This window comes from Triturus cristatus, chromosome 8 (genome assembly GCF_964204655.1).
Source record: "Triturus cristatus chromosome 8, aTriCri1.1, whole genome shotgun sequence".
Lineage (NCBI taxonomy): Eukaryota > Metazoa > Chordata > Amphibia > Caudata > Salamandridae > Triturus > Triturus cristatus.
Genome location: NC_140591.1, coordinates 535,486,217 through 535,558,305, shown reverse-complemented (window position 1 = coordinate 535,558,305; position 72,089 = coordinate 535,486,217).

Genomic DNA, 72,089 nt, shown 5'->3' with positions numbered 1-72,089 from the left:
GGGAAGACATGGCTTGGCAGTTCGGGCTGGACTGTTCTGATGAGGCACAGGGTCAGACTGATTTGCATATGGCCATGTCTGAACTGGGGTGGCGGAGTGAGCTAAAGAATGATGATGGTTAAACCCAGATCAGTTGACTGGGGGTGAGTGGTTGCAATGTTCAACACTCTGTCCATCATCCCCTTTAGTTTTGCTCTCTTTGTCACAGAAACATGGCTAAAAGACTGGTCCAACCCCGATCTCGTGCAAGCCCTCCCCTCAGTATATACTATATCCAGAAGAGATAGACCTATACAAAGAGGAGAGGGCCTAGCAAAAATCCATAGGACCACACTGAAATGTTCCTCGTTTGACATCGCAGAGATCAAAGGGGCAGAAAGTTTGGGTTTCTGTTTCCAACTAGATAGCTCGGTGTCATTCACAGGAGCCTTGATCTACCGGCCCCTGGGGACTAGTCTCAAGTTTCTAGATACCCTGGGAGAAAGTTTTAGTACCCTGGTAGTCAGGTACTCTAACTTCACTATTCTGGGAGACTTTAACCTGCATTTAGAATTAGCAGATTCCCCAACTGCAAAAAAATTTCAGAGAAATTATAGAAACTCAAGGACTTCAGCAGCTGATGTCATGAGTGATGTCACTGACCATGTCATGAGTGATGTAATATGTGACGTCATCAGCAGTGGATTGCGGTCGCGCGAGTTATAGTTAGCTGAACTAACTATAACGGGGGAATTTCAATGGTTTTGTACGAGTGAAATGTCCAGCTAACTATAACATGTGTGAAACCTATGTTTTTTTCAGTGAATTTGCAAGGTTTTTTAAATGCTAATTCCTAACTATAACGTGTGTGAAACCTATGGTTTTCTCAGTGAATATATATATATATATTCAGACCCCCTTCAAAGAAAGGACCAGGCACCACAGTGACTTGCTGAGACCGGCAGATTTAGTGGAATGGCATAATGCATTTCAGAGTAATTCCTTCCTTAGAAGCATTCCCTCAACAAACAGTGCTGTCAGTGTCCAACTTTTTATGGTGCCTGCTTCGCTACGATAGGCGAAAGTCACACGGTGTGCGTGGCAGAGCTTTGGGCACCTCAGGTAAGTACCTCCTCCCCATGTGTGTGGCACTCACGTTCCTGCCAGGAGCAACAATGACCCAAGCGCTGCACTGCCGGTCCCACAAGCCAACATCCTGCCGCTTCTGTGTCTCGGAAAATCCCAACCTGGCGTTTTGGACTGGAGTCAGTTAGAACGAGTGTTGCTGAATGTTCAGACAGCGGCAGTGCGGCAGTTTTTCAAGCACATTGAAAACCGTCCAAATTGCCACTCTACCTGCCGCACTTCTTCCTGATGGGGTGCCCAAGGTGCTTAGTGGCCACACTCTAAAATATTCAGCCCAATGCCCCCCGCAAAGAAAGGACCAGGCACCACAGTGACTTGCTGAGAACAGAAGATTTATTGGAATGGCTCAATGCATTTCGGAGTAACTACTTCCTCGGATGCCTTCTCCCAACAACCAGTGCTGTCAGTGTCCAACTTTTTATGGCGCCTGCTTCGCTACAATAGGCGAAAGTCACACGGTGGGTGTGGCAGAGGTTTGGGCGCCTCAGGTAAGTACCTCCTTCCCATGTGGGTGGTGCTCACGTTCCTGCCAGTAGCACCAATGACCAAAGAACCGCACTGCCGGTCCCACAAGTCAACATCCTGCCACATCTGTATCTCGGGAAATCCCAACTTGGCGTTTTGGACTGGAGTCTGTCCAATGACTGTTGCTGAATGTTCAGACAGCGGTGGCACGGCAGTTTTCCAAGCACACGGAAAACCGTCCAAATTGCCACACTACCTGCCGCACTTCTTCCGGATATATATATACACAAAACAAGACAGAATGGATCTCTATAGATTTGTTCGAAAAATGAAATTAACTAAATACATACAAACCTCAAAGAAACTCCAGTGTTACCTCAAATGGAAGGGCCTCAAATAGAACAGACCAATCTAATGGTGATAGATGTGCCAACTCTAGAAGAACTGAAGGCACTGATCCTGCACCTATGAATATAGAAAACCTAAGAGAGTGATAATGTTAATCAATTTAATTCGCAACTAGAACAAACTGACTATACTCCTTTACGCCCATGGTCACGTTATATTTCACAAATACCAAGAGATAATTTGGATTATTTCTGATAGTGTAATTATGGACTTGAGACGCTTGTAATATCAAATGGGAAAACAAAAACAAAAGATAGAGCCCAAAGAAGACCAAATACAAAGAGTGATAACTAAATTGAGGAATGAGGATGAGATAATGGTGAAGCGCTCTGATAAGGGGGGAAATGCAGTGCTGTGGGGACGTGACCTTTATTGCAAAGAGGCCTTTAACCAACTAAACAATAGAGAATGCAACACAAGAGTGGAAAGAGCTGAATATGAAGCAATGAAAGATCAATTCTTTGAAAGATTGGAAAGTTGGAAGCAACAAGAGCTATTAAGTTGGGATGAATTTAAATTCATGAGACACAACACAATCCCATTATTTATATGTTGCTGAAAGTGCATAAAAAAATTGAAAACCCACCAGCAAGGCCGATCATTGCTTGTGTGGCAGCCTATTTGAGAATGCCTCGAGAATCATAGATTATTTCTTGAATTTTATCACCAGAACTCTTACTTCTTATATCAAAGACTCTACTGACTTTTTGAAACATATTTATGATGTACAATGGAATAGCGACATGATGTTGTTAACTCTAGATATAACTACGTTATATTCTAGTATTAGACATGCTGACAGATTGAGGGCCACGGAGCACTTTTTAAAGTCAAGACCAATGAGATTTGTGCATCATAATAGAATGAATCTAGAAGTTATGGAATGGTGCTTAACAAGGAATATTTGTATGTTTGGAGCAGACCTATACCAGCAGGAGCAAGGGACTGCCATGGGCACCTGCTTCTCCCCTAGCTATGCCAATTTACATCTAGGCTGGTGAAAGGGGCAGGTGTTCTGTGGTCCTGAGCTGGAGCGGTGGATGACTAACATACTTTTGTGGGTTAGATTCATTGATGACGTGTTCGTGCTGTGGCACGGCACAGGAGAACATATTGACATGTTCATCAATGATCTGAATATGAATAATTTAAATCTTAATTTTGTGGGACAAAGAAGTAGAACATCTATTGATTTCCTGGATGTGAGAGTTACTGTTAAAGCGGAAATGCTGGAGACTACTATCTTTTGTAAGCCTACGGCAGGGAACACATTCTTACAAGCAGAGAGTGCCCATCCTACACCACTCATCCGAAGTATAGCCTTTGGAGAGTTTATTAGGGCGAGGAGAACATGCAGTAACTTGGAAGAGTATGAAAGAATTGAATGTGAGTTGACTAATCGCTTCATACAAAGAGTTTATCCCCGAGAAGTGATTCAGAAAGCTTCAAAAAAAGCTAGGAAGCCAGATAGGGATAAAATTATCTTTGAACCCTCAGGAACTCAGAATAGGAGAAAACAGAAAGAAGGATCTATATCCCACAGGTTTATAACAATCTACAACACCAAGCATAATGAAATATGATCAATCTTGAAACAACATTGGTATCTCATTAAAGGGGATCTTTTATTGGGACCAAAGAGTAGAAAGTACCCTGAGATAACTTACAGAAAATCAAAATCTTTCAGGGATCATTTAGTCAATAGTGAATATCAGGAAGTACGAAAGAAACAGACATGGTTGTCAGTCAAGGATGGTTTTAGAAAGTGTTTTAAATTTAAAGCCTGTCAGCATGGAGAGAATATTGTTGATTTTAAAACATCTTTTAACAAAACCATAAAAACAGGAGCCACTTAACCTGCAAATAAAATTTTGTGGTCTACATGATGCAATGTCCCTGTAGAAAGGTGTACATAGGCAGTACCACCTTGGTGGTTCATCAGAGTTTCCTGCAGCATAGACGAGGTATCATTAACAATGATAGAAGCTACCCTGTCACCAAGCACTTTGAGAAAGAACATCAAAGTGAACCCAATCAAATGAAATATAGCTGCATAGCGGAATCTCCTAGAAAGAGGAGGGGGCAACAGGGAGAGAGAGCTTCGGAGATTAGAAACTTATTTCATACTGGAACTTGATAGTATAGAACCTAACGGTCTCAGTATTGACGAGAATTTGTTTACATGCCTGTAGAATATTCATGACATCTAGCTGCATACTCACTAGTACTATTTTTTTGAAACTTTTTAGAACTATAAATGAGGAGAAGGACAAGGGACACATGCACTTTAGCATTAAGCACTTTAGATAGTTAAGAACTAGCACTTCTGTTTTTATTACTTTTTTAAGTAAGAAAAATCCAGAGAGGAAAGTATATGAATTTTCTTATACTAGATTAGGTTTTTAGAAAAAAAAATTCTTCTATATGAAAAGTATATTTTAAAAAATTTGTTATAAAGAAAAACGACAAAACTATAAAACTGAGCACTTGCACTTTATAATAAAGCACTGTAGATCTTAGCACTTTAACAAGGCCGAATTGATAACAAAATGGAAATGTACCAACGTACAGAACAAGCAAATATGGAGTGTATTTCAACGATTTTACTGCATTATGTTAAATGATGATTTATGATGTATGTATTTTTATTTTACAAGTTATTTACAGTAATGAATTTAAAGTGCTAATAACATGGTTATATGCCTTGAATTATACACTTGTATGTAGACATATATATCGTATAATGCATTTTATACACTCTAAGATGGTGCCCGCTTTAGTGTAATCAATGGCTGAGATGTGCATTGGGATTGTCCTTTGTCTATGTTCATATTAGTATAGATGTGTATTTATTGTTTGAAAAAGACAGTCAGAACGTGTGGATGCCATCTCGCTCACCATATTAAAGTTGGTGAGTAACAACCAATGGATTGCTGGAATATTTCCTAGTATTGTGGAAATTATTGACGGAATATATTTAGGTGGTCAAGTGCAAGTGGTGCCCGAAACGCGTAATTTGAGGACAATAAAAGAATAATTGCTTATTTCTCCGGTGGTTCGTGATTCTCTGTTTGCCGAAAGTGGTTGCATTGATAAACGGAGTACCACTTCCTTTTGTCCCAAGAAATCACGGCACTCTGGATTGCAGTTGTAAAAAGGGTTTATTTGACCAGCAAAGTCATAAAAATACCAACGCATTTCGGTGCCTAGCAGCACCTTTGTCACTGCATATACTACATTTCAACATGCATTTTTCATACTTTGTTTGTACTCATGTTTGCATAAAGTTCATCATAATCGAAAGAGGACTATCAAACGTTCAAAGCGGCCGTCTTTACAAATGTTTGTAGTGATACTCTTCATTGTAGTTAAATTCATAGCGGCCATCTTTACAAATGTTTGTAGTGATACTCTTCATTGAAGTTAAATTCATACTACAATTTAAATTGCAATGCACTTCAGAAAAAAAATATATATGTGTTGATTTGTATTCACTTATTGTTACAATGGTACATAGCAATCATAGTACAATCCCTAATTTAGATTATTAAACAATGTCATGGCCTCATATTGGTTTATCGGGTGTGCAAACATGTAACTGCCAAAAATAACTTTGCAACTCTACACATAATATACATAACACCCTAGTGAGCACACTGTTCTTTACAGGTGTCATAAAAAAAAAATAACAATATTATATTATACCATTAATGTCTTTTACAACTATTTACTGTAATGCCCCAGTGGGTGTGCTGATAAACACCAGAATTTCAATGTGATAGAAGATCTTCTCTGTACATTACTCTCACACACCCAGGATTTAATACACATTATAGTAGTCCTACAGAAAAAGAAAAGAAAACACAAGGGAAACACAGGTTAACACACCCTCCTGTGATCTTCTAAAAAACAACACTAAGTACTCTATATTTCTAAAAACAACTTTTCATTTATTCTGAGAAAGCCTGTGGAGAACCTAGAGATGTATGTACATTTCTTCATCAATGTTTAAGCCCTGTGGCTCAACCGCAATGACCACAATGCTCATATCTTTGGCTGAGCCAGAAACCGGTCCCAGGATGCTTGTTTCCGGTCCAGGGAAGACATGGCTTGGCAGTTCGGGCTGGACTGTTCTGATGAGGCACAGGGTCAGACTGATTTGCATATGGCCATGTCTGAACTGGGGTGGCGGAGTGAGCTAAAGAATGATGATGGTTAAACCCAGATCAGTTGACTGGGGGTGAGTGGTTGCAATGTTCAACACTCTGTCCATCATCCCCTTTAGTTTTGCTCTCTTTGTCACAGAAACATGGCTAAAAGACTGGTCCAACCCCGATCTCGTGCAAGCCCTCCCCTCAGTATATACTATATCCAGAAGAGATAGACCTATACAAAGAGGAGAGGGCCTAGCAAAAATCCATAGGACCACACTGAAATGTTCCTCGTTTGACATCGCAGAGATCAAAGGGGCAGAAAGTTTGGGTTTCTGTTTCCAACTAGATAGCTCGGTGTCATTCACAGGAGCCTTGATCTACCGGCCCCTGGGGACTAGTCTCAAGTTTCTAGATACCCTGGGAGAAAGTTTTAGTACCCTGGTAGTCAGGTACTCTAACTTCACTATTCTGGGAGACTTTAACCTGCATTTAGAATTAGCAGATTCCCCAACTGCAAAAAAATTTCAGAGAAATTATAGAAACTCAAGGACTTCAGCAGCTGATGTCATGAGTGATGTCACTGACCATGTCATGAGTGATGTAATATGTGACGTCATCAGCAGTGGATTGCGGTCGCGCGAGTTATAGTTAGCTGAACTAACTATAACGGGGGAATTTCAATGGTTTTGTACGAGTGAAATGTCCAGCTAACTATAACATGTGTGAAACCTATGTTTTTTTCAGTGAATTTGCAAGGTTTTTTAAATGCTAATTCCTAACTATAACGTGTGTGAAACCTATGGTTTTCTCAGTGAATATATATATATATATTCAGACCCCCTTCAAAGAAAGGACCAGGCACCACAGTGACTTGCTGAGACCGGCAGATTTAGTGGAATGGCATAATGCATTTCAGAGTAATTCCTTCCTTAGAAGCATTCCCTCAACAAACAGTGCTGTCAGTGTCCAACTTTTTATGGTGCCTGCTTCGCTACGATAGGCGAAAGTCACACGGTGTGCGTGGCAGAGCTTTGGGCACCTCAGGTAAGTACCTCCTCCCCATGTGTGTGGCACTCACGTTCCTGCCAGGAGCAACAATGACCCAAGCGCTGCACTGCCGGTCCCACAAGCCAACATCCTGCCGCTTCTGTGTCTCGGAAAATCCCAACCTGGCGTTTTGGACTGGAGTCAGTTAGAACGAGTGTTGCTGAATGTTCAGACAGCGGCAGTGCGGCAGTTTTTCAAGCACATTGAAAACCGTCCAAATTGCCACTCTACCTGCCGCACTTCTTCCTGATGGGGTGCCCAAGGTGCTTAGTGGCCACACTCTAAAATATTCAGCCCAATGCCCCCCGCAAAGAAAGGACCAGGCACCACAGTGACTTGCTGAGAACAGAAGATTTATTGGAATGGCTCAATGCATTTCGGAGTAACTACTTCCTCGGATGCCTTCTCCCAACAACCAGTGCTGTCAGTGTCCAACTTTTTATGGCGCCTGCTTCGCTACAATAGGCGAAAGTCACACGGTGGGTGTGGCAGAGGTTTGGGCGCCTCAGGTAAGTACCTCCTTCCCATGTGGGTGGTGCTCACGTTCCTGCCAGTAGCACCAATGACCAAAGAACCGCACTGCCGGTCCCACAAGTCAACATCCTGCCACATCTGTATCTCGGGAAATCCCAACTTGGCGTTTTGGACTGGAGTCTGTCCAATGACTGTTGCTGAATGTTCAGACAGCGGTGGCACGGCAGTTTTCCAAGCACACGGAAAACCGTCCAAATTGCCACACTACCTGCCGCACTTCTTCCGGATATATATATACACAAAACAAGACAGAATGGATCTCTATAGATTTGTTCGAAAAATGAAATTAACTAAATACATACAAACCTCAAAGAAACTCCAGTGTTACCTCAAATGGAAGGGCCTCAAATAGAACAGACCAATCTAATGGTGATAGATGTGCCAACTCTAGAAGAACTGAAGGCACTGATCCTGCACCTATGAATATAGAAAACCTAAGAGAGTGATAATGTTAATCAATTTAATTCGCAACTAGAACAAACTGACTATACTCCTTTACGCCCATGGTCACGTTATATTTCACAAATACCAAGAGATAATTTGGATTATTTCTGATAGTGTAATTATGGACTTGAGACGCTTGTAATATCAAATGGGAAAACAAAAACAAAAGATAGAGCCCAAAGAAGACCAAATACAAAGAGTGATAACTAAATTGAGGAATGAGGATGAGATAATGGTGAAGCGCTCTGATAAGGGGGGAAATGCAGTGCTGTGGGGACGTGACCTTTATTGCAAAGAGGCCTTTAACCAACTAAACAATAGAGAATGCAACACAAGAGTGGAAAGAGCTGAATATGAAGCAATGAAAGATCAATTCTTTGAAAGATTGGAAAGTTGGAAGCAACAAGAGCTATTAAGTTGGGATGAATTTAAATTCATGAGACACAACACAATCCCATTATTTATATGTTGCTGAAAGTGCATAAAAAAATTGAAAACCCACCAGCAAGGCCGATCATTGCTTGTGTGGCAGCCTATTTGAGAATGCCTCGAGAATCATAGATTATTTCTTGAATTTTATCACCAGAACTCTTACTTCTTATATCAAAGACTCTACTGACTTTTTGAAACATATTTATGATGTACAATGGAATAGCGACATGATGTTGTTAACTCTAGATATAACTACGTTATATTCTAGTATTAGACATGCTGACAGATTGAGGGCCACGGAGCACTTTTTAAAGTCAAGACCAATGAGATTTGTGCATCATAATAGAATGAATCTAGAAGTTATGGAATGGTGCTTAACAAGGAATATTTGTATGTTTGGAGCAGACCTATACCAGCAGGAGCAAGGGACTGCCATGGGCACCTGCTTCTCCCCTAGCTATGCCAATTTACATCTAGGCTGGTGAAAGGGGCAGGTGTTCTGTGGTCCTGAGCTGGAGCGGTGGATGACTAACATACTTTTGTGGGTTAGATTCATTGATGACGTGTTCGTGCTGTGGCAGGGCACAGGAGAACATATTGACATGTTCATCAATGATCTGAATATGAATAATTTAAATCTTAATTTTGTGGGACAAAGAAGTAGAACATCTATTGATTTCCTGGATGTGAGAGTTACTGTTAAAGCGGAAATGCTGGAGACTACTATCTTTTGTAAGCCTACGGCAGGGAACACATTCTTACAAGCAGAGAGTGCCCATCCTACACCACTCATCCGAAGTATAGCCTTTGGAGAGTTTATTAGGGCGAGGAGAACATGCAGTAACTTGGAAGAGTATGAAAGAATTGAATGTGAGTTGACTAATCGCTTCATACAAAGAGTTTATCCCCGAGAAGTGATTCAGAAAGCTTCAAAAAAAGCTAGGAAGCCAGATAGGGATAAAATTATCTTTGAACCCTCAGGAACTCAGAATAGGAGAAAACAGAAAGAAGGATCTATATCCCACAGGTTTATAACAATCTACAACACCAAGCATAATGAAATATGATCAATCTTGAAACAACATTGGTATCTCATTAAAGGGGATCTTTTATTGGGACCAAAGAGTAGAAAGTACCCTGAGATAACTTACAGAAAATCAAAATCTTTCAGGGATCATTTAGTCAATAGTGAATATCAGGAAGTACGAAAGAAACAGACATGGTTGTCAGTCAAGGATGGTTTTAGAAAGTGTTTTAAATTTAAAGCCTGTCAGCATGGAGAGAATATTGTTGATTTTAAAACATCTTTTAACAAAACCATAAAAACAGGAGCCACTTAACCTGCAAATAAAATTTTGTGGTCTACATGATGCAATGTCCCTGTAGAAAGGTGTACATAGGCAGTACCACCTTGGTGGTTCATCAGAGTTTCCTGCAGCATAGACGAGGTATCATTAACAATGATAGAAGCTACCCTGTCACCAAGCACTTTGAGAAAGAACATCAAAGTGAACCCAATCAAATGAAATATAGCTGCATAGCGGAATCTCCTAGAAAGAGGAGGGGGCAACAGGGAGAGAGAGCTTCGGAGATTAGAAACTTATTTCATACTGGAACTTGATAGTATAGAACCTAACGGTCTCAGTATTGACGAGAATTTGTTTACATGCCTGTAGAATATTCATGACATCTAGCTGCATACTCACTAGTACTATTTTTTTGAAACTTTTTAGAACTATAAATGAGGAGAAGGACAAGGGACACATGCACTTTAGCATTAAGCACTTTAGATAGTTAAGAACTAGCACTTCTGTTTTTATTACTTTTTTAAGTAAGAAAAATCCAGAGAGGAAAGTATATGAATTTTCTTATACTAGATTAGGTTTTTAGAAAAAAAAATTCTTCTATATGAAAAGTATATTTTAAAAAATTTGTTATAAAGAAAAACGACAAAACTATAAAACTGAGCACTTGCACTTTATAATAAAGCACTGTAGATCTTAGCACTTTAACAAGGCCGAATTGATAACAAAATGGAAATGTACCAACGTACAGAACAAGCAAATATGGAGTGTATTTCAACGATTTTACTGCATTATGTTAAATGATGATTTATGATGTATGTATTTTTATTTTACAAGTTATTTACAGTAATGAATTTAAAGTGCTAATAACATGGTTATATGCCTTGAATTATACACTTGTATGTAGACATATATATCGTATAATGCATTTTATACACTCTAAGATGGTGCCCGCTTTAGTGTAATCAATGGCTGAGATGTGCATTGGGATTGTCCTTTGTCTATGTTCATATTAGTATAGATGTGTATTTATTGTTTGAAAAAGACAGTCAGAACGTGTGGATGCCATCTCGCTCACCATATTAAAGTTGGTGAGTAACAACCAATGGATTGCTGGAATATTTCCTAGTATTGTGGAAATTATTGACGGAATATATTTAGGTGGTCAAGTGCAAGTGGTGCCCGAAACGCGTAATTTGAGGACAATAAAAGAATAATTGCTTATTTCTCCGGTGGTTCGTGATTCTCTGTTTGCCGAAAGTGGTTGCATTGATAAACGGAGTACCACTTCCTTTTGTCCCAAGAAATCACGGCACTCTGGATTGCAGTTGTAAAAAGGGTTTATTTGACCAGCAAAGTCATAAAAATACCAACGCATTTCGGTGCCTAGCAGCACCTTTGTCACTGCATATACTACATTTCAACATGCATTTTTCATACTTTGTTTGTACTCATGTTTGCATAAAGTTCATCATAATCGAAAGAGGACTATCAAACGTTCAAAGCGGCCGTCTTTACAAATGTTTGTAGTGATACTCTTCATTGTAGTTAAATTCATAGCGGCCATCTTTACAAATGTTTGTAGTGATACTCTTCATTGAAGTTAAATTCATACTACAATTTAAATTGCAATGCACTTCAGAAAAAAAATATATATGTGTTGATTTGTATTCACTTATTGTTACAATGGTACATAGCAATCATAGTACAATCCCTAATTTAGATTATTAAACAATGTCATGGCCTCATATTGGTTTATCGGGTGTGCAAACATGTAACTGCCAAAAATAACTTTGCAACTCTACACATAATATACATAACACCCTAGTGAGCACACTGTTCTTTACAGGTGTCATAAAAAAAAAATAACAATATTATATTATACCATTAATGTCTTTTACAACTATTTACTGTAATGCCCCAGTGGGTGTGCTGATAAACACCAGAATTTCAATGTGATAGAAGATCTTCTCTGTACATTACTCTCACACACCCAGGATTTAATACACATTATAGTAGTCCTACAGAAAAAGAAAAGAAAACACAAGGGAAACACAGGTTAACACACCCTCCTGTGATCTTCTAAAAAACAACACTAAGTACTCTATATTTCTAAAAACAACTTTTCATTTATTCTGAGAAAGCCTGTGGAGAACCTAGAGATGTATGTACATTTCTTCATCAATGTTTAAGCCCTGTGGCTCAACCGCAATGACCACAATGCTCATATCTTTGGCTGAGCCAGAAACCGGTCCCAGGATGCTTGTTTCCGGTCCAGGGAAGACATGGCTTGGCAGTTCGGGCTGGACTGTTCTGATGAGGCACAGGGTCAGACTGATTTGCATATGGCCATGTCTGAACTGGGGTGGCGGAGTGAGCTAAAGAATGATGATGGTTAAACCCAGATCAGTTGACTGGGGGTGAGTGGTTGCAATGTTCAACACTCTGTCCATCATCCCCTTTAGTTTTGCTCTCTTTGTCACAGAAACATGGCTAAAAGACTGGTCCAACCCCGATCTCGTGCAAGCCCTCCCCTCAGTATATACTATATCCAGAAGAGATAGACCTATACAAAGAGGAGAGGGCCTAGCAAAAATCCATAGGACCACACTGAAATGTTCCTCGTTTGACATCGCAGAGATCAAAGGGGCAGAAAGTTTGGGTTTCTGTTTCCAACTAGATAGCTCGGTGTCATTCACAGGAGCCTTGATCTACCGGCCCCTGGGGACTAGTCTCAAGTTTCTAGATACCCTGGGAGAAAGTTTTAGTACCCTGGTAGTCAGGTACTCTAACTTCACTATTCTGGGAGACTTTAACCTGCATTTAGAATTAGCAGATTCCCCAACTGCAAAAAAATTTCAGAGAAATTATAGAAACTCAAGGACTTCAGCAGCTGATAGCTGGTCCGACGCACTGCACAGGGCACACCCTGGATGGAATTTGCACCATTTCCACCAACCTTACAGTAGACCTTCTGGTAACTATAACTTGGTCTGACCACAAGTTCATCCCTTTCGGTATTAGATGTACCACTACACAACCGGTGAAAAACTCCAGCCAAACATGCAATACAACTAGACGAAAATGGAATAAAATACTAACGAACCTGAACCTGCATACAATGGCGGAACTGGGAAAACCCACTCTAACAGGGGACCCTTCGCTTGACACGGACATCTTTAATGACTGGATGGCCACACTTGCTAATAATTTAGCGCCGGTGGCTGCACCTAGTAGGGCTTTCCTTGACAAAAACTCCCTGGTACACTTCTCAGCTGAAAGAACTGCAAGGCCAATGTAGAAAACTTGAACGGAAATGGAGAATAAACTATAAATCTGAAGAGCCTATTATTTTTAGAGCAGCATTTAAAAACTCTCATCAATAAATAAAATCAGAAAAGAAGGCCCATTACACCGATCTCATTAAGCAGGCAGCATCTGATCAAAAAATGATTGTAAAATCCTTTACCCACCACAAGATGCACGATCACGAAATTCCTCCATCTTAAAAACTATGTGACCAGATTGCTGATTAGTTTGATGAAATGGTAGGGTCGTGGCCAACTGCAGAGCATGGAGGACGTGAGCTGAGAGAGCTCTGTTCCGAACCCCGACACTTGGCATTTTATCCTGAATTTCACCGGACCTTCAGACTCAATAAATACGGACTTCAAGAGCGGAATGCTTCTGCAACTGCTGGCTGCGCTCCATGGATCCTAACTCCAGTGAAAGATATATTTTGAGCGGCTGTTCTGGCCTACACGAAGACTGCGCAGGGACGGTGGGAGGAGCCGTTGACTAGCGGGAGGGGAGCTGTCCGGACTCGATGCTGCCAGTATGTGTGCTAGAGCCCCTGGTGGTTTCTAGGTGCTGAATGGTAAAGTGGACCCCCACAGCTACCTGTGGAGTGCGGGCTCTGTGGCGGAGGCGTCGGCCGCCTGGTTCCCCGAGTTATGAAGGACAAGGTGCCGAAGGAACAAGATGGCAGAGGACGGCGACTGTCGCACATGGCTGGTCTCCTGATACCACATGCCACTCACCGCGCAAGGAGAATACTGGTGCCTCCTGAGGTTGATGACACTACAACAATGTTACATGTCTGGCACTGTAAGAGAGCACGGAGCGTGACTGAATGAGGAGGGACTCAGCCAGAGTACGTATTGTAATCCAAGACAAACAAGCAGACTCCAAAGCAGGTAAGAACAAGCACCTTTATTCTGTCCATCCACTCTCCTCAGTCACAGTTCACAACATTCTATCTTGAGCTCTCAGGGAAGATTCTAAGGAACAGGAAAGTGGAGGGTGGGACGGAATGTACCACAAAGAGGGAAAACAAATACAAAGAGATTACAACACATCTCCTTATATAGGGGAAACACAAAGTAAGGCAAATCCATTATTTAGGAAATGTCCACCAGTCTATCATCACTCCAAGTCTGTCCTTTTTCCAGGTGAACCACGTTCTTGCCTGCCTTGTCCACTCATAGTGGAGCATAGAACTTGTTCGACCCGGGTTGCACATGAGTGGGTTTCTTGACAACTACTGGAGTATCTGCCTTGTAATCGAGATCCTTGACTCCCTGTTTTTTGTCATACCAATTCTTATATTTTTGTTGGTGTAGATAGATTTTCTCCTTGCTCTGGTCTAGATCAGGCATTACACTTTTCCCACCCTCCAACCACCAGGGGTTCATTTTGGTGCTTGGTTCCCTCCCTCTCAGGAACACAAAGGGTGACACTCCAGTGACAAGGTTGGGAGTGGTGTGGGATGCCCATATGCACTCTCTTAGGTAATCTTCGACATTGAATCCATTGGTGATGGCCAATTGAATGTGTTCTTTCACCATACGATTTACCCTCTCTACCAGACCATTAGCTTTCAGACAATAGAGTTCAGTTTTCTCGTGCCCTATGTTTAGCTCTCCCAATAATTCCCTCATTGTCTCAGAAGTAAATTGCACTCCATTGTCTGTTACGAGGGTGGCTGGAATTCCTTTATAGACTAAAATGTTCTTTAAAAAAGAGATGAGATTATTAGTTGTGGTAGATGGCGTAAAATTGAAATTTATCCAATGGGAGGTGTAATCAACGAGAACAAACATGAACTTTTTATGGGGACCCAGGGCCTCCATTGGACCAATTATGTCCATGGCCAGCTTGGTCCATGGCACCTTCAGAACATCGACAGGGGGTAAAGGAGCTTTATGAAGAACTTTGCTTTTGTCGCTTTTAGCACAGCTGGTGCACTCTTTGACCTTGAGTTCAATCATTGAATCCATTTTTGGAAACCAAAAGCAACTTCTGACTTTGTCTTTTGTGAGGCTCCACATTCTCAGGGCCTGGTAGGTATTCTACTTTAAAGCAGAAATTTTCTAGGCCCAGGACCCATTTGTTTATCCGTGGAGACATGTTTTGGGTATGTTTGGATGAAAACATGAAAGTTAACGGCTTGTGGTCGGTGCGTATGACAAATTTTATGCCGCACAAGAAAAAGTTTAAATGGTGCACTGCCCAGAAGCATGCCAACGCTTCTCTCTCGATGACTGAGTAGTTCCATTCTGAGGAGCTGAGAGACCGGGATGCAAATGCAATGACTGTTTCTTCACCCTCTCCTTTTTGAGAGAGCATGGCTCCTAACCCTTTACCAGATGCATCCGTAGTTAGTATGGTTTTTCTTCGAGGGTCAAACGTTCCTAATGCAGGACAATTCCAGAATACGTTGTTTTATTGTTTAAATCATTTCGGTGTGTTTCTCTTCCCATTCAAACACAGTGTTTTTCGTGAGGAGATCGCGTAACCCATCACATAAATCAGTGAAATTTCTTACGAACTTGGACATATATTCAACTAGTCCGAGAAAAGATTTTAGTTAATCTGTGTTCAATGGGTACGGAGCATCCTTGACTGCTTGGATTAAGCTGTGCTTGGGCCTAAAACCATCTTTGGAAATGGTATGCCCCAAATAGTCAACTGACGTGACTTTGATCTTACATTTGTCAAGTTTCACTGTTACTCCTGCATCAGAGAGTTTTTGGCACACAGTGTTAAGGGTGACGTCATGCTCTTCCTCAATCGCCCCATACATCAGTATCTTCCTCAGTCGCCCCATACATCAGTATATCATCTTGGAAACAGAGGGTATTATTGACTCCCTTAAGAATATGTTGCATTATTTTTTGAAAAATGGAAGCCGCTGAGGCAAGGCCGAAGGGCATTCTTACAAACATGTAGGCCCCAAAAGGCAAGGCAAATGCTGTCAACGGTTTTGACTCTGGGTGAAGTTCTACTTGATGATAGGCCATTGATAGATCAATGACTGAAACAAAACATGCCTTCCCCATGGTACTTAACATCTCGCTTATGTTGGGGAGAGGAAATCTCTCTACCCAGATGTTTTCATTGAGACAGCGGAGGTCCACATAAAGGCGGATACCTTGTCCATTGGCCTTAGATGCAAGAACTAATGGCGCTAGCCATTCTGAAGCTTCTATGGGTTGGATGACACCCATTTCACACAATGTATCCAGTTCTATCTTGAGAGTTTCTCTAAGGCGAAGGGGTACTGGATGTGTTTTGTGCACCACGGGTTTGGCGCCTTGCCTAACCTTGATTTTGTGTTGAAAGTCTCTTAATTTACCAAGGTTATCAGTGAACAGGTTGGGAAACGCATCCTGCAGAGGCCTGATGCTGTTGGGAATGTCAACTAAAATGACTTGGTTTTTGTCATTGGGGTCAAAAATGATGCCCAACTCTTTCTGATGTTGCCATCCCAAAAGATTTGCTCCACTCTCAACTACATACACTTTGCCCACCGTGGATCTTCCTTTAAAGTTTATGTGTCTATTTACCATTCGCACAAGAGGAATGGGGTCTCTGGTGTAACCTTCTGGTGAAATATCTGGAGGATTTAACGTAGCTTTCTTACGACCCAGAGACTTCTCGAAGTCCTTAAGATTTACCAACGTGAACAGGGAACAGGAATCCGTGTACATCATCTCTAATGGTTTATTGTCGACACACTTCGGGTAATTGGGTTTGGAGCATGCATCACTGTCTTTTAATTGAAATACTAATTTAGCCTGTGGTTCTTCCTTAGTATTGACCACATTGACTGTACTACTCACTCCATCTCTACACACTCTAGCTAGGTGCCCTCTCCTATTACATTTGTTACATAAAACACCTCGCGCTGTACAAAAGGGGCTGTTGGCCAGATGGTTGGTGCTGCCACATCTAAAACATTTTAACCCATGGCCTTCTTTGGTAGGTTTAGTGGTCAGGACTTCATTAGTGCCCATTTTGTTAGATACTTTGAGTACTTTGTTGTTAGTGGCCTCAACTTGTACAGAAGCTACTATTTCTTCTTTAACTTTCATTTCTTTAACACACTTAGCAGTATGTTCAATAGACTATGCTATAGAAATGGCGTCTCTGAGTGTGGGATTGTTAGGGAGTAGTTTTTCTTGAACCCTGCGGTTGTTCGTGCACCTGATGAGTTGGTCTCTTATAAGAGAGTCATTAAGATCCCCAAACTCACATAACTGTGTGAGTCCTCTCAAAGCTGTGATATAATTATTAATTGAATCATTCTTCCCTTGTACTCTGCTAAAGAATTTGTGGAGTTCGAGCACCACATTGATCTTGACCCCAAAGTGTGTCTCTAGCTTCATGAGTGTGATATCGTATGCATCAAAATCGTCATCATCATCCACTTCAGGTTCGGGTAGAGTTTCAAACACTTTGCGTCCATGAACGCCTAAGTTGTGCAGCAGTATATGTTGTTCACTCAACGCTGAGAATTTCTCACCCCCCATTGCGATCAGGTACGATTCAAACAATTTAGTCCAATCCTTCCAGTGAATTTCAGGATCTTCACATTCATTCAAGAAGGACGGTGGTTGGCTAATACCTGGAGTGCCCATGGTGGAGAGAGATGGGAAGTATAGCACGCAAGGGAAAAAAACGTCAAAGAGGTATAAGATGCTCCTGAGAGTCACTTAAAGTTATACTAACACTTAAAGAATGCCATAGGCGGTGTCACTGACACTGACACTAGGAGGGAGGACTATGATGAGAAGGTGTGTGTGTCACCGACTATAAGACACAATGGGGACACTCTTATGAAGACTCTTAAGGAGCCAACACGTATTGGGCTTGAATGAGAATTGCAATAAGAGGCACGCAAAACGTATTGGTCTTGAATGAAGCTTGCAATAAGTTGCACGCGGAATGTGAGCATGTCACAGAGTAAGTAGAAGCAAGGAGATGCTCACACATGCAGTTAACAAGAGCCCCAGAGGATACTGTACTCATAATTCTTTCTTGTAATGAGGATACAGGGTTCACAGCCAAGATCCCCTTTCAGCGATGTGGAACTAATAGGGTTAGAGAAAGGAACCAAAGGGCCGGCCCCTCTGAAGCTGGAGTGCCGGAGACACTCAGGAATGAGCCGGCAAAAGGATTGGCCCCCTGCTGGTTGATGCATCGTGTAGGCTAGGAGCACACAGGAAGGAAGTTGTCAGCGAGCAAAGAACCGGCTTCCTTGAAGCTGGTGTGCCGGAGACATTCAGGAAGAAGCAGAAGAAAGAACGGCCCCCTGCCTGTTGGTGCACCAGAGCCACTCGAGGAACCAGGAAGGAAGTCCAAACAGAGCAAGGCACCCCGCTGCCAGGGAGGCACCAGAGCAGCACGCTGAAGAAGATCACCCCAGCAGAAGGTGCCTCATGACGGAAAGCTGGAGCCAGGACCAGCACAGGATCTTGCGGGTAAGAGGAACGTCACTGCCTGAGACAATTATGAGGTAGTCGACAAGAAGGACTACCACGCAGATCCACCCGCTCCGAGGGACGTGAGGCAGCTGACCCACAGAGGATCGGTTCCAGAAGACCAGAACTGAAGTCCATCCAAAGCAAAGAATGTCCCTTCTCAAAACAAACCGGACCTGGCAGAAATCTCCCCGCAGTACAGCTCTTGGCAATGCTGAAAAGGGGCACAGGGCTGGGGGAGAAGACTCACGGGACCCTGGGGAACAAGAATGGTGGACATAAAGCGTCCCGCACCAGCAGATGGCAAAGCATTCCTGAAAGAGTTCCTCGAAGGATGCCACACCGCCAGGGCTGTTGAGGCAGAGGGCGAAAGTTCAAAGGAAATCCCAGGAAAAGATTTTCTGACTTGGCGGAACACACAACAGGAAAGTCGGACAGAGTAGAAGGAAGGAGGCACCCTCACAGCTCCGAACAGTCCTCAGGAATCCAGCAGGCATGTGAGATGGCCAGAGAAAAAGCGTGTCCTCCACCAGTAATGGCAAGCACTAGGAGAGAGTACTCAAAGAGGAGATGATCAGCTGCCCCCCTCGCAGGCCGTCGCCAGTATTGTAATCCAAGACAAACAAGCAGACTCCAAAGCGGGTAAGAACAAGCACCTTTATTCTGATCATCCACTCTCCTCAGTCACAGTTCACAACATTCTATCTTGAGCTCTCAGGGAAGATTCAAAGGAACAGGAAAGTGGAGGGGGGGACGTAATGTACCACAAAGAGGGAAAACAAATACAAAGAGATTACAACAGTACGTTACCCAGCGGATGCATCACGGCACTGGAGGCCATTATCCGACCCGAAACATTGTGCAGAGGAAACGCGGGGCCCTGCGCCCAGCGCATCGGACGTCCCATCAGCCATTGGAAGGGGGGATCGAGAGACTGTCTCTGTAGCGTTTTGAAGGGCAATGACCACCAGCCCTGCTTGATTTGGGGATCACGGACGTTGACAAGGAGAGGGCGGATATCGCTAGTGCTGCCACAGAAGTGCGGCGGCTGTGTCATTTGCCAAAAAACGCTTCCGAGGTACGGGGCTCTCAACTGCCTGCTGGATTGACGGTGATGTGTCCCGGACACCTGGTCTCGGCCCCGTAGCGGGCGGATGCACAGAAGCAGAGACTGGAGGAGCGCAACACAATGGTGAGATGTGGATGCTGCTGTGGCTGGCCAAAGGTATAGTTGTACCTTCAATACCGCATTTGTAGTGAGGACAATCGCATATGTAGCGCACTTTGTGAGGTCACGGCTGGAACCTGGCTGGAGCGTGAGGCTAGTGGACATTAACAGCAGATACTCCCTTGCTGGTGCTGGGGTTTGGGCCACCTGCGAGTGGTTTACACTGCTGTGGAGTGGAGCACTGCAGAGGTCCCCTCGTTGAACATTCTGGAGCAGAGGAACATACGCAGCCGTCGAGGCACTATGGGTTGCCCTAAAGCCAAGCAAGGTGACGCAGCGTCCCATGAAGATGAGCACCTCACACCTAGCGGTGAACCCTCAAACAGTTCTGACAATGAAGTGGTGCCTCCCACAGGAACCGAACAGCATGCTGCCAAACTGGATTTAATTTTGAAAGAAATGCGGGATTCCCGTGTAGCGATTGAAGCACAAATGGGGACGCAATCCATCGATTAAAACTTGCTGCAAGCGGACCATAAAAAACCTAGCGGACAAAGTGAAATCCAATACACTGGCCCTGGATGATTCGCTACCGCAACAAACCATGTATACCTCTCAGCTCGAACAATTTTAACGCCAATTGAAGGGCTTACAAGACAGGGTGGATGACGCGGAAGGGAGATCCCAACACACAATGTCAGAATTCTTGAAATCCCGGAACGAAGCAAGGGGTCTAACCCCACCCAGTTTGTGGAAAAATGGTTCTGTGACCATGTGGCGAAGGCGGGATTAACAGACCTCTACAGTGTGGAGGGAGCGCACCGGGTACCGCCTAGACCACCTCAACCAGGAGCGCCGTCAAGGCCGCTGAAAGCGCGCATCCTGAATTATAAGGACCGAGACACCATCTAGAGAGAACACCCGTATACGCTTCGAGAACAAAGCAATCTCCCTGTATCCAGATTTTACTTTAGCAGTACAGAAAGCCAGAGCCACCTTTCAAGAGGTAAAGAGAAACTTATGAATATGCAATTGGAAATATGCCTTGCTTTTTCCGGCCAGCCTGAAAGTTATTTACGGACAAAAATAATTTTTTTCGATAACCCTGAGGAGGTGGCGGACTGGTTGGAGATAACATTTACGCCGACGGCCTCGCAGACCTCACTTCTGTCAAGCCAAATGTGACATCCTCTTTTGCTATGGGATGCTGAGGTCAACATGGGGGAGGGCAGACGAGTCATGGATGCTGCTGACACTGGTCCATCTCCGGAACAAATCACGAACAACCAAAAAGACGCTCTTTTGACGGCGGCAGGACTGGCTGCCCGTGATGTCCAAACTGCAATGTCTTTGACGCAGTCTTTGGCTGCAGCTACAGAATCAGAATCTGAGGCTAGCTTGACATTGTTCCCATCAATCACTGAGCAGACTGCAAGCAAATGCTAGAACTGTGATTAAGGGATGGTCGGGAGTGGTAATGTATATGATACTGTGCAACATGTTTTTCAGATGATAGATATTTCTAGAAGGTCTAGTTACTACTAGCTGTAAAGGGGAATGTACTGACATACTACGTTCATTCTTATGGTGTGTAATGTGTTGTCTGGTTGGAGCGGGGCAGTTTTCTCCTCCCCCCTAGCAACTGCACTATGGCATTTATTGTTTAAAGTTCAAGTTGATCTTTTCTTTCAAGTTTGGTCCTCTGTTGTTATTTGGGGGAACCTGGTATTGGGGAGTTTAGTTGGTCATGCATGCTCGGCCTTCCCACAAACGGTACCTGATAGGCGTAGTAATTCACATGCTCTGCAGCGACTGTATCTCCTGACTCTAGATGGCGTCACTTAACAGATATACATGCTGCACCTGGAATGTAAGGGGCATGGGATCGGTACATAAACGGCCCCGTATATTGGTGCAACTGAACAGAAGGAAAATTAATATAGCTTTCCTGCAAGAAACTCACCTTAGCCATGATGAGGTGCTGAAATTGCAGTGGAAGTGGAGGGGACACTTGTTTTTTATGTCCTATTCAGCATTTGCACGGGGGCAGCGATCTGGGTTCGTAATAATACCCCCTTTAATCTACTGGAGCAAAAAGTGGACCTAAATGGCAGATATGTATTGATCCATGGCTTCTTGGATGGGGCACATATCGTTCTTGGGAGTATATATGCCCCGAACATTGACCAAGATAGATACCTGGAAGCCCTTAGTGTGGCACTGACGGACTGGTCGGGTTATCATTGGGTGTTGGGGGGTGATTTCAATGCGGTATTAGACATTGATATGGACAGGTCGCACCCTTCGTTACACGCAACCGAATGTAAAAAACAGGCAGAAGCACTTAGGGGATGGGCGGAAGGCTGGGTACTGCAGGATACCTGGCGAGTGATGAACCAGAGCCACAAAGAATATTCCTTTTATTCCCCACCACACCGACTACATACTCGCATAGATAGACTTTTCTGTTCGGGGGCTTAACTTGGTTCTGTTAGTAACGTGTTGCACATGGGTAAGACATTATAGGATCACAATCCGGTAGAGTTAACGCTCCAATGGGGCAAAATCCCAACCCCGATACAGACCTGGAAGTTACAACCCTTATAACTGGAAGACCAAGTATTCCGTAGCACATTAGACGATGCTATTGTTAATTATTTCTCCAAGAACAAAGAGTCTGCTAGTATGCGTCAGATAGAATGGGACGCCTTCAAACAGTTATAAGAGGAGTAGCAATTAGCACGAAGGCGGGAGCTTGTCTCGCCCTTATAAACCGGATCACGGAGATTGAAGGTAGCTTGAATACACTGGATGGGAGGCTGCAGGGACAGACGCACAACAGACGCAGTTACAGGAGGCCAATATACAATATGCGGAGCTTCTGGAGGAATTGCGCATAATAGATTATCGGCTTTATACGCAGAAGCAACACACACAGGCAGATAGGGCAGGACCCCTACTGGCAAAACTGGTTAAATATGCTCCCCCGCCAGCCCCTATTCTAGAGGTTCAGACTGGTGAGGGTAAAATGGTAAACATACAATTGGAAATCAACTCTGCATTTAGAGATTATTATGCACACTTATACAGACAACCAGTAGGTCATAGTGATACGGACTTAGAATCCTTCTTTGATGGTTTGCAAATACCACAGCTAACACAACAACACAGTAAAGAACAAGCACAACCGGTGACCGGTATGGAAATAAGACAGGCGATTAAAGCTCTACCGCGCAATAAAACCCCTGGCAATGACGGTCTCCCTATTGAATTTTATGCTGTATACACTGATTTGTTGATACCTCATTTACAGTGCCTTTATCACGCGTCACTGGAAACAGGTATGCTCCCCTCCACTACATTGCAAGCGACTGTGGTTTCACTTCTGAAGTCCGGACGAGACGGTTCCGACATGTCCAGATACAGGCCTTTATCGTTACTAAACTCGGGCTATAAAATCTTAAGAAAATTATTAGCCAACAGACTCTGTCAGTTTATCCCGAAACTGATACACACTGATCAATGCGGGGTAGGAGTACAGCGCTTAACATTAGACAATTACACCAAATTGTGAACAGTACACTTGACACGGGGAAAAAAGAGGGCTGCATTTCGCTTGATTTATGACAGGCATTTGACTCGCTGCATTGGGATTACATGTTTTATGCCCTCTCTAGGCTAGGTATACCAGCCGAATATATTACCCGGGTGCGATTATTATACACAAACCTCACGGCACGAGCATGTACAGGACAACATATTTCCTGGCAGTACAGCGTAGCTAGTGGTACAAGGCAAGGATGACCATTATCACCATTATTGTTTATTTTGGCACTGGAACCCCTCCTGCGTAGACTCCGTTCCCTAATGGGACACAAGGAAATACTGAGAGATCACACGACACATATCGTTTCTGCTTATGCAGATGACCTCATCCTATACATAAATGATATGGATATGGATTTTGAGCCTCTGCCCTCAACTTTTGCACTTTTCCAGGAGTTAACTGGCCTCTCGATCAATGCCACCAAATCTTATGCCTATTTTTTTGCTGATCCCACAAGCACTGGACAGTTAACCTTCGGACAATGGAAATTTAACATAGCGCCTGATACCTTCCGGTATGTGGGAATACAGATCTACCGGGATACAACAGACTTGCTGGACGGCAGCCTGACCCATGCGGTAACTGCCCTCAAGTCCAAAATTAAGTTTTGGACCTCACTGCCTCTATCGGTGGCGGGGCGGGTTGCCATAACTAAGATGGTGCTATTACCGAGACTGCTCTATTATTTCACCAATCTACCTATACTTGTACCAACGGGGGTCTTCAAATTGTTGAATTCTTTAGCAATAGCATTGAGTTAGGGCACAGGGCACAGACGAATTGGCCTACTGAAACTACAATTGGGTACAACACAGGGAGGACTGGGAGTACCAGATTTGAAGGCATCCTGCTACGCTAGCCAGCTGCAGTGGCTGGCGTACTGGTTGGCGGGTCATAACTTACAGGAACTAGATATGTCACGCCGGGACTGGGACCGCGGAGTTGTACATAGGTTCTTGCTGCCCAGGGCTAAGATCCCAACATCGACACCCCACCTGTTAAGAATAGCGATAACATATTGGCGAGGTGCTCTGAGATAAACGAAACGTACGGCACCATGTGCTCCTACCATTCCGCTGCTAGGTATTCCCACACAGTGAGGTGTTGTTACTACTCGAAACCTAATGGCCTGGGCAGACACGGGGATTACTACAATTGGGGCATTCTTCTCGGAGGGTACCCTAATGTCACATAAGACCTTTGTCCGAGAGCATGGGGCTTCAGATAGATTGTTCCTATTGCATGCAAGCATCTCTAGATTTATTCAGGACACTTGGACTCAGGGGGGTAATGAACCAAATACACACACGCTGCTTACTATGCAATACCTGATGGGACATGGGGCACATCTGACAAAATGGCTATATCAGGGGATCCGTACAGTAGCAGCGATATCGCTGCAACCACTCTGTGAAAAGTGGGAAAGAGATGTGGGCCGCGCACTTACAGACAAGGAATGGGGCATCATAATAGGACACCACAAAAAGGTGTCTCGTAATCCCAAATTTAAATTCATCCAATTGATTCTAGTACACAGAGCCTACTTGACCCCAGGCAGATTGTGCACCATGTTCCCGGGAACAGCGATGTCATGCCCCCAATGCGGGACTGATACACATGATATGGGAAAGCCCGAGATTGGGGCACTACTGGGCATCTGTGTGTCAAATATTGAAGGATATCACCCCAGTGCGCAATAATAATTCTATGGAATACTGTATATTGGGTCTGGGGCCACGAGGGAAGAAGGGTAACCCAACTCATAAGTTAGCTAATCTTGCGCTTAGCCAAAAGGAACATTACAACAAGGTGGAAAGCCACTAGGGTGCCATTCTTACAGGACTGGCATGCGGAAATGGTCAGGTGGGGTAAAGCAGAAGGGGCTGAATTACAATGAGAGGAACACAGGGGTTTACGAAAAATACCGATATCTATGACTTGGCATGCATAGCTGGAGGAGTACACTGCGATTAACATACAATCATGTTGAGAGGATATAGTTGCACCTACCTAACCCCAGACTGAAAGTTGTAATCATACATATAAACGTTGACAGTATACTTGCTACAGAAAGGGGTGGGGGGAATGGCAGGAAGGCGCACAGAGTAACTATGTACAAGGATACATGATATGACCATGAGAATGTATTACTATTGGGAAGTATTTGCCGAGCATGCAGGGGAGGGATGGTTCGGGGGAGTTTGTTATAATAAGTTAGACGTATAAACTTGATTTTACAAATTTACAACGGTATATATTGGCTGACTTCTGATGGATGCGTATGAGTCGTATTGTCGCACACTGTTTTGTACTCATAGACTTACTATGGTATTCAAGAGACGTTGCAATGTAAATTAAGAAACGTAAGAGTTTCTCAAGGATATTGTTGAGAAGTATTGTACAAATGTTGACAACGCATACGATATGTGATGCTAAAATATTATGTTAATACGGTGCCTTTTCAAACGTGCAACTGTTGTATAAAATCAAAAATACTTTGATGAAAAGGTCAAAGACCTAAAAAAACAAATTAAGTCATCCGACATACTACCCGTAGAAAGAGCTGATTTGGATCTGGAAAACAAACAGAGGCTTAACTGTTTCAAGGAGATTACCCTCGAACAGTCCTGACAAGCTATCCTCACATGTAAATCAGGTTCTCCTCTGGACCCCTGCCCCCCAAAAATCCTACATGCGCTCATCGACATAAATCCAATTATTAATCAAATCATAAACTCCTCTCTTAGGCAAGCAATAGTACCCGAAAATTGGAAAATCACCTCAGTTACACCCCTTCAAAAAAATCCTCTACCGTACCCAATAACTCTCTACAATCTTAGACCCATCTCTCTGCTTCCATGTTTAAGCAAAATAACTGAGAAGTTAGTAAACAGGTTCTCCTACAAGCCAACATTCTACACTCCAGGCAATCAGGGTTTAGCTCATTAAGCAGAGTCAGGCTGCTACATACCACGGAACCACTAAAATTTGCCCTAGATCAAGGTACAATTGCAGTGCTGATTCCATTGGATTTATCGACTGCCTTCGACACTGTCTCCCATGGCATCTTGGGAGAAGAGTTAAAAAAAACAGCATCTCACACAAAGAGTTATCTGGGCTAACATCATTCCTGGAGAACAGGAAACAAATAGTAACCCTCTGCAATTACCAATCAACAGAGAAACAGCTGCTCTCTGGTGTTCCACACTTTTCAAAATATATATGGTTCCTCTACTGGACTTGATGACATCCTTTGTCATTGAGTCTGTCTCCTCTGCTGATGATACTCAGCTTATCCTAACTCTAGATAAAGAGTCCACAGCTACAAAAGAAAACTTTCAGCTGTCTTTGAATGGATGAAATCTAACCACCTTAAGTGTAATAGCCAAAAAACGGAGATCATGCTGCTTGGGAAATATAACATATTCATGCCCAAACTGAGGTGACCGACTGACGCAGCACCTCCTCCTAACACAGTGGATACTGTAAAGAACCGGGGGATCAGGTTCGACACTTCGTTGTCCTTCCACCAGCAAGCGCTCTCGGTGGCCTGCGCCAGCTTCCATAGGATAAAAAAACCTCAAAAAATGTTTTGATCTTCTCCCAGCTACTGCTCGTAAAACAGTCGCAGTGGCCTTAATCTTTTCTCGCATGGACTACTGCAACAGTCTGTACGCAGGAGCAAAGAAAATAACTCTGAAAAAGCTGCAGATAGTCCAAAACGCTGCGGCCTTAGTGGTACTGAAACTGCCATGGGGGTCCTCAACCTCAGAGGCACTCCAAACTCTCCATTGGCTGCTAATACACAAAAGGATCCTCTTTAAGATCCTAGTAATCACCTTCAGAACAGTCAGGTTAACTGGACCCAAATACCTCAGGACGAGAATTAAACTTTATGTTACCCAACATCCTCTGAGATCCTCATCTGAACATTTTCTTGCACCTTCACGCTTTCACCTGACGTCCAGAGGGGAAATGTTAATGGCTGTCCTTGAAACAAAAGCTTGGAATTGCCTGCTCACCCATTTGAGACTTATGCAGTCAGAACCCATGTTTAAGAAACTGTTGAAACCTGGATTTTCGCAGCCCCAGATTATCTGTTTTATTCTCTTATCTGACGGTTTCCTGTTTGAGACTACTCTCCTATATGCCTCATTTCACCAGCTTTTAGCACCAAGATGCTCCTCTTAGTGAAAGCTGCTCTATATAAATGACTTCATTCATGCATTCATTCATTTACTCAGTCTGAATTAGTTGAGTATCGTCTGCATAGGAGATTTTATTGAGGCTGTAGGATCTGATGACATCTGCCAGGGGGGTCATGCAGATGTTGAACATGGCGAGGCTAAGAGATGATCCTTGGATTATTACACATCTGATGTCCTTAGGTGCGGAGGTTAAGGGAGGCAGTCAGATGCTCTGTGTGCATCCTATATGAAAAGAGGCAATCCACTTAAGGTCGTATTGCTGTATGTTGATGTCGTAGAGTCTGTTGATGAGGTAGAGATTCAAGACCATGTAAAATGCTGCAGAGAGGTAGAAGAAGATCAGGGCCACAATTTCTCTGTGGTTGAGGAGATTTCTGATGTCATCTGTGACAGCAATCAGCGCAGTCTCAAAGCTGTGGTTGGCATGAAACCCTGATTGTGAGGTGTTGTGTAATTACCTGTGTTCCAGGTGTTTGGTGAGCTGTAGGTTGATGGCTTTCTAGGGACCTTTTGCTGGGAATGGGAGCAGGGAAATCGGTCTGTAGTTTTTGAGGTGGTTGGAGTCAGCTGAGAGTTCTTTAGGAGGGGTCCGACCTCTGCGTGTTTCCGTCTGTGCGGAAAGGTTGCTGTGGAGATGGAGGTGTTGAGGATGCTGGTGAGTTCTGTGCTGATTGGCTTGGTTCTGAGGTTCACAAGATGGTTTTTCAGGGATCAGTGGGTGCCCCTGAGAACAACATGATGGCTGTGGTGGTCTGAGTGGTATGCGGAGACTAGGTGGTGATCGTATGGCTGGTGTTCGCTTGTTGGTTGCAGTTGTCAAGACTGAGAGTGGTATGTTGAGGGTCGACGTTGTTGTAGATGGTGGGAATCCTGCTGTGGAAGTAGTACAAGAGGGCGTTGCAGAGATCTTGGGAGGGGTGGATGATGTTCTCTGTGGCTGTCAGGTTGAAGAATTCCTTGAGTATTTTGAAAAGCTCCATCGTGTGGTTGGCAGTGGCATCGATGCGGGTAGTGATGGCTGCTCTCTTAGCGCAGTTGGTAGTTGTTGAGGGCTGTTTTGTGAGCAGCTCTGCTGAAGGGATTCTTAGTGACACACCTTTGCTTCTAGAGTCGGTAGCAGTTGCACTTGGTGGTTCTGCACTCTGGTGTGTACCGTCTGGTTTGTTTAGAAGTTTTGTTGGCTTTTTCTGGTTTCATCAGGACGGCTCTGTCGGTGCATTTGATGATCCAGGTGGAGAAGTTCTGGATGCCCTGGTCAAGGTCGACGTTTCGGGTTGTGTGGTGCTGAATGCCTGGGTCCACTAAGTCTCGGTTACCTTGCCCCAGCTGAGGTGGGAGGAGTTGTGGTGCTTGATGATGGTATGCAGAAAACAAGAAAGAAGTAGTGGCTGCAATTGATAGAATTTTGTTGCACATTAGCCAGGGCTGTTTCTTCCAAAATGATATGATCTTCTGTTCTATTGAACATTTTCACTTTGTTATTTCAGTAGCAGCACTCGGTCATGCTGGGGTGAGGGTTATTTATGAGATGTAAATTTTTGTATTCGTTGTATTAAATTATCTTTATCTGCTTTGTTTTCACTTCAACAACACAATTGTTAAAAAGGTTTTTGTTTGAGTTTCAATTATGGAAGGGAGAAGTGTGGCATACCATGTTAGTGGGGTATGTCATGTTACAATACAAATGAAAAAATAGCTGTGGAAATAGAATGGTATGATGTAATAAAATGAGGGAATGTAGAGGAAGATACATTCGAAGTGGTGCTGTCAGTTAGTAGTCACTAAGGTGTCTGAATAAAGGTTACCTCTTCTCTCGGTCTCTTGTCTTCAGTGTGGGTGGACATCAAATGTGGGCATGGAACAGACGTTTCTAAAAGACCATATGTTAACATTCTACATGGTTCCTAGGTGGAGATATCATTATTTACTTTATACATTTCCTATCCCTAATGCTTTCCTATGGAGCAGCTAACTTATAGCTTGGGTGATCGTTTCACTGTAAAGAAATTTTACATCAAACTTTTACATATCCTACTTTTAAAATCCATGCACCCTGCCTTATTTTGCATTAAGGCCTACTTAGGGGTTACATTAATATTTAAAAGAAGGGGTTAGGCCTGTCAAAAGGGATTATATTGATAGTTTGCAATTTTACAACTGCCCAGACAGGCTACAGAAGCAGGCCTGCAGTCATGATACACACTGTCACTCTAGTGATGGTACAATGTGTGCTGCAGTTTACTAGCAACATTTAACGACATTAATTTACAGGCCCTGGATACACTTTATACTATGTACTAGGGACTCATAGGTAAGTATTTGTTGGACCTGGCCCTCTCTGCAGGGTCACCCCAAATGTTTTGCCTTTACCCTCCACTTTTTGCTGAATTTAGTTTTGCTTCTCTTAGGTTTCTGTGCACTCTGCCACTGCTAACCAGTGCCAAAGTGATTGTGCTCTCTCCATACAAATTGGTAGAATTGGCTTATACTCAATTGGCATATTTAATGTACTTATAAGTCTCTGGTAAAGTGGTGGTATATATACCCATGTCCTGTAAATGTAGTGCTACTAGTGGGCCTGCAGCACTGATTGTGCCACCCACTTAAGTAATCCTTTAAACATGTCTCAGGTCTGCCATTGCAGAGCCTGTATGTGCAGTTTAAACCGCCATGTTGACCTTGCAAATAAACCATTTGACAGGTCTAAACCTTTCTTTTTAATACATATAATACACCCCTAGACTAGCCCTGGCTAGCCCCTATGGCATGTTGTAATGTATTTAAAAAGTTGGGCATGTACTTTAAAGCTTCATATTCCCTGGCAGTGAAAAACCCTTAAATTAGTTTTCACTACTGCAAGGCCTACTTTTCCCATAGAATAACATTGGAGCTGCCTTATTACATTTTGAAATGTTATTTCCAAATGGAAAGAGGTAACCAGTACAAGGTTGATGCCTCTGGAATCCCAATTTAAAATCCTAATGTATGGTGAAGTCAGATTTTAAATTACAACCCTGGAGATGTCACTTTTAGAAAGTTTACATTTTTTCCTTAGCCATTTGGTGCCTGCATCCTGTCTCTGTTCACATGACTGAGTATAGTTAGCAGTTGCACTTTGTGTAACATCCTAGACAGCCACTCACAATGGGAGCTTAGGGGTGGCTGAATGAGCCAACTCTGGCAGGATAGGAGGAAAGAGCTGTGCCCAGCCTCACCAGGCTGCCAGGAAGAAGGACTGCTGTGCTGGTGAAAGGACTGTCACTCTGCTGGGCTGTTATTCTGAAGAAGCTGCTGCCTGCTGTCTGCTGCCCTCTTACCTGGGGAGAAAGAGCTGGACCTGCAACTTCATCATGTACCCAGGACCCCAGATTGACTCAAATGACTTGTCTGCTTGCCTCCTGATCTGAGCCTTGGGGATATAAAAGACTCTCCAACAGCTCCTGGACATGTCTCCAGTGGGTTCCTGACCCCCAAGTGGTACTTCTCATTCCTGGACCCTTGGTGTGGCTCTCGATCTCTTGAAATTAAACTTTTGACTTCTTTGTGACCATAAACAGGCCCCTTCTCACTGGAACCGTACCACTTGCACTGAAAATCAGCACAAGCCGCTTGCAGCCCCTTCACACAGCAGCATTGTAAGCCCGTGGAGAACCACCAATGCGAAGCTCCAGCCCATGCATTCACAATGCCCGGTCAGATCTTGGCACCACATCGACTGCTACCCATCATGCTCTCCTTGTTCCTCACAAACCTATCCAACGCGAACAGGACTCCGGGCACCAAATTTGAGAAGGTGAAACTTTCAGAGGGGACTAATCTGGGACAGTATCCGACCTGCGCTCCATCGTGGTTGGATTCACTTTTGAATTTTTCCCTGTCAGCGTGATCACATGGTCAAGGTTGGCACTTTATGTTTTTAGATGCTATATTGCAGTTTATTCTTTAATACATTATAACTCTGGTTCTACTGCTTGGATTGTTGTAGTGTTGGTCTTGTTATATTTATTATATTAAGCACAATTTTTCTGATCTGGAGTGGGATTTTTTAGTGGTGTTTTCACTTTTAGTGTTTGAAGTGTTGCACAAATTCTTTATACATTGCCTCCAGTTTATGCTTCACTGCTCTGTGGCAGAGGTTAAATTGTGGTTTGCTTGTGCCTTACCTTGACTAGGATTGTGGTTACTGCTTGACCTGGGCTTACACACCAGTCAACCAATAACACAATTTCAAACAGTTATTTATGCCTGTTAGGAGTATAGCCAATTTAAACATATTTTAGGGAGCAAGGCACATGAACTAGGGCCTCGTTAGCAGAGTCCCAGTGCACAGAGCCAAAACACAGCAGTTTCAGTTTAAAACAATGGGGGTGATCATGCAAAAAGAGGCATTTTGTTACAGCTCTTTGCACCAACAATTGATGCCAGAATGCAATTCACTCTAAAATATAGAGAAGATTGGCGTTTTGTGCAAATACATGTACTTTTGTGTTATCTTACTGCAATGTCAGATAGTCACACAAAAGCAGTTTATGTGAATTTAGTGCACTCCTAATAATACCAAGAACCCTAGCAGGCATAACGTAAAAAATAGGAGACAATGCAATTTTATGTTGTAGCACAGTTCCCATGAGTTGTTTGACTCATCATCTGTAAATATTTCACACCAACGCACCCGATCAGCCTTCACATCTTTATTACAAGTGGCCCTACTGGCATCCCATCAATTTGCAAGCTGTCTGTGATGGCAGGAGAGACTTTACTGTGCTTGACATTTTGTCTGGTTAAATAAATGGCATCTTTATTTCTCACCCGTGTGCAATTGCAGCACAATTAGCACGATTTCATTCCAGTGAATATGGAGACACATGGCTTCTTGGTGTGTTATGGTTTTCCATCTACAATATGCATAATTATATATTGCTTTCTAGTATGTATAATAACCCATTTTCACACATCCACAACCCATTCACAGTAGAACACAACAAAAAGAATGCCTAATGTAGCAATCATATTGTATTCTCAGTAACTATCTGCTTCGTCTGATTCCCTTCTGTCAGCTCATCAGTGTAAAGTACAACAGATCACAAATACTTTAATCAAAATGTTGATCTGTTGATCTCAAGCTTCCCGTTTCTGGTTCACACTGCAGACGTGCTGCTCCATCTTCAAGAAGTGTGTGTTAGGGGGGCGTGGCTAGGCGCCCGTGGAGATGGCGGAGTCGGAGTAGCGGCTCCGTTCAACCCAGAGTCTACGGGCGGTTCGCGCTTCTTCACTCAGCAGCGGAAGGAAGATTTCGCTGTCGCAACATGCTGGGAATGCTCTGAAAACATTTCAAAGACCAAGGCAGCTTTATTTCCAACCTGTTGCCTTTTTGATTCCCGGTCGCGGCTCTTCACCGGCCGCGACCGCCATTTTGTTTTTTTTTCTCGCCTGGAACCTCCTTGGTAGCGCGTTTTCACCACGCTTTGCATTTGTTGGATTCGTCATACTCCCATCACCTCCAGTGACACAAATGAAGCTGATTTACATCCTCAGGTGACTTTTCATCAATTATTATGGCATTTGTCATGGATGTGTTTGTTATACTTTGCTCTCCTCAACCTTGGCGGCCATTTTAGATCTTCTTCAGCCTGCGCCTCCTCGCTGTTCGGTTTTCAGCGCTCCCCTCCACATTTCTGAATTTTGCTAAGTGCCTGTTCTTGTTTTTTTTTTTTGACCTGGTAGTGTGCTCTTTGTGAGTTTATACTTCACAGACCCGCCGATGGCTGACTGCCCCAACAAGGTCCAAAGACGCAACTACATCAAAAACTCCAAGCTTTTCACAGAATTAGCACGCTTAGAAACCTCTCACGCTCTCCCTTCCAGAGAGCTGACGCCGAAAATGGAAGCCTCCTCACAGCCTTCTATAAAAACGACTCCCAAGAGGTTAAAAAAAGATCCACCCTCACCCCCTAAGACCTCTTCGACCATTTTGATGGAGTTACTCATTGAGGAGATACGGGCCCTGCGCCCCTTCATGGAAGAAACTAATGCTAGGGTGCAAACCCTGACTGATAATTGGACCTTGATGGATCAAAGAATGTCATCTGTAGAACGCGATGTCTCCTCTCTTCAGGACTCTGCAGCCATGGTCACCCACATGCACACGCAAATTTCTACTCTCCAGAAACAGGTGGAGGAACTTGAAAATCGGAATAGGCGCAACAATCTTCGCCTCTACGGCCTGGTGGAAGGTTGTGAGGGGAATGACCCCATTAATTTTTTCAAGTCTTTCCTTCCTAAGATCTTACACCTGCGCGAGGGTACCTCACTCAATATACCCACCCACAGACTTGGTCGAGTTTCATCCTCTCTTTCCACGCCAACGAAGCCTAGAGGTGTAATAATGTATTTTCTAGAATTCACAGACCTAATGAAAGTTCTCTCAGCAGCTAGAGCATTGCCCCGTCTTACTTGGTCAGGCTCCACTTTGTTCTTTGCGCAAGACTATGCCAGATCCACTGCGAATCGCCGTAAGGCCTTCTTGGACATGAGACCTGACCTTCGTTCCATCGGTGCCAGATACGGTCTTTTCCATCCTTGTTTATTTAAAGTTACCTACAACAATAAGACTACGACATATGAGGAGCCTACGCGTCTTCGAAGTTTCCTGAATTCCTGCGGCCAGGCGGCCACGGAGCTTTCTGGTTCTTCCTCCTCTCACCCACCGTGACTTTCTATGGAACTGTCTTATGCTATTCCAGTTTCTTATGTTTGCTGATTTTTCTAGTTTAATGGTTCTCATGCTTATTTGTTCTCTTGAAGAGTTTATACTTTCCTTGCTTGCTTCTGTTATTGACGTTGTGATCCCCTGATTTGTCCTATCTATTGCCTGTTTTTGTGCCCTGGCTGTATGTTGTTGTTCTAACCTGTGACTTTTTCTCCTTCACAGATCAATGTTTTGCGTTCCGTCTTGTTCCTCTGGGTGAACGTCTAGCTGACCCTGATTGCCCTATCTTCTCCAGTTGGCCCTACCTCCCTCCCTTCACCTCCACGTACGTCATTGCTTGTCCTTACTCCTGATCATATCTTCCCTCCATTATCCTTTGTGAGTATCCCTCGTTCCTTTTTTTTTCTGAAATGTATGTCCTTGTTCTTCATCTCCTTGTTTTGTTCTTCCCCCTCATATCTTCAGGTTTGCTGGTGTCATTACCTTTCTTACGGTCTTTTTCTTCTCTTCTCTTTCCCTCCTTTTCTCTTCTCATAGCTCACAGGCTCTTTTTGTCTTGCTCTTTTTTCTTTATACATTTATTCTCCTCGCCATTTCACTTTTCCTTTGATTCATTCTCACGACCTTTTCCCTCTTGCTTTTTTCTCATCTGTCCTATTAGCTTATTTATGTTTTTGCGCATATCCTTCCTTCTTTTTCAGTGGACCTTACTTACCATTCTCTCTGGAGCTCTTTGCATCTTCTTATTGATCTTAGTATCACTTTGTTTTTTTTCTATTTCTTTGATAGTTTTTAGCCTTTCTTTGTTCCTCTTTCTCTTGTTCGTTTTGTTTCTTCCCTATTCTTTTCTCCTTCTTTCTTTTTCTTACGCTCTTATCTTTCATGAGGCTTTTTCTAGATGTTTTTCTTATTTTATTTTTTATTTTTTGAATTGCCTTTCCAATAACTCTTAATGTCAATACGCATTGTTTCTTGGAACGTTAAAGGCCTTCACTCTCCCATTAAGAGGCACAAAATTCTCTCTCACTTAGCTAAGCTGAATGTAGATATTGCTTTCCTACAAGAAACTCATATATCCGATACTGAAGCGGCTAAACTTAAGAGGGGATGGGTAGGGGAAGTGTTTTCTGCTCCTGGTGATGGTAAGAGAAATGGTGTAGCTGTGCTAATTCGCAAATCTCTCTCTCACTCGTCCTTAACTTCCGAAATAGATCCTGTGGGTAGATGGTTGTACGTCAAACTTGTCATAAGGGGAGCTCCCATTTCTCTCCTCAACATTTATGCACCCACTGGCGGTGACCCCGCCTTCTGGCGCGCGATGGCTTCCCGTGTTACTGAATATATAGATGATAATTTTATTATGGCAGGTGATTGCAATCTACCCCGTGACCCCTTTTTGGACAGACACTCCAAGGTTTCTTATATCCCCAATAAATCCCACAAGCTTTTTGCTCAAGCAATTTCCCAACACAAACTCATTGATGCTTGGCGTCTATGTAACCCTACTACTAAGGAGTTTACCTTTTACTCCCCATCCCACCAATCACAATCACGCATTGATTACATTTTTCTTTCCCACCATCTCTCTCAATCCCTTACCCATGCCGACATTGGCCCTATTTTATTTTCCGATCACGCTCCTGTTTTGGTAAATATTGATGTCCTACCCAAGCCCACTGGGCCGAAACGATGGCGCTTTAACAATACTTTACTTCTTGATCCCAAATTTCCCACTTCCTTTGTTGAATTTACCACAGAATTTTTTGCTATTAATGATACACCCACCCTATCTACACACGCTATTTGGGATGCCTATAAGGCTGCAGCCAGGGGTTTCATCATTGCTCATGTGGCTAGGAGTCGTAAGATCGCTCGCAAACGCACCAGTGATCTTCTCTTCACGATTAAAGAATTGGAACACTCTTTTTACACTTCTCACTCGCAGGAAAGTCTGAATGCCCTTATTAATGCTAAGATGCAATTCAACAAACAATCTACTGAAGATGCCTCGTTATATTTATTGAAATCTAGCTCAAAATTCTATGGGGGTAAAAACAAGGCGGGGAAGATCTTAGCTAATTATTTAAAACTCAAGCAAAATAGATGAAACATCGAGTCTGTTTACAACACTAATTCTGTCTTAAAACATACGGATGTTGAAATTTTAGAGGAATTTTCCCGTTTATACTCTTCACTTTACTCCTCTGAAACCCATCCTTCTGCCCAATCCCTCGCTACTTTTTTTTCCAGTATTCAGGTACCTCCCAATTTCCCAGTAGATTTATCCATTCTCGTAGAGCCCATTTCTAGTTCCGAATTACAAACTGCTCTTCAGTCTCTCAAGAAGGACAAAGCCCCGGGTCCGGACGGATTTACAGTTGAGTTTTACCTGCATTTTTCTAAACTTTTATTACCCAGATTGCAATCTCTTATTGATTCTTTTACACTTAGTGGTACTTCCTCTGGCACATTTTCAGACGCCCACATATGTATTATACCCAAAGAAGGTAAAGACACCCAATATTGTAAGAACTACAGACCAATCTCCCTGGTTAACATCGATTACAAGATATTTGCTAAATCCCTTGCCATCCGATTAGACCCCTTTCTTCCTGAATTACTAGGCCCGGAACAATCTGGATTTGTTAAGGGTCGTTATATTACAGATAACACCAGACTTTTGTTTAGTGTCTTGTCTAAATCTTCACGGTCCCAGGATTCGCTAGCGGCAATTGCCTTAGACGCAGAAAAGGCATTTGATAGGGTAGAGTGGACTTTTCTTTTTTCTGCCCTCAGGTGGTTTGGGTTTGGTCCTAATTTCATTTCTCTTATCTCCCTCCTTTATTCCAGCCCCCGAGCGGCGGTTTGTGCTAACGGCCTAGTTTCCTCGTTCTTTAGTTTAGGCAGAGGAGTCCGTCAGGGCTGTCCTCTTTCCCCCTTTCTTTTTAATTTGGCCTTAGAACCCTTCCTCTCAAAACTCCGTCAAAATCCTCATATACACGGCTTTCAAACCTCCCAAACTGATGTCAAATTTGCTGCCTATGCAGACGATATCCTACTTTTTTTGTCCAATCCCACCATCTCCATTCCCGCATTCCTCAGTGAGGTTCGTGAGTACTCCCAAATTTCTGGCTATAAGTTGAATAACGATAAGTGTGAAATTTTGCCCCTTACGAAATTTACTTTCAAACCTGATTTTGTTGCGTCCAACTTTACTTGGAGTCCCTCGCATATCAAATATCTTGGTCTGCACATTACCCCCTCCCTTCCCGACACTATATCTTTATGTCTTAATAAATGTATCCAGAAATTGTCTGACCTCACTTCTAGATGGCACCCGCTTTATCTCTCTTGGTGGGGTCGTCTTGACACGATTAAAATGATGCTCTCCCCACTAGTTCTTTATATTATCTCCAATATCCCAGTTCCCATTCCTACAACATTTTTTAGGAAAATCAACACTATTCTTTCTTCATTCCTCTGGTCCGGCAAAAGAGCACGCATGTCCTTGTTCAGACTGCGACTTCCCAAATCAGAAGGTGGGGTCAATTTTCCAGATTTTCCCACCTATCATAAAGCATTTCTTTTGCGACAAGCCTCCCTTTGGCTGCAGGATCCCGCTGAATCTTCTCCCTTATGGCTTGTTATTGAACGCCTCTCTTTATTCCCCTTTTCTTTCACTGAATATCTCTCATTCTCTCGTAAGCCCCAGTTTGTCTCCACTCCCATTCATAAGCACACTACCAAACTTCTTCTTTCCACTTCCCCAGGCCTTCCCTCCTCTGTAACTGAATTTCTCAAAACCACCATTTGGTATAATAACGGTATCCTCATCAATCATAAACCCTTTTACTGGAAATCCTGGAGGCAGAAGGGTTTGATATGGGTGTCCCACCTTTTTTCTGGCTCCGTTTTCCTACCTTTCTCAGTCCTTCGTCATAATTTTAATCTCCCTCTTTCTTTTGCCCGTAGATATCTCATGCTTAAGAATGCAGTTATGTCTACTTATACCCAACTTTCCCCTTCTCCCACTCCATCTTCTCCTCCCAATCCTATTTTACACCTCCACTCCCTATTGCGCTCTCATCCCTCGGCTTCTTCAATTTATCACTCACTTCACATGGTTCTCACACCTAGGCCAAAATCTACGGTTGAGGAACAGTGGGAATCCGACTTTGGTGCTTCTTGGCCCTCCTCTCTTTGGGATAAAGTATGGACCAAGCTCCGCAAGTCATCTAGGGCTGCATCCCTCACACAAACCCGTTTCTTTATCTACAATAGACTCCTCTTCTCACCCCAAGTTTTAAATAAGAAGTTTCCTTCGGTTCCCGACCTTTGCTGGTCTTGTTCAGCACCCAAAGCTACTCTTTTTCACATGCTTTTTTCTTGTACTTTTACGTACAATTTCTGGAAACAAGTTTGGACCCAAATTAATGCCATATTCCACACCACACTTCCCTTCTCCTTTGTTAACATTTTTTTAGGAAGTCTTTCTCCCTGTTGGGCAGATATGGACTCCAATGTACGAATTTTTGACTTGTTGTTGGCTGTTGCATTTCAGCAAATTACTGTAAATTGGAAAAATTTCGCTAATATCTCTTTTAGAGCATGGTGGTATAACGTATGTCATAATCACAGACTGGACACCGCCTTTGTTCACCCCCTTAGTCTTGCCAAGAAGCGACACGATCTTTGGCTTCCTGTTACCCTGTACTTTGATACCTGTGCCAAACGCTCTTCTCATTTGCCTCCCTCTCAGCAGGAGGTCTCCAAGCCTCCTTGATGGCCTTTCTGTTCCTTTGTTTTTATTACACATTATTTCTAACATTGCGTTCTGCTGTTTTATTGCACATTTTTTTTTTCAATATTGCTTGCTGTTATATAGCCTCATTTACTTGTTACTCTTCAATTTAATGTTTACTTTCATGATTATATTTTATCCACCTTTTATATTCATGCTATTGTTTTAGGTTTTCTTATGTATTGACACCTTTACTTATTCAATAAAAATCTTTTGAACTTAAAAGAAGTGTGTGTTATATAGACCCGGCCTGTTGTGCTGTGCAGTGCATCACACAGCATCCATCCTGTGACCCTCAAATCTGGCCCCTGCCCTCTACCAGCTTCCTTGCTTTAGCAGGACAGATTGGTCTGGCAGAGGATATTAGGAACTAATATATTGATTCATACTTAACCCATCCCTCTACTGGTTGTATTCTGCTACAATGATCTAAGAATCCTCCCTCAATGATGACATTGATCATCATTATTTATACCCTGGGGCATTATATTCCATATGTAGTCATTACATTCTCTAGGGCTAGACTATTCACGTTTTGAACTAGTGCAACAAACATATACTAAACTCTTCTTTAGATGTGCCGTCAAAACCATTTGTATGTCTGCATTTTATCATGGTGGTGTTGTTCATTATTGATACATGGTTCATGCTTTGCCTGTGCCCATGTGCAGCATGCAAATGTTATTCCCAATCTATGCATCTCTATGTTACATATGGATTTGAGTACATTTAGCGGCTATTTCATGTGACGGTCTATTGTATCTTGCAAATGATTGACTTTTCCACTCGTGTGTTCGCATACAGTGCAAAATATACCACACCAAAGCCATCCAACAAACATGACTGCAATCCTGCTCCCTTCTGACCTTCGGTGTGGAATAAATGGATGAGGTGCAGAGAAGTGAGAAGGCCAACACTGAGCACAGAAGAAGAGGTTACTAGGAAGAGGATCCCTTTCAAAGTTCCTCAGCTCACTGCAAGATGAAACAGGTTATTCACTCCTGTTCTCTAGGAATTGGAAGGAGCTATTGTCGCACTTGTAACACCGCACGCATAGGGGACACAGCAAGAGGAAGTGTTTCTGTTCCTAAATACTCAGTCATCTGATAAAACCCAGTCATGACTCATTCCTTTGCCTGCCTCCCATGAATCCCCTCCCCATTCATATGTCTGCTCCATACTTGGGATTCATCAGCTAGCGGATTTCTGTGTCAATGTCATTCCTTTCTACTCCCTGCATTGGCTCTCTTCTCTTCCTAGCCACTCACCTTGATACAATCCAGGAGGGCATCAGGCTTCTCATGGTTAGACTGTTGTCCCAGACAGAAATGACTGGAGCATTCAGGATTGCCTTGCAAGACATTGGGATCAGCGTATTGCCCCTTAATGGACATGACCTATCTGCTGTTCTTCTGCATTGATGTTTTATCCTGCCCCAACCCCTCAGCCCTTCCACACCCATCCATATTGGCACAACTGACTATCTTTCTCTCGAACGACATTCCATTGCCCCTTACTTTATTAGGCTTTGATTTTTCAATCTTGCACATGTCCACAAGCCCCACCTTTGCCATCATTGTCCCCATGTACATTTCTTCAGATCCATATTGATTTTTTAAGTCATTTCCCTCGATTGCTTCATTAAAGATGGCTAGTGACTGATGTGTTAAGCATTACACAGATGACTTAGGGCCCAATTTTGGGTTGAGAACCATCCGACAGATTTTCAGAGGCTTTCTCCCCCACATCGAGGGTTTCTCTCCGACCAACGTATTACGATGATGGCGGTCGGAGGGAAACCAGCGGCAAGATTTTGCTCCTCTTCCGATGGGCTCAAAGACCCCATCGAAAGAGGAGCGGACTTGTCATACCATGAATGACACGGAGCCAAGCTTGGCTCTGCCGTCAGGATCACAATGTCACTTTCGCATAGCCTTTCAGTGTTGGCCTTTCTGACATGGAAAGGCTGTCGGAAAGTGACTTTGGGGGCCCCTAGCAAGGACTCCTTACCCCCTGGCCCTCCTCAATGGAGCCTAGGGAGCACTACTAAACATCCCTGCACCATGTAGCATGCACCAGGAGGTGCCTGCCACACAGTGCATGGATGTTTCAAAACATCCATTTTACAATGCAGCTTGTGCTGCGGGCCATTTCCTCATCCTAATTCTGAGGTTGGGACACCTGACCTATGGTCGGGCGGTTCCTTTCTGCAATGGTATTGTAATGAGGCCCTTAGTTCTTGCTTTATGTGATCGGAATTTTTTTTATTTTATATACATATTGGGAGAATAGTGATGTTTGTGTTGGCATATGGTGAGGTGTGAAGAGAAGAAGGCATCCAGCATGTGAAGGGAAATGTGTTATCCATTAATTTTTCAACATTAATTTTCAGTGGCAAACATGGTCCAAACCATGTCTTCAAGGTTGGACTGGTCTATAAAGAAATCTGGCAGTGCCAGAACGGCTGATCCACAAGGTCACAAGGTGTGTGGACTGGTGTTTTGGCTGTTTGTGAGTCTGTTATATGGTATATTTTTCACTATAGGTTTCTCAGATATTATCACAAATATTGCTTCAAGAAAGCACAAATGGATGCAGTCTCCTATTCCTTGCAAACACCTATGCAGCTTGCCTTTACAAATTCAAATGTACCCTCATTTTGAATTGTGGGCAACCTTTTTAGGTATGCTATGTTGTTTTAACTCTGAAGTACATGGGCAGGATTGAGGCAGGATTTGTCTCTTCTACTGGTAAGGATTTTGCACTCCAGAGGATGGACTCACTCACTGGGTCAAATGCATACGTGAGGATGCTAGTCAGAATATATTTGACAAAACGTTTATCTGACATAATTATTGTGTCCTAAATATTGTTTGCAAAAATATTGCCCATTTAGGTATAGGTTTTACTCCATCAGAGCAAAACTCCCAGAAACATTATTTATCACACAATATTCATGTAAGATGATATTTAGCTCACAGTATTCTGATATCTTACAGTATCTGGTGCCTGCAGCCCATATGCTGCAAGAGTTTTAAACATCTATAGTATGTTATTGTGCTGCTTGTTGCTACCCTTCTTCAGCTTAACAGTGTGTGTGTACATTACAACTCCTTTGATGTTATGGTCCTGCAGGTAGGTGCCCATGCTGGATAATCTTGCCTTGATGGTGCTATTGGTCCACTCAATGGACGTCTGGCTATGTCTCACAACCTTTTGTTAGAAACATATTAGCACTCCCATATATAGGTCTGCACCATACCCACCTATCCTGCTTGAAAGGTTTAGGCTCCATTGAATTAGTAAACTAGTATGGTGGAGGGAAACCAACTGGGGAGAGTGTTTGAATGATCCAGGAATGATGAATACTGCCATGTCCATAGGCATCAATCGGGGATTGCAATGCGCTGTTTCAAAGTGTTGACAAATGGTGACAGATGGAAGCAGGAGAAGCATCTTTCATTGGGATAAGGTGAATCGAGTCAATAGGTGAGTCCTCGGTGGCTGGGGAAAGAATCTGTAGCATGGATTCAAACACCTGTTGATTAGGTTACCGGAAAATGGCCACATGAGGAAAAGAGCATAGCAGTAGTCTACATTGGATGTTTAGTGATGCATGGATGCTGGTATTACACCCATCTGTTGCCTGGTATGGAGGCATGATGGCCTTGTTGGCTTGCAAGAAATAGTGGACAATGATCGCAACCAACAAGTTGAGTCTGTTTCTCCTGGAATAGCATATCGTCAACCACTGGTGGATGGTACTTGGAAATCAGGATAATGTGCACAGATGCTGCAAAGATATATAACAGCATGTAAATATGGTGCATAGGCATATGTTGGCATGTCCCAAATTTATAAGTGACATTTGAAGATACTCTTGGATTAAATTTACCAAGACAAATTGATTCTGTTTTCAAGCAGAATTGGTTATTTAATGATTAATCGGGAGCATTGTTCAAGTTATCACAAACTGTAAATTTCCCTTCTGGCCACCACTTTAATATCTACCTCCCACCAAATTAGCACTTTTTTTTTAATCACAAGACCCACAGAACCTTTAGTGCCTCACATCCCAAGATATCTTTGGACTCTTACCCTAGAAAACCTTTTTTCCTGTTGGCAGCTCACTATTATTCCTTCATAAAAGGGCTTTCTGATAGGATGACCTACACTCTAGTCATTGGAGTATGGCAGCCATCATTTAAGCTACATGCCGCCAAAAAGATGTGGGCTCGGGCTTAAAGACTGTATGCCCCGCCAAAGGCATTGAACAGTGCTTCATGGCAACTCCTCGAGTTTAACTACCTTTTAGACTGAGAAAAACTAGTTTTACTGTAAAATGATTTTTTAATTTTCAGATTTTATGGGGTTTTCATAAAGAAAACGGTATTTTCTGGAGATCATGGAAATGGATTTTTGACAATTATTTTGTTCAAGGCCTTAGACTAGAGCGAAAGGGAGGACCTTGAAAAGCAGTGCTGTGTTTTTCCTCATCCGATGACCTCTGATCTATGGGAGATTACTGACTCTTAACACAGCAGTGAGGGTGTTTTATGATATGTAACAACCCCAATATAGGCTTGGGTAGTCACCTAACCTTTCACCTATATTTACTGTACCATTGTACTGCATAACAGGTTTGTGCTGACCTTTTACCTAGTTAAGTGCTGCATAAATGTTGTGTGGTTTTCTCCAAAAGCTGGCCTCATTTATTACGCATGAATATTCTCAGAATCACAGCAGGGTTACCATCTTCTGCATCTTCTGCATAATATCTATGCATAAGGGTCATCCCTTTGGTCATCCTTGCCTGACATGAAACAGAAAGGTAGAACTCCTGAGGTTACCTTTTGTGTATATAAACACCATATCTTTGGTGGGGCAGGCAGAGGAGAAAGACTTTCATGCTGATACACTGACATGAAATGCTGAGGTTCCTGCATGCAGACATCCCAGAACGCAGTGATCTGCAATCCCTCGTGGGGTGTCCATCTCGACACCAAGACTGGGTGCTTCATTCTCTCACACCAGGTAATGGGGTTGGTTCTATTCTTGGGGGATTCTTGGCTATACACATACATATATGCTAGGTACATTTAGATACATCTAGTTAGGGTCTGCATCGTAGGAGTACACATTATTACTGTCATGTATTTATATGCCTACATATATTCATTGTTTTAGCACTATGGTAGAAATCTACCATCCATTTACTCTGTTGGTGCTAATAATCGTTTATATCTGTTTCTTTCTTTTGGTTGTTGCAGCACACATATTTTACACTAGAATGCCGCTGGTTCAATACATGCTTGTTAAAAATGTCTCCAGCGTTTATTCTGTGTATCTCTCTAAGACAAAGTGAGCACGAGTGACTGAGTGAAAAAGACTGTACTGTTTCCACGGTCCCGGAGGGGACGGGTTGCAATGTTCGATAGCTGTCAGAAACTATTGGCCCCTTGGTAAGAGGGTTTTATAGTGGTACTGTAAGCTGGCTGGTATACAGGCACACATATCCGGTGGGGGTGTCTGGAATCAGTCTGGACACCACTCCCACAGTTTATTTTGTCGTAACGCGCAGGACCTATATAGATTTATGCGAACTACATGACAGGTGTGCCTAACTACTTCATCTCTGCTTACTGTCCTTCCAGCTTTCCAGCAGCTCCTCACCATCTATCCATCCCTGCCCACCAACGTGTCCAAACTGCCCATTCCTTGCTGCGGAGTCTCAAGCTCTGACGTTCCTTTTTGAACCCACTCCTTTCAATCCAGTCCTGGAGGGTCAGTGTGCCGCACATTGACTTGATACAGAGAACCAGAAGATGTCCATATGAAAATGTACTTTGAAAAACTGTTTGCACCGATTTGTCCATGTGACCTGTACTTTGTCAACAGACATGTTGATTTATGCTAGAAAGTACGATTGTAAGCATCTACATTTTATTGTATATTTTTATTAATATATACCCATAGTATTAGTAATAATTATTATTAGTACTAGAAGTGGTAGGAGCAGTAATAATCTGGCATTTTCTGTGGAGAAATATAACATTAAGACTGATGCGAGTACATGAAATAAGCACGCTCATATGTCCCTACTCCAATACTGTATAATGTCAAGTCAAGTGCACTGGGGTGCTAAACCACAATAGCGCGTCCTGTTCTTGGTGTAACAGGCACTTATCCGCATAAGCACTCACCTAGTTCTGTTACCCGGCACCAGCTTTGATTTAAGAGCTTTGAGAAATGAATTCACACATGACAAATGACACATCATCGCGTTTGTAGCTCAGTGGGTGACCAGGTAGAAAACGCTGACACAATCAATAGACCTGCCTGAGAAGCTGATTTGCAATGAAAGACAATAAAAGGCGCCTTTAAAAGTCTATGTTTAGCAAGTTTTGCATCTTGTCTGAAACGCAAGAAAAACAATTTTAGTTGCTTGTGACATCTAACATGCCCATTCGACTGACCCAGCAGCTTCAAAAATGTAATCTGTCCGTCACATGTGCAGGGCTCTAAGACACGTTTGCTGCATCAGCTCCAAGAATAATAAATGAAGAGTCTAACTTTTCTTTAAGATAAGTATATTGGTTTTCTGTTAAAGAATTGATTGAAAATTTCTGTCTTCTGCACACATGCTTCCCATTTTAAATTAATCATGCCTCGCAGATAAAATTTCAAAACGAAGCTCTCTTCCTCGATCAATCTCTAGTCAACATCCTAGGGTGCATTTGAAAGATACATTTTCTATAGATTAACATTTGTTTACACTAGCCTAGCGATCTTTCTCAAGGTTATAGCATAATGTGGATTTGTAAAGCACACATTCTCCCACGCTTTGGGCCTGTTGGCGCTGATATAACAAATGTTTGTTGTTACCTAACTCTTTGGTACTCATCTTTTCGACCTCGAAAGATGAAAGGCTGAGTGGGCTCACTAGGGGCCTCATGTAGGTCGCCAAATAGCGGTCGGTAACGGCCAATTTTCGGTAATTATACCGTTACCGACCGGTATTTTGGCTTTTGGTATGTAGGGGGATCATTTTTGTATTCGGTAATTTACCGAATCGGTAAAATTACCGAATCGGTAATTTTACCGATTCGGTAAATTCCGAATACAAAAATGAGATGTAGGGGGAGTGTGTGGGTGATGTTTTGAGTCGGTATTTACCACCAACTAATAGTTGGTGGTAAATAATGTATGGTTGTGTAAACGCATGTGATAGCGCTTAGAAGTGTGCAATGTGGCAGACATACATGCCCTTAGGGCATGTATGTGTGCCACATGTGCACACATGGCCGAATCAGGGGTGCAACAGGGTGTCAATGTGACACCCTGCCACCCTTGCAAGTGTTCCCCCCATTACCGAATCGGTATTTACCGATTCGGTAATGAGGCATACCTTCCCATCAATGGGAAGGTATGCCTCATTACCGAATCGGTAAATACCGATTCGGTAATTACCGAATTGTAACGAATCGGTAAAAATTACCGACTCATTACCTACATACGAGTTACCACTTCTTAATTACCGATTCGGTAACGTTCGGTATTTAAGAAGTGGTAACTGGTATGCTACCTACATGAGGCCCCTAGGACTCAAAAACAGATCCTTCAAGTAGATGCCACCAGCTCGGCCTACTATCAGACTGTTTACAACAAAAACTGCACAGTTTATAAACGAGGTTAAAAAAACGTCTTTTACCTGTATTTTTGTTTAGTGGCCTTTTACTGTGGATACATAAGTACACTTCAAGTATAACCCTATTCACATAACTGTCTACAACCAGCATTATGAGTTGGAGGGTGATCATAATTCATGCAACTACAGGAGTTAGTGAAGATGTAGGGGCAGATTTACTACTTCTGGCGCATCCCTGCATATCAGCAGGGATGCGCCAGAAGAGTTGCGACGCATCTGCCCAACCGTGCGCAACGAATGATGCGCCCGTATTTACAATGCGGCGCACTTTGGCACACGGCTGGTCAGATGCGTGTCGCATCCCCCCGCGGAAAGGCGGTGCATTGCTGGAGTTGCGTCGCAAGCACGACGCAGCTCCAGCAAGGTTCAGGGTGCCCCTATCCCTAACATGCTGCGTCAATCCTTACGCCTGCTTCAAGCAGGTGCAGGGCTTAGACGCAGCATGGCCGTAAAAGTGATTGAGTGAAATCTTGTAGATTTCACTCAGCCACTTTTCGGAGGCGTTCCTGCACCAGAACACCCCCCCCTGTGCAGGAACGCCCACATGTGGCGCATGGCTTTACAACGTGACGCATCTCCCTAGATGCATCACATTGTAAATAGCCCGCAGCAAGGCGCTGGTTTTTGCGCCGCAGCTGCGTCACAAAAGTGATACAACGGCGGCGCAAATCTGGCATAAGGGGCTTGGAAATTTGCCCCGTTTAAATGATCAGAAATGTAAGTAATTTAATGGGTCTTTTACTATGACTTTATCAGTTCAAAAGACCAACTATAAATGTAAAACAAGTGGATTGTCACACAATAAATACCTGATTCACATATTATGCCTTATTTCTTGACCTAAACTGTTGTGGCTTTACTTATGTAACTCTGTTCCCTTTCCACTGCTCTTTTGCCAGTGCAGCTGGGTTGCATTCTATGTTCTAATGGTCATTGGCCTAGCAACAGAATACTGGCAGAGCAGAGTGGAAGTTGGTATTGGAGGAGGCGGTTAGCTGTTGTAAGGACTGGTGGTTTTTATCTACTACTACTGGAATAAAAGATACAAAATCCATCTGGGAGTGTTATGGATTTGTTGGACTTTACACTGGCGACGAGTGACCTGCTTGGGGACAGGAGCTTATGCCACCAGTCTCCCCATATCGAACCTACTGCCAAGCATTATTTTCTCGACCATCTCAACAAGATTAATTGATGTCAAGTTGTGGATGAAGACATCAAGACTGTATCTGTGCTATTCACTGGAGTTTGGTATCGTATTAAGCCTGGTTTGACCGTGAACAGGAGAAGACCATCGACTATACCAATGGATGTCAAATTTAAATGATCTCCTCAGTAAGCGTGTTAGAAGGCGACCTCAGAGGGGCCCGGAAGGGGCCCTGACTGCCCTGAGACCCACCCTCGAGGTATCGTAGCCGGGCGCTGGCGGGAGACTCCTCAGGGGAGGAACCACGTATCTAGGATCGTACACTCGGCACCACACGACAGAGAGACACTACACGAGGAGTTCTTAAGAGCAAATCTTTATCAGATCAGAGTGATAGGATCTTTATGATCAGCAAGGCAAAATATATACAAGTAGAGCGCGGGCTCACAAAGTCTTGGAGGGGGGTTAGGAGGTAGCGGGACAGTCTTTGGGGATAAGAATCAAATGCAGGAGCGTACCCGGCGCACAGCTCACAATCCTCGAGCTGGGGGATACGCTTGTCGTCGTGGGGTCCGGCGGGACCAAGAAAGTCTGCGGGAGCTGCGAGACACTCAGCAGGCTCGAGTATAAGTTCGGAGGTCTTACGATCTTTGGGGAGCCACGAGTCACTCAGCAGGGCTCAGGCCCAAGTTCGGAGGTCTTACGATCTTCAGGGAGCCGCGAGTCACTCAGCAGGGCTCAGGCACAAAGTCGGAGGTCTTACGATCTTCAGGGAGCCGCGAGTCACTCAGCAGGGCTCAAGCACAAGTTCGGAGGTCTTACGATCTTCAGGGAGCCGCGAGTCACTCAGCAGGGCTCAGATGTTTCCAAGGCGAATCTGCCGGACAGTCCCAGAGCACTCCTTGTTATAGGGCGACTCCTCTTTGATGTCCGGAGTCTGTCCAGGCAGGGGTCTTGTCACCTGGGGGTCGCTTGTTGGGGGTTTCCTGCCATTGTGCTTTGATCCTTCCAGACACCCAGCAGGCATGGAGCCAGCCCTCGGGGAGGCCGGCGGGTCGATCGAAACCCACCTTCCCAGGGAAGCGCAGAGGTGTGATGGAAACTGCTCCTCCCTTTCTCATCCCAAGGGGAGCGTGATGTCCTCCAGCCGGAGTGGCGCCTATAGGCTAGGGTCGCGCTGGGGCCGGGCGGCCATCTTGGTGCATGAAGTGGGCACGCAGGCCCGGGGTGGCCGAAGGAGGAAGGCCACAGACGGGGGAAGTCCGGGTCGGGTGTGTGTGTTCTGGTGGGAAGGATCGGCTAGGCCAGGGGCTCGGGGCTGGTGTGAGGTGCAGGGGTCAGGTCTGACTATGTTACGAGGGCCGGGTCTAACACGCATCCCCCCCAGCTGAAAGCCGGAGAGAACTACCCATCTTCTTGGGGGTTCTCTTTGCTGAGGCGGAAGAATCGGGAGAGGCCATCGGCGTTGGCGTGGTCCGTACCAGGGCGATGTTCTACGGTGAAATCCATCCCCTGGAGGGAGATCGACCACCGCAGAAGCTTGGGGTTTTCTCCTCGCATCTGCATGAGCCATCGCAAGGGGCGATGGTCGGTCTGGACCCTGAAATGGGTGCCGAACAGGTAAGGGCGTAGTTTCTTGAGGGCCCAGACTACGGCGAACGCCTCGCGCTCGATGGTACTCCATCTCTGTTCCCGTGGCAACAGCCTTCGGCTGAGGAAGGCCACGGGCTGGTCTAGACCTTGGTCATTTACTTGGGAGAGGACTGCCCCGATGCCATGCTCGGAGGCATCAGTTTGTACCACAAACTCTTTGGAGTAGTCGGGGGCCTGGAGGACGGGGGCAGTACACATGGCCGTTTTCAGGGCATTGAACGCCTCTTGGCAGGCAGGGGACCACTGTACCTTCTTGGGCTGCTTCTTGGACGTGAGTCCCGTGAGGGGACCGACCAGGCTGCCGTAATTCCGGATGAATCTTCGATAGTAGCCCGTGAGGCCCAGAAAGGCTCGGACCTCTGTTTGGGTAGTGGGGGGTTCCCAGGCTAGGATGGCGTCGATTTTGGGCTGTAGAGGGGCGACTTGCCCGCTTCCGACCTGGTGCCCCAGGTAGGTTACCGAACCTTGCCCAATCTGGCATTTGCTGGCTTTCACGGTGAGGCCCGCCTGGCATAGGGCGGTTAGCACCCTCTGGAGGTGCTGGAGGTGCTCACTCCATTCGGAACTAAAAACTGCGATATCGTCGAGATATGCAGCGCTGAATTTTTCCAGCCCGGCCAGGACTCCATTTACCAGTCGCTGGAAGGTGGGCGGGGCATTTTTCATCCCGAAGGGCATTACGCGAAAGCGATAGTGCCCATCCGGGGTGGAGAAGGCGGACCGCTCCTTGGCTCCCTCTGTGAGCGCAATTTGCCAGTAGCCGCAGGTGAGATCGAAGGTGCTGAGGAACCGAGCAGCCCCGAGCCGGTCTATGAGCTCGTCTGCTCGGGGAATGGGGTGGGCATCGGCTCGGGTGACCTCATTGAGTGCCCGGTAGTCCACCCAAAAGTGGAGTTCCGGGGCGACCCCGGGGGCAGCTGATTTTGGGACCAGGACCACGGGGCTGGCCCAGGGGCTGTCTGAGGGTTCGATCACGCCTAGGGTCAACATTTTCAAGACTTCGGCTTGGATACAGGACCGGACCTGATCAGGGACACGGTAGGCTCGGTGTCTCACTGGCGGGCTGTCCCCGGTATCCACATCATGGACACACCAGTCGGTGATCTTGGGGACCAGGGAGAAAAGGTCCGGAAACTGCCCTAGGAGCTGGCGGCAATCCTCACATTGCTGGGGAGTGAGAGACGGGGAGAGGTTCACTCCCTCTACGGAGCCGTCCTTCTCCTTGGTGCACAGAAGATCAGGGAGAGGATCTGACTCTTCTTCGGACCCGTCGTCAGTGGCCAGTAGGAGGCTCAGCTCCGTCCGCACAAAGTGGGGCTTGAGGCGGTTCACGTGGAGGACCCGGAGTGGGTCACGGGGTGACTGGACGTCTACCAAGTACGTGACCGGGCTCTACAGCTCAACTACCTTGAAGGGCCCGGTCCATTTATCCTGGAGAGTGCAGGGTTTCACAGGGGCCATGACCCACACCAGCTGGCCCGGCTGAAACTCGACTAGCGCGGCGTTCTGGTCGTACCAGCGCTTCATCTCCTCCTGACTCGCCTCCAGGTTGGCCTCCGCCATTTCCCGGAACCTCCTAGTCTGATTTCGGAGGGTTAGGACGTAACGGAACACGTCTCGGGGGGTGCCTCGGGGCGCCGCCTCCCACTCTTCCTTGACCAGGCTGAGGGGCCCCCTGACGGGGTGCCCGTAGAGTAACTCAAAGGGGCTGAAACCCAAGGATTTCTGGGGGACTTCTCGGTATGCGAATAGGAGGCAGGGGAGCAGGAGGTCCCACTTACGCCGGAGGGGCTCTTCCAGGCCCGCGATCATCCCCTTCAGAGTCCGGTTAAACTGCTCTACCAGGCCGTTTCCTTGGGGGTGGTACGGGGTGGTGAATTTGTAGGACACCCCGCACTGTTGCCATAAGGACCTCATGTATCGGGAGATAAAGTTGGTCCCGCGATCGCTCACGACCTCGCGGGGAAAACCCATGCGGGAGAAGATCCCCATCAGTGCCCGGCCCACCACGGGGGCCGTGACGGTGCGCAGGGGGATGGCCTCAGGGTAACGGGTGGCATGGTCCACCAGGACGAGGATGAACCGGTGCCCCTGGGAAGTTGGGGGGACCAGAGGTCCTACAATGTCGATCCCGACCCGCTCAAAAGGGGTACTGACGACAGGGAAGGGTTGGAGGGGAGCCTTGCGCTTCCCTCCTCTCTTCCCACTGGCCTGGCACGTGGGACAGGACTTGCAGTGGGCTTCTACATCCGCTTTCATTCTGGGCCAGTAGAAGTGAGTCACGAGGCGACTGTATGTTTTGTCCTGACCCAAGTGACCTGCGAGGGGAACGTCGTGGGCCAAGCCCAGGAGGAGGTTTCAGAAGCATAGGGGTACCACCAGCACCCGGCCGGACCCTAGCTCCACCGACTTCTGTTCGCTGTACAAAAGGTCATTCTCCCAATAGACCTGGTGCATCCCCGTCCGGTCGCCTGCGGCCTGGGCCTCTGCCTGTTGCCGGGGCCCGACCAAGGAGGGACAGGTAGCCTGCTCTCGGCAGAACTCCTCTCGGGAGGTGCCCCCCTCGTGGCGCCACTGGGCTAATTCGGGCAGATCGCCTAGCTCGGTGTCTGGGGTGGAGTCGGAAGGCGGGGGTTCGTCACTGGCGATCGACTCTTCCGGTGGGGGGATGTGGGGGCCCTCGGCCGGGACCATCCCACCTTCAGGGGTCGGGGCGTCGTCGACGTCCCTCAGGGGGGTCAGTCAAGCCGCCATGGATCGCATGGTGGCGCACACCCACTCAGGGAGGCCCATCATCCCTAGGTGGGTCTTGCGCTCAACTTGTCCCCAGGGAGAACTTTCCAGGTCGTTCCCCAGGAGACAGTCGACGGGCTGGGAGGTTCTCACTGCGACCTTCAGTTTACCGACCACCCCTCCCCACTCGAAGGGCACCAGGGCTACCTTACATAGGCTTTCTGTATTGTCGGCTGAAATGACAGGGCAAAATACGTTGGGGAGGACCTGGTCCTCGTGGACTAAATGGCTGAGGACACCGGTGATGCTGGCCCCTGTGTCATGGAGGGCTTCTACTTGGTGGCCATTGATCGTGACGAGCTGCCCATATTTCTTGGTGTTAGAGGGCAGGAGGCTCCCAGGGACCATCTCTCTATCTCCTAAGGACACTAGGGCCATAGCGGCGGGTTCCCACTCCTCGGCCTCCTCAACCTCCTCCCCCAGGGCTACATTGGCTATCTGTCTAGCGGGGGGGGGCTGCCTGGGTGGTGCGTGGGGCCATGGGGCATTCAGGGTCGTTGGCGTAATGCCCGGGCTTCTGGCAACGGAAACAAGTGATGGTTACCCGGTGCCCCCGTCTCGGGGGGGCCGGATACGGCTGGTGGGGGTGTTGGGAAAGGCGGAGGTTGGGACTTCGGGGGACTAGCCTGGGGCTCTCTCTGCCCTCCCTGGTTTCCCCCCCCTCTCTGGCGGGGTGGTCCCTGACTGGCTCAGAGGTACTCTCCTACAGGGCCCCGGGAGACCCGGGTGTTGGTCCAGCGATCCACCTCGACAGCCAGCTTTCTCGGGTCCGTGAGCTTGCTGTCGAGCAGATGTTGGCGTAGTTCCACAAAGCAGTTGGCAGCCAGGTGTTCCCACAACATAAGGTCGGTTAGTTCTTCCAGGGTGGTTACCTTGCTGCCCTTGATCCACCCATCGAAGGCGCGGCTGAAGAAATTCACATATTCCACCCAGGTGGTACCCGGGATCTTCCTGCAGTCCCGAAACCGCTGGCGATACATCTCCGGGGTGAGGCCGTACCTGGTGAGGAGGGCCGCATTCATGTGTTCATAGGAGGTCTGCATGGAGGTGGGTAGGTCGAGCAGGGTATCTCTTCCTTCGCTCAGGAATCGTTCCCATAACCCAGCCCCCCAATCCTTCTGCGGGACCCGATGGGAGGTCATGGCGACCTCGTAGGCCCGGAACCACTGCTGAATGTCATCATTTTTGTAATATTCTTTGACCACATCCTTGGGGATGTGGACCTTCTGCTCCGTCGGGGCGGCCGCCTCCCGGTTCCCCGGGGGCCGCGCTTCTTCGCTTCTTGCTTTCAGTTCTATTTCCTTCAAGCTGCGTTCATGTTCCAGTTGAAGTCTCCTTCCCTCGTGTTCTCGTTGGAGTTTCTTCTCTTCTAGTTCTCCTTGTACTCGCAACTGTTCTACTGCTAGCTTCTTCTCGGCTAGTTTCAACTCGCCCTCAATTTTGAGCTTGGCTAATTCGAGCTCGTGATGGCGACTTTTTTCTCTGTCTGCGAGTTCCTCCGGGGATAGGCCCCCGTCTGGTACGAAGCCTCGCACCTGGTTGCTGCTGCGTTCTACTTGGGATGGTCCAGCTTCGTCGTGGGGCTCCCCCGCTCCTTCTGGGCGGGAGGCTCCAGAATCCACCCAAGCTTTAGTGCCTTTTGCATATCTTCTTTGGTGTTGAGACCAGTGGTAGCGATTCTGAGTTCCTTACAGAATTGCTTAAGTTCTCTGTGAGTGTACTCTTCCAGCTGTTCCACCTGGAACACGGTACTGGCGTCGTCTTCTACGAGAACCACGGCGTTTCCTTCTGCCATCTTTGTCGGTAGTGCGTCATCCGTTCACGGTACGATCTCTAGATTATGGGCCCGAATCCCGTCGCTTGCCACCAATGATAGAAGGCGACCTCAGAGGGGCCCGGAGGGGGCCCTGACTGCCCTGAGACCCACCCTCGAGGTATCGTAGCCGGGCGCTGGCGGGAGACTCCTCAGGGGAGGAACCTCGTATCTAGGATCGTACACTCGGCACCACACGACAGAGAGACACTACACGAGGAGTTCTTAAGAGCAAATCTTTATCAGATCAGAGTGATAGGATCTTTATGATCAGCAAGGCAAAATATATACAAGTAGAGCGCGGGCTCACAAAGTCTTGGAGGGGGGGTTAGGATGTAGCGGGACAGTCTTTGGGGATAAGAATCAAATGCAGGAGCGTACCCGGCGCACAGCTCACAATCCTCGAGCTGGGGGATACGCTTGTCGTCGTGGGGTCCGACGGGACCAAGAAAGTCTGCGGGAGCTGCGAGACACTCAGCAGGCTCGAGTATAAGTTCGGAGGTCTTACGATCTTCGGGGAGCCGCGAGTCACTCAGCAGGGCTCAAGCACAAGTTTGGAGGTCTTACGATCTTCAGGGAGCCGTGAGTCACTCAGCAGGGCTCAGGCACAAAGTCGGAGGTCTTACGATCTTCAGGGAGCCGCGAGTCACTCAGCAGGGCTCAGATGTTTCCAAGGCGAATCTGCCGGACAGTCCCAGAGCACCCCTTGTTATAGGGCGACTCCTCTTTGATGTCCGGAGTCTGTCCAGGCAGGGTTCTTGTCACCTGGGGGTCGCTTGTTGGGGGTTTCCTGCCATTGTCCTTTGATCCTTTCAGGGCCGGGTCGGGAGGAGCCCCAGACACCCAGCAGGCGTGGAGCCAGCCCTCGGGGAGGCCGGCGGGTCGATCGAAACCCACCTTCCCAGGGAAGCGCAGAGGTGTGATGGAAACTGCTCCTCCCTTTCTCATCCCAAGGGGAGCACGATGTCCTCCTGCCGGAGTGGCGCCTATAGGCTAGGGTCGCGCTGGGGCCGGGCGGCCATCTTGGTGCATGAAGTGGGCACGCAGGCCCGGGGTGGTCGAAGGAGGAAGGCCACGGACGGGGGAAGTCCGGGTCGGGTGTGTGTGTTCTGGTGGGAAGGATCGGCTAGGCCAGGGGCTCGGGGCTGGTGTGAGGTGCAGGGGTCAGGTCTGACTATGTTACGAGGGCCGGGTCTAACAAAGCGGATGTTAACGGCTGCGCTTCTTGTGTTCGCGCTGTAACTTTGCCGTGCTGTACTGTCATTCCATTGTGAACTCGTTACGAGTTTTCGTGTTGAACGAAGGAAAGAAAACCGAACGTCGAGTTCTCTGGATTTGGGTTGCAGTTTTGCCTATCAACAACATTGATACCATTTTTAAAAACAAATAACTTCACGCGCTAGACTCACCTGTGCAGCGCGTGTACTCCTGTTGATTGTTCTGTGTGGAACGGAGAGTGAGCGGCAGCGTCGCTTTGAACCACCAGGCTCACGTTGCATCAGCGTCAAGGTCGACGTCACTGCTGGCTTCTCGTGTGTATCAGTGATACACGCACTTTCAACGCTTCGTTGTTTGTGACGCGCATCTGGGGAAGAATATTGTTGTGTGTATCGGTGATGCACGCATTGTGGGAATGACGCTAAGAAATTGCACAAGGGGATTTTGAACGACGCTAAGTTTATTTTTATTATACACTGATTTTTGTGTTCGTCATACTATACAGTTTACATGCAATTGCTACTGTATAATGCTAATTAATTCAGCACATTACATGGTTTAGTAGTTAGTACGTCCCAGAAGTATTGTGAGAGGTTAAAACGTTATTTTTATATATACATCAGTTTGTTGCAATTTTAGTGCTTATACTTCATAATGGCTGTGTCTGGCATGTCTCAACCCCTCAATTTTTAAGTGATGTGGGTTACCCTATTTTGCCATGGAAGAGGTGGAAGCCTCTTTTTGATTCGTATTTACTGGCTTTAGGGGGAGAAAAGTTTTCAGCGGTGCGAAAGCAAGCTACACTTTTGCATAATTTGGGGGTTGAAGGTAGACATGTGTATGATAGTCTTGATGAAATTCCCTTGGGACGAGGTGAGGGTGAACCTGAGAATATTTATGACATGACTGTATTGATGCTCGAAAATCATTTTGGTTCCAAGATTAATGTTGTTTTGGAACGTCATAAATTTTTCTCTAGGATTCAAGGTAAACAAGAGAAAATCAGTAGTTATGTAGCTACTTTAAAGACTCTAGCACGCACTTGTGAGTTTGAACAGCTCACGGACTCCCTCATTAGAGATCAAATTGTCAGGTGCACTAATGATCAGAAAGTACAACAGAAGCTTATGGCTAGAAATCCAGACCTCAAAGACACGTTGTCCATTGTAGAGAGTATGGAAAACACTAACATGTGGGTACGAGAAATGAAAGTAGAGAAAAATTCAGGGGTATCAGTTGATGAGAAGACGGTTAATGAAATAAAGAAAGAAGAAGTTGTGAAAGCAGACGTTAAGAGTGGAGTCAAGGAAAGTCATCAGAAGGACAAGAAGTTTCATGGTTCTGAACAGCCTAGTTTAAAAAATAGGTCTTCTGACTCTGAACAGTTTGTATTCAGAAGTAACAGGGGCAGTTTTAAATGCTTTAGGTGTGGGAGTGAAAATCATTCACCCAACAGTCCCAACTGCTTTGCGAGATCTGTGGTTTGCAACAAATGTGGAAAAAGAGGTCACTATGCACAAGTGTGTCGGAATAGTAGGAATCAAACTGTGCAGTGTGTTGAGCAAGAAAAGAAATTTGTTTGCTGCATCAGACATGATGGTGTTGTTGATGGTGATGCTTTAGAAATGCCTGAGTGTGATGTGCTGATTGGTGGTGAACGGTTTTCAGTGTTGGCTGATTCTGGATTGCCTTACACTATGGAATGCTGTTATTGGTCTGGAGAAGACTGAATTGTTTCCCCCGGACATTAGTCCTGTTGGATATGGGGGAGTTAAAATTGATGTGTTAGGTTTCGTTGTAAGGAAAATCCAGTTTAAGGATAGGGAGACTTTTGGAAAAGTGTATGTGGCAAAAAGAGGGGATAATCTTTTGGGGTGGAGACATCAAAGAGATATGGGAATTAAACTAGATCTGAACTCCCCAGAAAAAGTTCTGCTTATGTCTCCCTCTTCTATGCCTACTGATATATGTTCAAAATTTCCCAAAATTTTTTGTGATGAGTTGGGTTTATTGAGGAATTTTGAACATAAAATTATTCTAAAAAATAATGCTCAACCTTTTGTCAGCAAGGTTAGGAAAGTTCCACATATGTTGATGGAGCCTTTGGATTTGGAACTTAAAAAGTTGTTGTCTGCTGGGGTGATTGAGGAGATTGAGTGCTCTGAGTGGTTGGCTCCCATTGTTTTAGCGTCCAAGGATGGCGGGAAGGGGATCAGGATGTGTGTGGACTTGCGCGGGTTGAACAAACACATTTGGGTTGATCGACAACCTTTACCCAATATCTCCCAAACACTTGCCTTGATCAAAGATGCTAAATGGTTCAGTGTGATGGATCTCTCCTCTGCCTACCATCAGGTTCTATTGCATCCTGATTCTAGGCATTTGACTTCTTTTGTTACGCCTTTAGGAGCCTTCAGGTTTATTCGAATGCCCTTTGGGTTAGCTTCTGCTGTGGCTTGCTTTCAGAGGGTGATGAATAAAGTGTTGGCTGGGTTACCAAAAGTTTTGGTTTTCCAGGACGACATTCTGATTTATGGTAAGGATGTGCATGACCATGACAATGTACTTTGGAGGGTTTTGCAACGGTTGCAGGAAGCTGGTTTGGTTATTAAAAAGGAGAAGTGTAAGTTTCGTGTGTCGTCCGTGGATTATTTGGGACACACCATTTCTTCTGATGGTATCAGTCCTAAGCTTAACTTGGATGAGAGTATAGTTAAGGCTCCGGTTCCTGTCAGTAAGGATCAAGTTCGTTCATTTTTGGGTTTAGCTGAGTTTTGCTCCAAATTCATACCTAATTTTGCTGGAGTTTCCTCTCCTTTAAGAGAGTTGCTAAGAAAAGGTATTCAATTTTTGTGGTCGAATGAGTGTTCTTCTGCTTTTGATTCTATCAAAAGGACAATCAGTCTTATGCCCACTTTAGGACATTTTGATACTAGGAAAAAAACGATTTTGTCTACGGATGCGAGTACGTTTGGGTTGGGAGCTGTACTTTCACAAATTGCTGATGGAGAATTGAAGATTGTTGCTTTTGCGTCCCGTTCACTTAAGGGTGCTGAGGAACGATATTCATTGATTGAGCATTGGTGGTATTTTGGGCTATGCATCATTTCAAGTTTTATCTTTGGGGGCTACCGGTGACAGTTAGGACAGATCATCGTTCCTTATGTCAAATTTTTACTTGCAGGGATGTTGAAAATGTTTCACCAAGGATCAAGCGTTGGGTTGAGGGACTTGCTGATTTTAATTTAATTGTTGAGTATGTCCCCGGGGCTATGCATGTTGTTGCGGACTGCCTATCTAGGTTACCTGTCGATCAGTCTGGTGCTGAGGTTGATGGGTCTTTGGTTGGATGGGTACATGAGACTGCTGTTAATCAAGAAGAGTGGTCTTTGATTTCTCACGATGACAGTGATTTGGAGATGCTTAAGAATTTCACAATTAAGGGTTGGCCAGCGGTGGATGACATTCCTGAACAGTTGAAAAATGTTATCAATGTGAAAAAAGAGTTGTGTGTTTTTGATGACAAACTGTTGAGGGGAAATCGTGTGGTGCCTCCTAGTGAACTTAGAAACAAGTTAATTAAATTGGCCCATGAAGGGCACTTAGGAAGAAACTTAACAAAAGCTAGAGTTCGCGAGTGGTATTGGTGGCCAACGATGGACAAGATTCCGGTTGCACCATGGACCAAGTTGGGTTTGGATATTGCAGGTCCTTTTGAGTCTTTCGCGTACAATGAACGTTATGTGCTACTTTTGGTAGATTACACCTCTAAGTGGGTGGTTACCAAGTGTGTACCAGCGGTAAATACTAGGACTGTTATTGAGTTTTTGTCTGAGGAATTTTCCAGAGAAGGTATACCAAAACAACTTGTCACAGACAACGGTGTTCAGTTTGTCTCTCATGAGATGAAGACATTTTTGAAGGAATTATCTATGGTACATTTTAAGACAGCGTTATATTCTCCACAATCCAATGGCCTGGCGGAAAGAATGAATAGGATTGTCAAGTCTTGTGCTCAGAGAGCTTTGCAAACTAGATCCTCATTGAAAGAGATGCTCAGAGAAACATGGTGGGCTTACCGTAACACCCCCAATTGTTTGACTTCGGTCTCACCTTTCTCTGTTTTGAGAGGGAGAAAACCTCATGATAAATTGAGTCTTGCCTGGTTGAATTTAAAGGTTGATGGTGTGCAGTTGGATGGAGATGTTGTTTGGAGGCGAAAGCTTCACCAAGATTAGTATAAGACCAGGTTTGATTCCAAGAATTCTTCTGTTTTTAGACAATGGAAATTGGGTGATGAAGTTTTGGTCAAGAGACCTGGACTTCGGAGGAAAGGTCACTCACGGTATATGGGTCCATTCATTATTAAAGCGGTGAGGAAAAATGTTGTGGTGTTGGATTCTGGAGAAGTGTGGAGTATGTCTCGTCTGGTCAAATGGGAGCCAAGTTCTGGAGGTGCTGAAGGTGTGGGTGTGTCTGATGAGTCTACTCATGATTTTTGGTCTGCTGATCACAACTGCATTCCAAAGATTCCAAAGACTGATCATCACACTAAGAACCACCGTAGGATGAGGTTTAGGCCATCTTGGCATGAAGACTATAAAATGTTTTGACTTCAATATTTATTTTGTAATTGTAAATTTTGTGTGATTGTGCTCATTTGTTAAATCTTTCTGCAGGTTAATGCTTTTGATGTTGTGGGGAGGGAGATGTGTTGTGGCTTTACTTATGTAACTCTGTTCCCTTTCCACTGCTCTTTTGCCAGTGCAGCTGGGTTGCATTCTATGTTCTAATGGTCATTGGCCTAGCAACAGAACACTGGCAGAGCAGAGTGGAAGTTGGTATTGGAGGAGGCGGTTAGCTGTTGTAAGGACTGGTGGTTTTTATCTACTACTGCTGTAATAAAAGATACAAAATCCATCTGGGAGTGTTATGGATTTCTTGGACTTTACATAAACATTGCTACAGCAGCTATGCTCATCTAAGAATTTGGGTTATTGGTTGAGAGGGATGGAAGCCCCACTCAGGCAATAACCACAGTCGTTGCCAGGGTGAACTACAAATGTCAGCAAATAAGCTTGTGCATAACCCTGTAGTAGTATAACTACAAAGCAGTCAGGCTTCACTTAGAGGAAATGAGTAAACGATGTATGCAGCACACAAACAGTAATACAATTAAAACACAACACAAGAAAAATCCCAAAACAATTTAGTAAACTGTAATAAATAAATTGATACCAAAACAAACAAAATCCAATCAGTGGCTCTGGTGATGTTTATTTTTAAAGGTTTTAGTGAAAATAGACCTAGAACTGGGGAAATTCATAAGTTCAGGCCGCCGGCGATGGAGCGCAAGTCGGACACAGGGACCAGGTGAGTCCTGCTGAAGTGTTACCTTTTCATACCTTCTCAAATACGGCGCAAACAGTTCTAGTTACTCTGGAGAAGATAGCGAGGAGAAGGCTTTTGGCACAAAGAGCAGATCAAGGGTCGAGGATGGTAGTTGTACCGCAGAGAGTCTGTCATTGCTGGAGCTTCACGTTGGTTGAGCCCAGTCTTCAGGATTTTCACTTTTTTCTTCACCTATGGGAGGATCTCTCACTGATGCCAACCAAGGGTCTAGAACTTGGGAGGGACACCTCCTGGGTATTAAGACTCAATCCAGCAGAGACCAGCAGTATGGCTCAGGCAGGATCATTTAGTGATGCTAAGCTGGTCAGTTGCAGGAAGGCCTTCTGATGTTTGTTGTGTCCCTGTAGCTCACATGCTGGAGCATGAAGGTCAATTCATCAAAATTCCAAGGGTAGCGGAAATGACACGCCCTTTGACCTTCCGTTTTACTCACACACATGCTAACACTTACACACACATTCACAGCTACACATGCTCTCTCTCTCACACATAAGCACAAGCTCACCTATAAGCATGCGCACAACATACATTTAAATGCATTTGTTTATACTTACCCCAGCTGCAATTAAGGTCATATTCCAGATAATTATGCTCCATTTTATATTATATAAGTAGTGATTAGTGAAACATTATCCACTATTAATGTAATTAGAAAAATTGAGAGAAAACAAAGAGTGGAGCCTCACTAGATGTCCATAACAGCGAGCTGTCACTGTAGTCCTGGCATTGATTTTGCCACCTCTGAAGCCATGGGTCGCAAATGCAGTGCCTTATCACAAGGCGTAATCAGGGGTCATAGCTTGGACCACTGGTGATCCTTAAATTACATCCATGCACAGCAGATCAGCCAACTGACCCTTAGAGTTACTCTAGGAAGTCTTGGATCAAGGCAAGCAGGTCCAATCTTCCTTCTTTTAGACAGCAAGGTGGACCTTCCAGCAACAGGGCAATCCTTCTGCCAGCAGGACAGTCCTTTTTCTGAATCTTCCACAGGTCCAGAAGTTTCTGATGAGAGGCTCTGAAGGTTCCATTTTATACCTGTTGCCAGCCTTTGAGTGGGGTAATTCCCCGACCTACCGCCAAAACGTTTCTACTCAGTACTTCTCCTTTATTGGTCCAGACTCCAGACTATCTAGAGTGACAGAAGGCAGGGCACACCTTTTGTCAGGTTCCTTTGTGTGTGGTAAAAGCATGACCCTTTGATATATAATCAAGACAGGGGACAGCAGAACCATTCACAGTATGCGACCCATGACACAAGCAGAATGGCACTGTTGGTGGGGAAAAGAAAATGGCAACTTTCTAAAAGTGGCATTTTTAAATCTATACCTTAAAATTTGACTTCAGCATTAAGAAGATTTTAAATTGTCGTACATTTGAGTGTAAAAAGCATATCTCTTTCTTCTCCCAATCTGAGGTTATCAGTAATTAACTGTAATAAGGTTACACAGTGTTAGTCTTACAACCCTGAAAAATCGACTTTAGACGTTTTTCACTGTCAGAACATGTAAAACATAAACACACATGCCCTACCTTTTAAATAATTTGCACTCTGATGTAAGGGTAGTTAGGGCCTAGCTGAGGGGCGACTTAAAAGTTATAAAAAAAGGAAGGCTGAAGCCTGGCAAAACGTTTCCTGTGACAGGTCAAAATGGCAGTTTGAAATTGCACTACTGACAGCAATAGCAGGCCTGAAACATGTTTTGCAGGGCTACTGTAGTGGGTGGCATAATGGGTTTTGCAGCCCACTAGTACCATTTAATTTATGGGCCCTGGGTACAGGTAGTACCATTTAATAGGATAGGGACCTGCAAGTAAATTAAATGTGCTAATTAGGTGTATGCCAATTGTACCATGTTTTAAGGAGAGAGCACAAGAACTTATGCACTGGTTATCAAGAGAAATGTGCACAGAGTGCTAATGCCAACAAAAATGTCAGCAAAGTAAGAGGGTGAACACAGTAGGTTTAGGAGAATACCACACTAAGGATGTCAGGTCTAACAGTTCTACATCCAGAAATACTTCACCTGCGGGTACCAGTATTTACCCTGTATAGTGAATACCCTGTGTGGCAAATGTCACCCTCTGTTCTGACCACCTCATAATGCCGATAGATATAATCCTAGAGTGTGATACTTGTTGACCTTTAGTGCTTTCAATGTAAATAAATGGATTTTCCTTTAGGCTCTTTTGAAACAATTTGATTCACCTCTTTACTGCCGATGCTATGAATGAAAAAAATGAATGAAAAATGTTATTGTTCAGTTAGTAAATCTCACAGTAAAAACATCTTTTAATACACATTTGTTAAAAAGTGTGTATTAAGATGTTTTTTACTGTAAGTTTTTACTAACTGAACAATAACATTCTCATACTGCCGATGCTATACCCTCCACTTCCTCTACGTTGTTTTTTGGTAAACTCTTTGGAAATGTTTACTGAACTATACTTGTACAAGGGAGCACAACTAGCAGTGAAAGTTAAAATTATACTATTGCCCACTATAGCTCTGTAAAATTAACTCTGAACAGAGCTAGCGGATAAAGTAGATTAATATTATTTTAGCGAGAAAAGTCTAACAATGAAACATTAAAGGAGTATGGTAAGGCAAGTGGGTGTCTTAGGATAAACACAGAACAGAGCTTGTTAGCAAATTCCTAGAAAAAATATTAGCTGTTTAGGAAGATCCAGTGCACCTGAGATGTGTCAATGGAGCGGCCCTCTAAGATTATGTAGAGGTTGCGACATGACTATATAGGTCTACATGAGTGACTACCAAGATCTTTTAACAAGAATATGGTGGTCCACTTTTTCAACTTTTGGTTGTTGTCTCTCTGTGTCTTTCGTCTTTACAGATACTTCGCAACTTATACATCGCCCTTTAATGGCACAATGTTGTACTCTGCACATCACCAATAAGACTTAAAAACACATTGTTGCGCGTTTGTCACTTTCATCAAGTCGTGTCATGGATGCTGCCGGTCCAACGTATTGTCTCAAGCCTCACAATCACCATCTCCATTTGGTAACCGCTCTTGAGGGTATGCAAATCCTTAGGCAATCTACATTGAACACACGCCTCTGTGACCCGCATCATCATTATCCTGAAATATTCAGGAAACAATGCACTTGCACGTATTTCAAATTATAATTTTATTGTATACTTCTTCGTGTCCCCTGCAGGTCTCAGCGCGAAGTGTTGAACATGAGTTGAAGCAAGCTTCAATGCAAGGATGATTTAGTAATGCAAAACAGTCTATACACCCCCATCATCTGTGTTTACATATTCAGCTCTAAATGAAAAGCGACAGATTTGTTGTTTCTTTAATTGTCACTGATGGTAATAAATAGAATGTTTAACTTCCACAATCAAGCCATAAAGAATGTTTGACTAGAGAATGTCTTAGAAAGAAATTCCCTACACTCCTATTCATTTAGGCAGAGAAACAAAAGTATTTTTATGGAAGTAAGGAGGTGTCCGTGTACAGTGGTGCCAGGTTTTAGGGATTTTACCAGGAAAAGGAAACCCCCATTTAGGCGGGGACTTAGCACCTCCAGGAAGTGTTGTTCTGGGTGCACTGCATGAAATTGGTCCTTCCAAAGCTGAGAGAGGTCGTGAGTGTAGACAAAGAATAAGAGCATTGCACACTAAGGACCAGATTTACAAAGCCCTTCCATTGCTCTTACATTGCTCGTGCAACACAATGCAATGTAAGGGCTTTAGTGAGAGTGCTAAGCCACGTAAAGCCATTGATTGTGTTTCTAATGGTAGTGACCTATGATTCCATCAAAATGCTACACCATCCCAACAGAGGAATAGCAAGGAGAATTATGTTTATTTCTCCTTGTTATTTGCTATATCTATCTATGGTGCATTCTGCAGCATACAAAGAAAGAGGCAAATGCCTCTGAGGATTGATTTTGTGCAGGAAGTTGTCCCATGGTGCAAGAGTGCCTGAGTTGGCACTAGGCAGCACACATTGGGCCAGCATAGTGACAGAGGATGAATGGTCCATATCTTAGTAAATATGGCGCCTTCCTGCTTTGTCCATTTGAAACAGCACTGCAAGTTATCTTGCTGTGTTGCATTGTGTCAAATGTTAGCAACTCTAGTCCTAGGTTCATCCTGATCCAATGGCAGGTGTTCCACTGGAGTTAGAAGGTCCGTCATCTCTCCAAAGGCTATCCCAGGTAAATCATTAATGAATGAAGATCACAAAATGTGCTTGATCTCGAAGTACAAACTGCAGAGTTAGGCCCACCATAGCTAGGCTTATATTTGAGACATTGTTTTTCATAATCATGTGTTGGTTTATCACCTACTCTTCTCTGCAAGCCAATGGAAGTTCTAAATTTGTCTTCATATGGATGTTTTGGCAGCCCATTCCTGAAGTTGTTACTCTAATGGGGAAGGTGAGGTTTCTCTTATCAGAGACATACTTATCCCACACTATTCTGGGCTTTGTTGCGACTAATCAGTGCCTGTAGTGACTAGCGTATGTCACACAGTTCTGAACAGGCTAACAATATAGGTTCTGGAGAGTCATGATGTGTGTTGTTCCATCACATGACCCACAATATTCCCTAAGAATTTGCAACCACTGCAATGTGTCCAAATCCTCATCCTAAGGTGACAAAGGATCCCAACTCCACCCAAGAGGAGTGTGTGGTAATAAGGTACACGATGTGAAATATGTTTTGTTCTTGAACTAATGAGTCCAAATTATCTAGAGTTAACATTGTTTTTTTCCATATTGACCCTTTCAGGTCATATATTGCATTTTGGGATCTAATTATCATTTTAAGGCATTGCCACTACGGCTGGTCATTTTTCTTGCTGTACAGGATGGGTAGCAATTTACCATTGCATTTAAAAGTATTTACTATTTAATGTAGACAAATGAGTAAGGATGGTACAATCTTCATTGAAGGTATTTTTATTTATTTTTATTTTAGGTTTTTATAGAGCGCGTAGTCACCCTTGAGTATCCCAGCACTGAAACCTCGAACTCCTAAAGGGGGGGGCAAGGGAGAAGTCAGGGGAAGAGGAGGGTTTTGAGGGATTTCCTAAATCTTAGAAGGTTTGGTTCCGCTCTAAGGTTCGGGGGAAGTGCGTTCCAATTCTTGGCCGTGTTTACCGAGAATCTGCGGCCGCCGACACGGGTTTTCTTCACCCAGGGGACCACGATAAGGTTTCCTTGTTCAGACCGGAGCGCTCTCGGTGGTCTGTATGGGGTGATCCATGTGCTCAGAATGGGGGGGCCAGCGTTGTGCAGGGTCTTGTGGGCTAGGCAGAGGGCCTTGAATGCGACTCTTTCCCTCACGGGGAGCCAGTGGAGTTTTCTCAACGCTGGTTTGGCCGATGTTCTTGATGGAGTGTTTGTGAGCAGGCGGGCTGCGGCATTTTGGGTTTTTTGTAAGATCTGGAAGGTGGCTTCCGGTGCGCCGAGGTAAATGGCGTTGCTGTAGTCCAGCCTTGCTAGCACTAGACCTTGAATTAGCAGGAGGCGAGACTGGAATGGTAGTAGGGGAAGTACCTTTCTGCATGATCTCAGAAGCCCATAGCAGATGCCGGCAGTTTTCCTAGCCTGAGTCCTAAAGGTGAGATCTGTCTCAAGCCACACTCCTAGACTCTTGACCTCTGTTTTGGGGGAGGGGGGGTCACCCATACGGGCAGGCCAGATGTCAGGTGGAAGACTCGAGGATTTGTGGCCGAGGAGCAGGCTCTCTGTTTTTGACCCGTTGAGCTTTAGGTCAGAGTCGCTCATCCATTGGTGGACGGTGGAGAGACAGTCACGCAGGTTGGAGGGTTTAAGTTTGGGGTGTGAGAGAGTCACCACTAGCTGGGTGTCGTCTGCGTAGCTGACGATCGTGACTCCGAATGGGGCGACCAGCTCCTCCAGTGGGGCCATATACACGTTGAAAAGCGTGGGGCTCAGTGAGGAGCCCTGCGGCACTCCACACCGGAGGGGAATTGGGGGGGAGCGGCTTTCTCCTTCCCAAACTTGGAAGGAGCGTTGGGAGAGGAAAGATGTGAGCCATCTCAGCGCACTGTCTTGTATGCCTGTGTTGTCTAGGCGCTGGGCTAGAACCTGATGGTTGACAGTGTCGAAAGCCGCGCTGAGGTCCAGGAGGACCACTGCCACTGATCCTCCCGTGTCAATGATTTCCCTCGCTTTTTCTACGGCCGCCAGGAGGGCGGTGTCTGTCCCCTGTATCCTTAGTCGAAGTATAATGACATGCCAGAATGTTCAGATCCTCTCTGCCTCTTAGGTTCAATCTATGATTTAAGCATTGTCCCAGTGTCTCTCAATGCTATTGTAAGTCTTTGTTAGAAGTGTTGGGCAGTATTCAATATATGCCTGAATAACTTTAAAAAATGTTGCTATTCAAAAACATTCCATGTATATGCTTGGAAATCTGACCCAGGTGCTGTTTTTTAGGCACTCTACAAAATGTGACTACTTTGAAGGGCACTTTTTCCCCCTCTTTTGTATTTTAAATAAAGTACAACTCTACACAGGAGGAATACAGACACCTGTGCTAATTCACATTTCTTTCTTTGCAGGAAAAATGTATTTTCAGTGTTATGTACTATTAATCTTATGCACTTGTGTTGGAGATATTAGCACTAGTAAATGCATTTTCATCCTTTAGGAGTCTCTTTGTGCTTTTCTAGAAAGACTACAAATAAGGCTGGATTAGCCTAGTACTGCTTAGCAGACTATTCATCAGACATTTACAGACCACATAGAGAGATACCAAATCAAAACCACCATTTCAGATATTCACTGATATTTTGAATTAGTTCCATACAGATTAATTGTATGAAGGTTTATCCTATATGCATATCCTGAAACTTAGGCATAGATCCGTCATCCTGGACCTTAAATACCTAGCTCTGTTTTACAGTAAGTATTTACTTCCAGTCCTCTTGTATACTTTATTACTTTGTACATCATATAAAGCAAAGGTCCAGCATTCACGTGCTCTTGCAATGCAGACCAAGCAGGCAAATCCTAGCCCAATGAGTGAGTTTTGCCGGTAATAGGGATCGTGGAATTTTTCTACAGCTGTGCTCTATGGGGTGTCCTACTACCTCCTGGACAAACAAGTTTGGGTATGATGTAGGATTGTAATTTCTCTGTAGTGTACAACACAGTGGGGTGGTGTTGTTTAGACAAAATAGTGAATAAAAAATATCGGTATACAAAAATATTGTGTCATGAGTCTCAGATGGGAATATTGTTTATGTGAGGTATTTTACATTGTTGGAAAAAATATAAATTTAGAAAATATAATTGGATAGTATATTGTTTGTAAGTGTTATTTTGTATCTATTTTATTGTAGTGGGTACGATTTTATATTTTTAATAATGTTTTCATCTGTGTGTTTAGTAAAATAATAAATTAATTAGCAATTGTTGAAATTTGTATTTTTAATTGTATTAATGTGTAAAAACAATGGATCACTGGCATAATGTCAATGTATACATCATTGAAACACAAAAATATTGGAGAATAAATATTGTTAACGCAAATAATGCCTTGCTATACTTAACTAATAAATCCACAAATATTGAGTACACAAATATCGCTGTTAAACATTTCAAGTTTTTACTTATATCAAAACATAAATCTTGGAAAAAATATTGTCACCTTAAAAAATAATATTGACTCATGCAAATATCAACTACAATATTATAATCTAAATATTTACATTATCATTAATAAATATAAAAATAACTTTTTACATAAAATAATTATTCAAAATAAACATAGAACATTGTTTACACATGTTTTACTTAAAAATAAATATATTACATCACCAAAATATTTATAATTCATCCCAATAAAATATATAATGAAAATCATCAAAACAATATAACAATATATTACATCACTCATGACATTATCGATGACATCACTCATGACATCGATGATGGCATCTTAAATGACATCACTAATGACATCATCCTGTAAGAGTAAATATTTTCTACGAGTTTATGAGTTTTAAACATATATACTAACCTACTATACAAGTAATATTAGTATTTTAAGTGTATTACTGATGAGTAGCTCTGTGACTGTCTGTATCAGTGTGTGAGTTGGTATCTGAGTGCCTGTATGGGTGTGTGGGTGGTTGTATGTGCGTGCAAATGGGTTAATGAGTGGTTGTGTAAGTATGTGTGTGTGTTATTGTATGGGTGTGTCAGTGGTTTCCAGTTGGTTGTATGGGTTTTTAATTGGGTCTGTAAGTAGTTGTATGGGTGTGTGACTGGACGTGTGAGTGGTTGTCTGGATGTGCAATCGGTCATGTGAGTGGTTGTGGGGATGCAAATGGGTGTGTGAGTGGTTTATGGGTTTGCAGGTTGGTGTGTGAATAGTTGTATGGATGTGTTAGTAGTTGTATGGATGTATGATTGGGTGTGTGAGTTGTTGTGCAGGTGTGAGTGGGTGTGTGAGTGAGTGCTTGTATTGGTGTGTAAGTGTGTGTGTGTGTTAGTGCTTTTGTGGGTATATGAGTTGGTGTGTGAGTGCTTGTGTTGGTGTGTGAGTGCATGTGAGTGTAGTTGTACGGGCTTTTAAGTTGGTGTGTGAGTGGATTTATGGTTTTGTGACTTGGTGTGTAAGTGTCTGTGTAGGTGGGTGTCTGAGTGCCTTTATGGATGAGTGAGTGGCTGCATGGGTGAATGAGTCTGTATGTGAGGGCCTGTATGGTTGAGTGGCTGCACATGTAAGTGGTTGAATTGGTGTATGAGTGGGTATGTGAGTGACTTCATGACTGGGTGTATGAGTGGCTGTATGGTTGATTGAGTGGATTTGTGAATGGCTCTATGGAAAAGTAAGTTGTTGTGTAAGTACTTGTATGAGTCTGTGAATGGGCATGTGAGTGGTTGTGTGGGTGCGTGAGTGGGCATATCATAGATTGTATAAGTGGGTGTGTAAGTGGTACTGGGGATGATGTCATTAGTGACGTCACCAGTGATGTAATTTGAGATGTTATCAGTGATGTCAATGACTATGTCATAAGTGATGTAATATATGAGGTCATACACAGTGCATTGCAGGTGCGTAAGCTACATTTAGTTCTTTTGTATGAGTGAAATCTGGATCTAACTATAACATCCCTGTAACCTATGGTTTGTTCAGTGGATTTCTAAGTTTTTTTTATAATCTGTGAGAAAGTGCCTCTTTTTTCATGGTTGCCCCCCACATTTTGCCTGTTTTTTATGTGGTTTCAATTGTAGTGTACAGGGTCCCTGCCACCCAGGTCCCCTGTGCCAGTACTTCTTCCCTATCAATACGCCCACAATTGATAATTTGCCCCCTGTAAGTCCCTAGTAAGTAGTACCCTGGGTATCTAGGGCCTGGGACCATGCCATTGCCCTTGTAGCCTGCATGCCCCTGGGAGGGGAAAAATGACTAAGTCGACATGGCACCCTACCTGAGTGCCATGCCTGCCAGCACTGCCTGGAGGTATAGGTAAGTTACCCTTCTAGCAGTTCTTATAGACCTAAGGCAGGGTGCATTTTACCAAAGGGGAGGGCATATCTGCATGGGCAGATATTCCCCTACAATAGGACAATAGTAGGGTCCATTCCTTAATTCATAAGTGTCAGTGAATCCATGGAGAGTACAAAACCTCATATTTTACCGAGAGAGTCACTCTTGCCGCTAACAAATCCCGTGAAATTTTTTCTCTGGTCCACAATCTTGTCTCCTCTGATCACTCTACTCCCAGCCTTGTCCCCTCTCAGTCTCTCTGTTCCTCACTTAATGATTTCTTTATTGATAAAATCCTGAAGATTAAAGCTAATATCCCTTCTGTGTCTCACTCCAATCTTTCCTGTTCCCCTTCTCCTCCCTCCCCTTCTTTTGCCCTTTTCCCCCCCATCTCCCTTGAATCTTTCCTCAAACTCTTGGTCAAGGTCAAGTCTGGCTCTCCTGCGGACTGCACGCCAGCTCGCATTCTTACAACTCTTTTTACCAACTGTTCTGCCCCTCCTCTTGCTCTACTTAATTCCTCTCTGGCTCTTGGCTCTGTTCCCTCTTTCTTTAAATCTGCTATAGTCCTTCCTATTTTAAAAAAAACAGGTCTTGATCCTTCTCTCCTTTCTAACTTTCGACCTATTTCCCTTCTTCCTTACTTGGGTAAGATTCTTGAGGCCCATGTTACCTCCTGCCTCTCCACCTATGTCGAGGAGAATGGCCTTTTGGCATCCCATCAAGCGGGCTTCCGCCCGGGCCACTCCACGGAGGCGGTGGTCCTCGCGGTTCTGGATGAACTCAAGGGGAAAGCTGACTCTAATCTCCCCCAAGCCCTGGTCCTCCTCGATTTGTCCGCCGCATTTGACACGGTCGACCATTCCATTCTTCTCGACCGTGTCAGATCGGCTGGCATCCGGGGCGCGGCCTTTTTTGGCTCGCGTCCTTTCTTTGCGAGAGGTCTCAGGCGGTTCATCTTCTTGGCTTCTCTGCCCCTTCCTGTCCGGTCACTTGTGGTGTTCCCCAGGGTTCCTCCCTTTCCCCTCTTCTCTTTAATCTTTATATCCAATCTCTTGTCACCTCTCTTCTTGAGCTGGGGGTCTCTGTGTATAACTACGCTGATGACCTTCAGCTCGTTTTTGATCTGTCTTCTTCTTCTGATTCCCTTTCTAAGTTGGTCTCCACTTTAGTTTTTATTTCTGAGTGGATGAGTGCCAACCACTTGAAGCTCAATCCGGACAAGACGGAACTTGTCCTTACTGGTGGCCCCTGCAATCCCTGGTCTCCGGTACACTGGCCCCTTTCCTTTGGTCTCCCCCCCCTGCCTGTTCCCTCTGTCCGTACCCTTGGTATTAAAGTCAGTCATGACTTATCTATGCACACCCAGATTAGTTCTGTCGTGTCTTCCTGCTTTCTGTCCCTCCGTCTCATCCGGAAGATATCGCGGTTCTTTTCCACCGACGCACTTAAAACCATAGTCTTGGCTCTTGTCATCTCTCGCCTCGACTATGGAAATGGCCTGTATGCGGGCATACCTGCTGTTGAATCCCGCAGACTTCAGGCCATTCAAAACCAAGCGGCCCGCCTCATTCTCTCTCTCCCTAAATCTTCTCACATCACACCTGTACTTAAGTCCCTTCACTGGCTTCCTGTCCGTTTCAGATCTCTTTTTAAACTGGCTTGCT